The 72,089-nt window shown below is 34.6% G+C and overlaps 1 protein-coding gene across 7 annotated transcripts; it reads right to left on the bottom strand.

Annotated features, from left to right (window-relative positions):
• Positions 1–34,337: 34,337 nt before the first annotated feature.
• LOC120072284 (uncharacterized) lies at positions 34,338–65,387 on the bottom strand. 7 transcript variants are annotated; one of them, XR_016527696.1, is made up of 26 exons: positions 65,061–65,360; positions 63,595–63,718; positions 63,405–63,467; positions 62,401–62,502; positions 62,134–62,302; positions 61,857–61,955; positions 61,511–61,657; positions 60,017–60,056; positions 57,898–57,924; positions 56,154–56,211; positions 55,978–56,060; positions 55,773–55,871; positions 55,559–55,674; positions 55,363–55,481; positions 54,726–54,796; positions 52,433–52,538; positions 52,141–52,280; positions 51,830–51,988; positions 51,652–51,755; positions 46,623–46,792; positions 39,984–40,173; positions 38,551–38,650; positions 36,085–36,292; positions 35,835–35,917; positions 35,660–35,736; positions 34,338–34,813 (listed from the first exon to the last, which is right to left on the bottom strand). XR_016527696.1 is itself a non-coding variant. In XM_039024728.2 (26 exons), the coding sequence occupies exons 1-26, from the start codon at positions 65,169–65,171 to the stop codon at positions 34,642–34,644; spliced, it is 2,898 nt and encodes a 965-aa protein (XP_038880656.1). In that variant the 5' UTR covers positions 65,172–65,360; the 3' UTR covers positions 34,338–34,641. The 7 variants fall into 7 exon arrangements, 4 of the variants coding, with proteins under 4 accessions (XP_038880656.1, XP_038880657.1, XP_090166866.1 ...); XR_016527695.1 differs by having other exon boundaries at positions 35,835–35,949; positions 36,042–36,253; XM_039024728.2 differs by having other exon boundaries at positions 36,085–36,253.
• Positions 65,388–72,089: the final 6,702 nt, after the last annotated feature.

Raw genomic sequence — 72,089 nt, 5'->3', positions numbered from 1 at the left:
TATCTATACAAAGGAGTTTGTTGGACTATGATCTAATGTTCATTAGAGGGATCAATGGTACGTAAGGAGTTAGATATAACCACAGGGGCAAAACGGTAATTTTAGTCCCACTGTACTTACGAGCAATTTGTGAAGAGTCATCATACTATTGATTGATTATATCCAATGGACACATAAATATATCTGTAGTACAAAGAGTGCAGCTACCGATCTTTAGTAGAGTGCCGATAGTTAACAGATGGTGAATAATTTAATTAAAAACTTTAATTAATTATTCACGTACTTTTGGAGCTTCAAGCTACAGGTCTATGAGATCCCTTTGGTAGCTCAATAGGACTAAATGAGAATAAGTTTTTTGATTAATTTAAATTGTTCAAATCAACTGAGAAAATTAATTATATGTGATATAATTAAGCTATTTTAATTATATGTGACATAATTATTATAATGTATTTGATACGTTATATCATTTGTGAGAGGAAGTAAATATTTTAATCATATGAATAGGATTCATAATTGTTAAATTTAATATAAATGTGATTTATATTAAATGTCATATGTTAGAGAAAAGAAACTATAGGTTATATTGTATATGATACAATATTTAAAAGCATAAGTTATATGTTATATTTGATATAACATATAGTTTAATATATATAATATATGATAAGTTAGTTATCATATTTATATATATTAAATTAAAATTAAATTAATTAATTTAAATCAATTAAGGGTGGGAGTTGACTTTCTCCCTCTCTTTTCTCTCTAACCTCGTAAGTGGGTGGTTTTAGCAGAGTGTTGTTTTTATTCTCGACCTGTGGAAAAAGAAGCAAGAAGAATAGTACGTTATTAGAGAAAAAGTTCTCTCTGTGAATTTTCTATGAAAAACGATTTCCTTTTTTCTTCTCTCAATCCCTCTCTCTCTAATCCAAAATACCCGGAGCCCACCACTCCTAGATTCTCTGCCTGAGAATACCAAGGTCACCATCATGGTAGTGCCTAATTCCAGTTTGAGGGATTTCATTTGAAGATTTTTCTTCAAAGGTAAGTTTTTTCTATAACCCTATTTTTCCTTTAGTTTGAGCATGTTGTATTTTTAACTTGTTAAATGTATAATGTTTTTCTTCTCTGTAAAACTTTAATTTCATGAAATTGGGATTTGGGACGATCCCGCTTTCGTTCAAGGAACCTTCAATATGGTTCCTTCAAACACATCTTCAATACTTAGGTAAACTCAACCCTCAATCATTTTTAACCAAATGTTACCTTGCAACTAGATTGGTGGGTGATAGCACGCACACAAGTGTTTACTGAAATCAAGATGCGCCTACTTTGCTGATGCGACGAATGCTTGTGGTCGCAACCTTCAATGCCCTCAACCATCATTCATAGCCTCACGCTCCTTTGCACAAACACCTTAGCCAACACCTGTCCACAATAGTGTGTGCTCTCGTCAACGCGCGTGTTTGCTACATACAGCCTCTACACAAGGTTGTTTAATTTGATAGGAAAACTAAATGCGAAAATTTAAAGTGTGGAAAGTAAGATAGATTGAGAAACAGAGAGAGCGAACAAGATGTTGGGTTTTATGTCCTAAAACTCGTGGTTTGTAAACAACAAAACTTATTCTAAAAATTAAATAAGTTGTTATTCAATATATGTATTGCTTATTAGAAATCCAATAAACCTAAAAGACCCTTGACTATTACATGAGTACTTGAACTTTATGTGGAGACATAAAAGTGGATTAGGTTCAAGTAAAAGTCAAAATGATCTATAGATATGAATAAGGTTGGGTGCATTATTTTGGTAACAGTATCGGATGCGGTCTACTCTGTAATTGTTACAAAGAGTTGTAAAGTGCTATAAACAAAGTGATCCTAATCCGTACATGTTATGACATAAGGAGTGGGGACGTCCTGTGCAAATATATTTGTACAAGATCGGACCACGAAATCAGTCACTCTTACTTTATAACACTGTTTACTGTTTCAGACTGACTATTTCAAAGCGATGACCTAGGTAACTTGACCTTAATCCTGAACTAACTATGAACTCCTGTTTATTCTGGATTATCCTTAGATTTGCATAGGCGAGTGTTGGCTCAACAACGCCAGCTCAATAAACTCCCATTTCAGGGGTAAGACCGAATAGATAGCTGGGGACATAGGGTGCAAGAAGAAATTCACTCATACCCGCTTTTAGGGTAGTAGAGAGGTTGTTCCTTTAAGTGCTAACTCCGAGTCTTGAACAAGGGGCCCCATCCTCTCATTGGCCCGAGAGGGACTCGGTTGTTGATTGAATCACAAATCAATTGTTCATTAGAGGATCAGTGGGACTTAAGGAACAAGAGGTAATCTCGAGGTAAAACATACATTTGACCTAGTCGTTATTACGAATAACCTGTGAAGGGATAACTTAGTAATCATGGTTTTATCGAGTGGACATAATATATCTACAATGAGGGGAGTTTAACTATGGGCTTTAGTGGAGTGACTCATTAGTTAACGAATGGAGATTAATTCAGTGTAATGAGTTTAGCCAATTAATCTCAGATCGTTGGAGCCTATGATTTGTAGGTCCGCGAGGTCCCCCTACTAGCTCGTAAATGGATTAGCTTTAGAGTAACGTGATAAGTTAATTTGAATCGTTCAAATTAGAATTAAAGAAATTAGTAATTATATGAGATATAATTACACGTTTATTTTAAGAATTAAATGGAATAGGAGAATTAATATTTAAATATGATTTAAATATATGAAGGTGGATTTATGAAAAATTAATTTAATATTTAAATTAATTAGAATTATTTAAATTATTTAAATAATTATTTATTAAAATTATTTAAATAATTATTTATTAAAATTATTAAGAAAATTAATTTATGAAATTAATTTTGCAAAATTAATAATATTTACAATTTTAGAATTCAAATTGATTTTTGAAATCAATTGGAAAAATTGAAAAAGATGAAAAACACAAATGGGATTTGTTGGTTTTTTCCATTACACCTTCAAAGTAGCTCACACAAAACCCACTTCATTTGTCTTAAATAACTCCAAGCATGAGCTGCATCTCATGCAGCCATCTTCTTTGCATAATAGTCTGCAATATATTGAGAAGATTGGAGTGAAATTGAGGCATGCAATCAATAGAATTTTTGCTGAAAAATTCGTGTTGAATAAGGTGTTCTACAAGTGGGTTGTTGCTGTGAGTTCTTCTCCAAGTTCCCTCCATTCAAGCTTATTTTGAGTCTTACAACTCAACCTAAAGCTCCAAGAGAATAGTGGGGAAGATCTTGAGGTGGTCTACAATAAGATTTGAAGAAATTTGCTGTTGGGAATCAGGATTTCAAGAGTTTTACAAATGTATGACTTGAAACCCTCTTGTTTTAGTATGAGCATGCTTTAGTTACTGCCAAAATTAATGAATTAGAGTGCTTATTGATCCTTGTTGCTTCCGCTGCTTGCTGATACACTCCAACACAAGAGATTACCTTCGCCGATTAGGAGACTCTCGAGCTATCTATAGACAATTTCATTAAATAAACATGCAATTATTCATGGATTATCTATTTCTCAAGTCTAATCGAATGTACTGAAACCCAGACAAACTCTCTAAGAAAAACCAACACGATATTGATTCTTAAATTAACTAAGTAGTGTCATGCAAGCCTATTTACTTAGATAATTGCATTAAGCTCTTGGATTGATTAGGACATTAAGTTAAATTGGCCAAATCTAGCCTAACGTATTTTCATTCCATAGGTTTTAAATGATTGTTATCTTTTACTACTAATGGTCCTAGAATTCCTAACAATTGATCCATAACTATAACTAAAACCTATCGTTACTCAAATTAATTGATATTTATTTTATAAAAAAATATTAATTTAATATATATTATTTTGTTGATAAAATAAGATGTAAAAATAAAACAAACTATATTCATTTAAAAATAAATTTAAATGAATAAAAGAATATGTTATTTAAGTTTAGATTATATTAAAATAATTATAAAATAATGAGTACCCCTAAAAGTAGTCTTAAAATATGATTAAAATTTAAGACATTTTTAAGTAGAAATCATATGAAATTAACATAGTTATATATATATGGAAAAAATTACTATAAAACTAATATAGTTTTTAAAAGATGTCAAACACTTATAATTTGGACAATTTATAATTTTAAGCATATAAAAATTTTGGCAAAAACAAATGGTTTTTTAATATGATTTGGATAGGAGATCATTTCGTATAATAAAACTACTTTCTAACAAAATAATTTTTAAATTTAACACTACTTCCAAAAGTTACAAAAGCATGAACTAAAGGAATCTAATTTCAAATCAATCTATCAGTTCCATCGAAGTAAAAGAATTTGATAAGGTAATTAGTCTAAATTTATTTATTATGTAAATTATGCTTATTTCATTAATATGATTCTTAAAAGTGTATATGTCGCTATACTTAAGGTTAGAATTTGGACTAGGAATTATTTAGTCAATACTTAGAGTTTATTAGGTTCATTGTAGTGCAATTTAATATTAATCTAACTAATATTTAGTATTCCTCGATTTCCGAATTAATATGGTTGAATAATTACATTAAAAAAATCAAGGGACCTCACAATGTTTATAAGATACATGCAGCTTTCTATTGCCAAGTACTTTGAGATGGAATCTTTATTATGTAATACAATATCAAAGCACATGACACTTCGGGTCCAAAAAAGGAGGTTAATTATAGAAATAAATACTTTGGAGCCTATATTTCTAAAAATGACAAATTTTAAAAACACATATCATGTTTATCAATGGCTAAGCCATTTGAAATCCAAACCATCATTTAAATTACTATTCTGTTCATTGTTGTATTTTTGAGTTTTATAATTATAATTCAAAAATAGAAAATAGGAAAAAGTAAATAGGCTATATTTTCCATAACCGCCGACTTTTTTCTCTAAAAAGCTCTTTATCTTCCCATATATCTATTAATAAAAGATATTTTCTTTATTTATCTATTTATTTTCTTTATTTATTTTATAATAACTAAATGACCAGAATTACTAATAGAGATGTCCAATTTCTTCACGAAGACGGGGTTCCGGGGATTTTCCGATTAGGCGGGGAATGGGGGAGGGAGTAAGGGAAAAAAATTTCCCATGAGCTAAACAGGGATGGGAACGGGGAATGCATTCCCCTTCCCCGTCCCCGGCCCCCGGTCCCAGCCCAGGTCCCGCCCCGTTTCACGTCTCTGCCTCTATTAGCTTTTATATATTTACTTAGTATAGTTATCTAATGTTATATGATTATTATTATTATTATATAAATATTACATTCAAATTTCAAATTTGATTATTTATTAGGAAAGATAATGAATATGTTTAAATTAAATGTTTAAATTTAAATTATATATGTGAATAATTTGATTTATATTTATTTCTTATTACTAAAAAAATTAAGTAGCTTTTTTTATACAAAAATTTGAGTAATTTATCTTTAAATTCAAATTGTCATATAAAACTAACTATAATAAACATTTTAGTGATAAAGTTAATTATTTAGTTAAAATTCGTTCACATTAGTGATTTAAACTAATTGACATTTTACAAAAAAAAAAAAAAAGGTCATGGCGAAAAATTCCTTGGGAACCCAATCCCCGTGAATTCCTCGCAGGGAATACCTGCCCCGATCCCCGTGGAGAATTTCATGGGAATGGGGAATGAAATGGGGAACGGAGATGCAGATGGGGAATGGCATCCCCGGCCCCGCCCCGTCCTGTGGATCTCTAATTGCTAAGATTTATGGACTCTAATCGATCGCAAGATTTTTTAGTAACTCTTCCACTAATTACGACTCCAACGAATGACGAATGCGATATTTATGTCTAGACTAATTTAATGGACAAAACTGGATTTCTTTTGATAATTGAAGCGTTGTTAATTTTTTCTAGCTTAATGCAAAGGAAGGTGACTACAAGAATGACTCCAAGGGCGACCGACTATTGTCCATCTTCTAAGGAGTCTTGGGGGTGGCAATGCTAGAATTATCGTCCATTTTATTGATTTGTTCTCATTTTCCCTCAAAATTTTACAAGAGACGGATCATATGTTTATGTTTTAAAATATTGTTCCATTCTATGGTTCTATTCCATAAATCTATGATATATTTATTAATACATGGTACATTTATTACAAAATGAGTAATTAAAGAATATAAAAGAACATAAAAGAATCGACACACAAATATACATGGTTCACTAACGATGCGTTAGCTCCGTCCACGAGGTAGAGGAAGAACAATATTATGAGAGAGAATGTTATCTGAATACACCAACAACACCTCTAGAGTTAGAGAGTTTATATAACGCACTACTCTAAACCCTATGGTCATAATCGTTAATAACTACAAATAAATAAATATGCTAAATACTTGGTTATTCAAACCCCCCACCAGTGTGCACCGCTACTAGACCCCAACTCACTAACCGGACAGCGAGACCTCCGTACTTGGTTGTTCATATCGCCAACAAAAAAATTCAAGGCATTCCGACAATTATTATTTTATTATATGTTTATATTCCATAAATGTGGGATATATTTAATAATATGAGGTATATATTTTTGTTTCATTCTAAGTTTATATTTCATCAATGTGGGTCACTTATATTTCCTGTTATATATATTTGATTAATATATATAAACATATTATATATATATATATATATATATATATATATATATATGTTGGATTTAAAAATAGAATGGTTGCTTTCAAATATAGGAAAATAAACCAACTTATTTACAAATTTAGTAAAACATCACATTCTCTCAGTGATAGACATTGTTCTATCACTGATAGATAGTGACATTTTATTGTATTTATAATATTTTCACCACTTCTATCATTTTAAAATATATATATAAAAGGAAAAGGGTATGAGAAGAATTGTTAAAAAATTATTTTCAATATATATAGGACAAACATTGTGGAAATTACATAAATGAACATTCAATTTAATAAATCAATCAATATCATATTCAATCGTGCATGCAATATAATATACAAAAGAGAATCTATATAGAAAACTGCAACATGGAGAAATAATGTACATAAATTACATAAGATAAAATAACACACACATATATAATATAGGGACATTTTTAAATATAGAAAAGTAAAACAAAATATTTATAAAATATTTAAAAATTTTAAAACGATCAATCGGATAGAATATTGATAGAAGCCTATCAGTATCTATGTCTATCATTGATAGTTCTAAAATTTTGCTATATCTTGTAAATATTTTCAATAGTTTTACCATTTAAAATAGTTTTTTATAATATATATATATATATATATATATATAAAATTATACGACTAAGAGATTATTATGGAAGAAAAACATCTACTATTGTAGACAAATACTAAAATAATATACATTCAATGAATATGTTAACACGGAAAAAAATCAAATTCAATTATATCGTTAAAATATAAAAATCTGCAACTTAAGTGTAAACTTAGAATAAGAACTCTAAAGGATTTTGAACCATGCCAAAGCTTAAATTTTTCTTCACAATTGATATTTGTGAAGTATATAGTTTAAAAGTTGCCATTTCTTATAATTTCTTAAAAAAAACAAGTTTGGGATTTTATCCAAGAATGATGAAGCTAATCAAATCTTGAGATGTTGAGAATCTCACTTAAAAACAAGGGAGTTCACAATGTTTATAAAATACATATGCAAACACTCATCTTATTATCACATAGTTTTTGAAAAGAAACCCTATGCTATATAATAAATATTACATCTTATTTTTCATTGAAATTAGATTTAGATGTCAATCACATTAGAGTACTACAAAGAGATAGAATTTCAAATAGTATCAATTTATCACCGATTCTTAAGAACAAAATCTTTTAAACTTGAAAAAAAATCTCATGCAATGTCATATATACTCTTAGTCCGAAGATGTTAGAGATTTGATTCTCTTTACTGTTAAAAATGTGACCAAATTTTCACATTAGTTAGATAAGGAGAGTGATAGGGGGGATGACAACTATCTCGGTTAGTATGAGAAATTTTGGGTGAAATCAAAAGTAAAACTATAAAGGTTTATGCCTAAAGTGGACAATATCATATCATTGTAGAGATTGGTGGAGGATCGTTGTTCCTATCATTTACACTAAGTTGACTTATTAAAAAGTGATATTTATCAATATTTTAATATGGTAAGTCGTTAGTCAATTTTTGTTTTTCCAAATAATTTATCAGCCAACATGTATGTTTGTACCAACCTCATCATTCACATATCCACAAGATATATACGTTTTCATTTTACATTTTCATGTTTTTTGAAAACATATCTTTACCTTTATATTTTATTCTTTTATTTTTCTCTTTTTTACACTATAAATGAGTACTTTGAAAGGAAGAATCATAACAAAGATTTTTCGTACGAATCTGTTGAAAGGGTTAACACTGTTTTCAAATATAGTGAAATGAATAAAAAAATATTTATAAATAATAGTAAAAGTTCATTGTTTATCTGTGATAGATTGCGATAGACTATTATTTATGTATTTGTGTGTCATGATAGATGGCAGTCTATTGCAGTCTATCGCAAGTAGATTGTGATATTTTGTTATTATTTGTAAATATTTTTAGTTATTTTGTCATTTAAAATAATTTCCGTTTATTTTATGGGTTGTTTCCAAATATAGAAAAATGAACAAAAATATTTACAAATATAACAAAATTTTAATGTTTATATCTGATAGACTGCAGTAGACTACTATATGTGTGTATTTGTGTTATGATAGACACAGATAGTAGGCTATCGCGGTCTATCGCATACTATCTGTGTCTATCGCATATAGATTGTGGTATTTTGCTATTATTTGTAAGTATCTTCAGTAGTTTTGTCATTTAAAATAATTTTCCTCTATTTTTATGAATTGTTGTTTTTGTTTTCACTATAAGAAAAACCACCTTTCTTGAAATTTGAAATTTTAAATACTTGACGTTTTTTACGAAAAAAATGTCAAGAAATAAGTGATTTAAAAAAACGTCAAGAAATATTTTTAAAAAGCGGAAGTTGTGCATTTTTTCGGAAAATACAGTATCTGACGTTTTAAAAATGTCAAGTTTAATTAATGGTTTCCTGACGTTTTAAAACCGTCAAGAATACAGAATATACAAGGTATGGGGAATGTCCTAGAACTCGCAGTTCATAATTTTTTTGTTAAACATTCTACTTATCAATAAAATATTATTGAGCATCTTATTTCAATAAAATTGTTGATGTTGCATTCTATTATGAAAATCCAATAAGCATATCCATGGCTATAGTATGAATACTTTAACTTTATATGGTGACATAAACATGATCAAGTTAATAGTATATAGCCTAAATGATCTATAAGTATATGGATAAAATTGGGTTTCTCATCCTGGTAACACTATTGGATGCGACCCATTTCGTATATTGATATAAATGATGTGATCTATAAATCATTCATGTAGAGACATGTGAGTCGGGGCATCCTATACAATGAGTTTGCATAAGATTGGACCTCGAAGTAGTCACTTTTCTTTATAACGACCGTTTACTGTTAAAACTGACTATTTCAAACTAAAATGACCTAGGATAACACGATCTTAATCCTGAGCTAACTATAAACTCCTGTTTATTTTGGGATTATCTTTTGATCTGCATGGGTGAGAATAGTCCAACAACACTTCTCAATAAGAATTTTATTTTAGGGATAAGACCAGGTAAATAGCTGGGAACATAGCTATGCAATATGATTTAAATATATAAAGATGAATATGTGTTAAAATTATTTAATATTTGATATTAAATTAATTAAGTTTTATTTAATAATTAATTTATGAAATCGATTAAATTTTCACTTTTAAAATCAAAATAGATTTATAAAATCAAATTTTGATTTTTAGATAAAATTGAAAAAATTGGAAAACAAAACACACAAAATGAAAAAAAATGATTTTTCCATTATCCATCACCTAAGTAGCTCACACATGAAGTAATGTCTTGGCCTTGTCTTCTCCAAGCATGAGCTGCAACTCATGCAACTCTTCTCTTTGTATGTTGATCTGCAATATAATGAAGAGATTGGAGTGAAAATCGGACATGCAATCCATAGAGAATTTTAGAGAAAATTCGGTTTGAAGAAAGGTTCTTCAACAAGGTTGCTGCAGTGAGCATTTCTCCTTCTACCCTTGATTCAAGCTTGTTTTGAGTCACACAACTCAATCTAGAGCACCAAGAGAATATTGGGTAAGATACTGAGGTGGTTTACAACAAGATTTGGATAAGATAGTAGCTGGTGAAGGAGCTTTGAAGAAGTTCTACAAGAGGTATGTCTTGAAACTCATTTTTCCTACAAAAGCATGCTTTATATTTTGCCAAAATTAGTGAATTTGAATGCTTAGATATCCTTGTGCTTCCGCTGCTATTGATACAATCCTACAGTTTTAACGGTTAAAATAGATTGTTAACTTATAAAATTTGGTTACAAACTCAAATCGGTTCATAAACTTGCCTAAGGCTGGGGGTACTTAAGTTGACGGTTTACGTAACATCTTCTACCAAAGGATTATGACTGAAATATTGAGCGTTGTTAATAGTTTTTATAAGCTTGCGTGAGCGGTATGAGGTTTAAAACTGATTTAAACATATAGACATCGTAGGTTAATCCAAATGTAAACATTATACTTTGATAAAATCCCATAGACTTAGGTTTTTCTTAAATTAGTCGTAATAAAACCTAAGTAAATGAATACCCAAACATTTAGAACACTTCATATTCAATATAAAGTTAATAGCTCTCACATCCCCAAGAGTTCACATCGTGAGATCCATGCTCGGCTTCGTGTCGCTTTTACCGCAACTACTTCATACGAAAAGTTTTTGCATGAGTCAATAACAAGGTGAATAGGGGAAGTAGTACATAGTAAGTGGGTGAAGGAAATGTGTCAACATTGTCCTACGGTCTCATCCATTAGTTTGAACCATGAGATTTCTATGTTGCACCTACTGTCGTTTTTAGGCGACACTAGCTAGTCGTTAACCACGGCGATTCCCATAGAGGATTGTAACATAGGATTTGGAACAACCCAAGCTTCCGTAATGAATAGGGCCTTATAGTTCCGTTTTGGATATTGTCTTCCATCTCGGGGACATGTTCATATTGTTCTATAAAATCTGAAAATGGCGGGTCACACTTACAAGAATTACTAGTTATTAGTAAAGATCTTGATCGAAAACTATAACCAAAAGAACTATAGAAATAAAGAGTTATTCTGATATAGTATTTGGTCAAGAATTGTCTTGTTTCAGTGAAGTAATTGTTGACTGCCCCACGATAGCAACTGTTCTAAATCACTAAAGTATCGTTGCAAATATATAAAGATTTATGGGTACTTTATTATTTTGCTAAATTTGGATTTAGATGCATAAAATTTAATAGAATTTGTTTAATTTTTTCAGCAATGTCGAATTCAATTATACAACTGCTAGCTTCTGATAAATTTAACGGCAAAGGATATTCAAACTGGAAATCCAACATCAATACGATATTAGTTGTGGATGATTTGAGGTTTTTGTTGAGGGAGGAATGTCCTTCGGTTCCCAGTACAACAATGAACCATAATGTTTGGGACATCTATGATCGGTGGGTTAGATCTAACGAAAAAGTTGGGGTCTACATCTTAGCAAGTATATCCAATGTACTTAATAAGAAACATGAGATAATACCTACTACCCGTGAGATAATGGCGTCGCTCTAGAAGATGTTCGGGCAACCGTCATCCTCTGTTCGATATGAAGCCATTAAGTATGTTTATAGTACTCGCATGAAAGATGGGTCCAACGTTAGAGAACATGTTCTCGATGTGATGGTCCATTTTAATATTGCTGAGGCTCTGGGGCGATGATAGATGAGATAAGTCAAGTCAGTATGATATTGGAATCTCTCCTGGAGAGTTATCTGTCGTTCAGAACCAATGCTGTTATGAACAAAATTACTTATAATTTGACAATGTTGTTGAATGAGTTACAAACATATCAGTCGATGATGAAACTTAAAGAAAAAAGAAGTAAATGTTATTTCTCGATCTAAGAATTTTTTTTAAGGGGTCAACGTTTGGACACTAATAACAAGAAGTCTGTTCCCTCTTATTTGAAAGATAAATCTGTACAAATGAAGAAGAAGGGTAAAGGGAATAAGAAAACCATTGCTAAGAAAAACAAAAACAAAAACAAGATTCCCAAAGGACAGTGTTTCCATTACGAAGAGGATGGGCACTGGAAGCGTAACTGCCAAAAGTATTTCGTGGAAAAGAAAGCGAAAAAGGCGAAACAAGGTAAATCAGATTTACTAGTAGTTGAAACATGTCTAGTGGAGAATACTCACCTAACCTGGATATTAGATTTAGGCACTGCTAATCATGTTTGCACTTTTCTACAGGAAACTAGTTCTTGGAGATAACTTTCTGAATAGGAAATGACTTTCAAGGTGGGAACGAGTGAAGTCATTTTAGCTCATGCAGTGGGAGATTTCAAGCTATTTTTTGGGGAATCTTTCATCTTACTTAAGAATGTATATTATGTACCTAAGATGAAAAGAAACTTAATCTCCATTTCCTGTCTGCTAGAAAATATGTACAGAATATCTTTTGAATCTAATGAAGTGTTTGTTTTTTCAAGAGGTATTCATATTTGTTCTGCAAGACTCAAAAATAACTTGTACATATTAAAACCAATTGAAGAAAAGGCCATTCTAAATATAAGATTTTTAAAACGGCTGAGACTCAAAATAAAAAACGAAAAATTACTCCTAACGCCTATCTTTGGCACCCCAGACTTGGTCACATTAACCTCAACAAGATTGAGAGATGTAGAAAATGGTCATCTAAGTCAGTTAGAAGATAATTGTTTACCTCCATGTGAATCATGTCTTGAGGGAAAAATGACAAAAAGATCTTTTTTGACAAAGGTCTTCGTGCCAAAGAGCCTCTCGAACTTATACATTCAGACCTATGTGGTCCGATGAGTGTAAAAGCACGAGGAGGCTTATCAGTATTTCGTCAGTTTATTGATGATTACTCGAGATATGGCTACATTTACTTAATAAGTTATAAGTCTGAAACTCTTGAAAAGTTAAAAGAATTTAAGAACGAGACAACAAATTTGTTAAGTAAAAGAATTAAAACACTTCAATCTGATCGAGGTGGTGAGTATATGGATTTACAATTCTAAAACTATCTAGTAGATCATGGAATTCAATCCCAGCTCACAGCACCTGGAACACCACAACAAAACAGTGTTGCAGAAAGGAGAAATCGAACCTTGTTAGACATGGTCCGATCAATGATGAGTTATACTCAGTTACCTCAATCCTTTTAGGGGTATGCAGTATAGACTGCAGTATATATTCAAAATATTATTCCTTCAAAAAGTGTTTCAGAAACACCGTATGAATTATTGAAAGGACGCAAAACTAGTTTACGACATTTTTGTATCTGGGGTTGTTTAGCACACGTGTTGGTACAAAATCCTAAGAAACTGGAAACACGTTTGAAATTATGCCTCTTTGTAGGATACCCTAAAGAAACAAAAGGAGGACTATTTTATGATCCCAATAAGACAAAGTGTTTGTATCGACAAATGCTACATTCTTATAAGAAGATCATATTAAAAATCATCTACTTCGTAGTAAACTAATATTACAAGAAATGACCAAAGATGCTACAGGAAAATCAATAAGAGTTGTTGACCAAGCTGGTCCATCAACAACTGTTGTTGCCCGTCACGTCCATCTCAAGAGTTGAGTATGCCTCGACGTAGTGGGAGGGTTGTTCAACAACCTGAACGTTATATGGGTTTAACTGAAACTCAAAAAATCATACATGATGATGGATTAGAGGATTCATTAACCTTTATAAAGGCAATGGAAGATATTGACAAGGAACAGAGGATAAAAGCCATGGACGTTGAAATGGAGTCTATGTACTTCAACTCTATTTGGGAACTTGTAGATCAACCACATGGGGTTAAACTTATAGGTTGCAAATGAATCTACAAAAGAAAATGAGACCAAACTGGCAAGGTGCAAACCTACAAAGCCAAACTCGTGGCAAAAAGTTTTACCCAAAGAGAAGGGGTTGATTATGAAGAAACTTTTTCTCCTGGTTCCATGATAAAATTGATTAGAATACTTCTATTCATTGCCACATATTATCACTATGAAATATGGCAAATGGATGTCAAGACAACCTTTCTAAACAACCATCTTGATGAAAGTATTTTTATGTCTCAACCAGAAGGGTTCATCGAACAAGGACAGGAACAGAAAGTCTGTAAGATTAAACAATCCATTTATGGGTTAAAACAAGCTTCAAGATCCCGGAATATAAGATTTGATACTGCAATCAAATCTTATGGCTTTGAACAGAATGTTGACGAACCTTGTGTATACAAAAAAATAGTCAACAAGATTGTAGCATTCTTAGTTCTTTATGTTGATGATATCTTGCTCATTGGGAATGAGGTAAGCTTCCTTACTGACGTAAAGAGATAGTTAGCAACACAGTTCCAAATGAAAGATTTGGGTGATGCTCAATACGTTCTAAGAATACAGATCTTTCCGAATTGAAAGAATAGAACCCTAGCACTATTTCAGGCATCTTATATTGACAAGATGTTGTTTAGATATAATATGCAAAATTCCAAAAAAGGTATGTACCTTTTAGTCATGGAATTCATTTGTCAAAGGAACAGTGCCCTAAGACACCACAAAATGTTGAGGAAATGACAAGAATTCCGTATGCATCCGCAGTTGGGAGTTTGATGTACACAATGTTATGTACACGCCTTGAAATATGCTTTGTAGTTGGAATTATCAGCAGGTTCCAATCCAATCTAGGACACAGTCATTGGACTGCTGTCGAAAGCATCCTCAAGTATCTAAGGAGAACGAGAGACTATATGCTTGTGTATGGACCTAAGGATTTGATCCTTACTAGATACATTGATTCTGATTTCTAGACTGATGTAGATTCCAAGAAATCTACTTCAAGATCAGTTTTCACTCTCAATGTAGGAGCTATAGTTTGGAGAAGCATTAAGCAAAGTTGTATCACTAACTCCACGATGGAAGCAGAATATGTAGTTGCATGTGAAGTCGCTAAAGAAGTAGTATAGTTATGCAAATTCTTGGCTGACTTGGAAGTAGTTCCAGATATGCACCTACGTATCACACTGTAGTGTGACAATAGTGGTGCTGTTGCCAACTCAAAAGAACCAAGGAATCACAAACGTGGAAAATATATTGAAAAAAAGTATCATCTCGTTAGAGAGATAGTACACTGAGGAGACGTGATCGTCACGAAGATAGCCTCTTAAGACAACCTTGGTGATCCATTTACGAAAGCCCTCTCGGTTAAAGTGTTCGAGGGCCACCTGGTTGGACTAGGACTCCGAGCAACTTAATCTAGGGAAGGTGGGAGAATATTTATGGTATTAGAGATGCCCTAGTTTATTGTATTTTCCCGTTTATGTTTCTCAATATTGTATTGTATATATTTATTCTTACTGGAGTTTTAGTCCAAGTGGGAGATTGTTGGGAATGTCTTAGAACTCGCAGTTCGTAAATTTTTTGTTAAACATTCTATTTATCAATAAAATATTATTGAGTATCTTATGTCAATAAAGTTGTTGATTTTGCATTCTATTATGAAAATCCAATAATCATATCCATGGCTATAGTATGAATACTTTAACTTTATGTGGTGACATAAATAGGATCAAGTTAATTGTATATAGCCTAAATGGTCTATAAGTATATGGATGAAATTGGGTATCTCATCCTGGTAACACTATTGGATGCGGCCCATTTCGTATACTGATACAAATGATGTGATCCATAAATCATTCATGTAGAGACTTATGAGTGGGGGCATCCTATGTAATGAGTTTGCATAAGACTAGACCTCGAAGTAGTCACTTTTCTTTATAACGATCGTTTACTGTTAAAACTGACTATTTCAAACTAAAATGATCTAGGATAACACGATCTTAATTCTGAGCTAACTATGAACTCCTCTTTATTTTGGTATTATCCTTTGATCTGCATAGGTGAGAGTAGTACAACAGCACTGCTCAATAAGCCTTCTATTTTGGGGATAATACCGGGTAAATAGTTGAGGACATAGCTATGCAAGATGGAATTCACTTCTACCCAACTTAGTGTTAGCAGATAGGTTGTTCTCTTGAGCACTGATGCCTAGTCTTGAACAAGGGACCCCGCCTCTCTTGATAGAGAGAGATATGATTTATAAATGGTATTACAAATAAGTTGTTCAATAGAGGGTCAGTGGGAGCTCAAAGTGCAAGATGTATTTATAAGGGTAAAACGATAATTTTGACCAAGCTATAAATACGAACGACCTGTGAAGGATCAACTTATTGATTATGGTCAAAATGGACAAAAATATATCTACAGTGAGAAGAGTACAACTATCAAGCTATAGTGGTGTGCCTTGATAGTTAACAAAAATAGTAATTAATTCGGTTTAAAGAGCTTAACTGATTAATTACGAATCGTTGGAGCTCATGATTGATAGGTCCATTAGGTCCCTCTACTGGCTCATAAATTGGAATAACAAATTGAGTATTAAATTGGATGAATTTTGGAATTAAGGTTATGAATTTGAAATGTTCAAATTCGATTATTAGGGTTTTCAATTTATTATATTTGATACAATTATAAAACATTTAATTTAGATGAAATTAAACGAAATTGGAAAATCAATTAATATTAAAATTATGATTTAAATATGAAACTGAATCATATTGGTGGAATTTGTATTTTATTAATTTAATATTAAGATATTAAATTAATAAATTTAATTAAAAAAATTGAAATTAGTTTTATTAATTATTAATTTTGAATTAATTATATAAAAATAATTATTAAATAAAATAGTTTTATTTAATTATAAAATTAATTTTAGTTTTAAAATTGAAATTGATTTTAGGGTTAGTGGATTTTTCCAATTTTTGGAAAAAAATCCACTAACCATTTGTTGGGTGGTTTGTCACCCAATTCCACCTCCAATTAGTAATCAACTCCAAGTAGAAGCTGCCCTCCATACAAATCACTCTCCCTACATGAAAACATGTTATATAATGAGTCTACATGCATGGATTTGATAGAGATTTTCTGGAAAAATTGACTGAAGTGTTGGAATTCTAAAAACCCTCACAAACATCAAAATTCCTCTCCAATTCAGCTAGATTTGAGTATTTCCACCACATATTTCTTCTTGAGTTTTGTAGAGAAGATTTTGGTGGTGGTCTTATTGGAGTTTCAAGCTCAATCTTGAAGTGATTCTGCCGAATTCGTGGATTAAGTCTTCAAAGGTATGTTTTACTTCAAACCCTCTTTGAACTTCTTTTGAATAGCATGTTTAAAACTCAAAGTAAGAGTAGTTAGAGTGCTTATTCATTCTGATTTAATCCACTGCATGTTAGATTACTCATTCACAGGGCAACATTGCAACACTATGGATTTTGACGAAAAATGAAAAATGTGCGCGTCTCACGGAAACAGCGTTGCAAGGCTCTCAATAGTGTTGCAATGCTATGAATTTTGACGGAAAAATGGTGCACCTCGCAAACAACGTTGCAACGCTATAAGATAAATTTAAAAGAAATTTTCTAGCCGACCTGTTCATTTTTATTTCTTCTCCTCGCGAAATTTTTTCAATCCTTCACTTCCCTTTGATACATCTTTATTATTCTATCAATCTTAAAGAGATTCTTCATTGAGGTAAGTAGATTTAGTTTAGTTTAGGTTTAATTCTTGATTTTCTTGGTTTGAGGCATGAATGTTCAAAGTTAGGGCTTATTTTTTTTTTTGTTTGAGGCTTGAACTTTCAAAGTTAGGGCTTATTCTCTCATGTATATTCTTGAATCTAATAATAAATTCTTGTTTCATAATATTCTTGAACGAGATTGAATTTTTATACATCAAATTTTAGAGAACTTGCAAAAATTGGGATTGCCACATTAATTTAATGCTTGCAAAAGTTAAGTCTTTAATTTTAGAGAACTTGCAACAACTTGCCACTTTTCTTTATTCAATGCTTGCCAAAGTTAGATATGTCAATGTGTCTAATTTGTTAGGGCTTTATGAACTAAGTAATGCAAATGTTTCATTCTTTGTTATTGGGATGAATCTTGATTAAATTGTGCATTTTTATTATAGTGTTGCAGGCATCTAGTCTAGGGTTTTTCTTCACTGCAAACTTGGGTTCAAATTTTAGTTATTGGGATTAATATATGTTTTTCACATTAGATCACGTGCACACCTTGGCTTCAATTTTTTGAGGTTTGATTACAACTTGGGTTTAATTTTTTTTAGATATGTTTGTCTTTGTTCAATTTTTTAAGAAGTTGATAATTGCTTATCATCTTTTCTTACTAGATTTACAATCATGGATAAATCGTGGATGCACAAGAGTAGATTATCCAAAGATTATGAATTGGGTATAGAAAACTTCATAAAATTTGGATTTTCTAGTACAAATAACTCTTATACTAGTTGTCCTTGTTTGAAATGTGGGAATTGTAAAAAGCATAGTAGCAAGGATATTAGAGATTATTTATATGTCAATGGTATTGATGGAAGTTAAAATTTGGTTTTGACATGGGGAAAAACTTCCTAACTCATCCTTTTGTGGAGAATCTTCTAAGTTTGACACCCATATGTATGAAGAGACTAATGTTGGATGTTTAAAAGAAATGGTTAAAGTTGCTTATGAGGAATATTCAAGAGATCCGAATGGTTTTGAGAAGTTGCTTAATGATACCCAAAAACCATTATAAGAAGGATGCAAAAAACAACACTATGTTGTCTACATTAGTCAAATTGTATAATCTAAAAGTTAGATATGGATGGAGTGATACTAGTTTTTTCGAACTATTCATGTGAAACTCGAATTTCCATTTTTCCTACTTAACCAGGTGATAAAAGGAATTAACTAAGTGAAAGTTAAATCTTATGTTGAAGAGAAGGAAATTTCTAAGTGATGGATAGATTTTCCTTGAGTAGTTTTGAGTTAAGCTTTAATTGGTGAAATTTGGCTAAGTGTAAGGTCAAAAGGACCCATGCGTTAAGTGTTAGGAGACATTAGCACATAAGTTGAGAAGGCAACCATGCGTTTGTAAGGTTGGATGCATGATTGGCCGAAGTATTGGCAAGAGGTATTGCCAAGAGTTGCTCATGCGTTGGCCTTGTGTTGGTGTGGTGTCATGCATTGGCCATTAGACTTTGAGAGGTTATTTGAGAGGTTAGTAGTACATGCAGCAGCCAAGGTCTTGAAGAGGTTAGAAAATGCATGCGGCAGCCTTACGTTGTGCAGACATGAGCACAAGGCACTGGAGGCACGCACACGCATTGATCAGGTATGCGGCAGCCTCAAGTTGCGCATCCAAAGGCATTGGACGTTGGACACAATGGTATACGTGTATGTGGCGTGATGGATGCGATGGATACGATGGATGCGGTAGTGCTACGCGATGGCATGCGGTGATGCTGCACGATGGATGCAATGGCATGCGGTGATGGATGCGATGGATACGATGGATGTGGCGGCCTTGCTAAGGTATGAGCTAGGCGATGGAACGAGCTAAGGTGGACGCATGGTGATTTGTCCTTACGTTACTAAGGCTTGCGGTAAGAAACTTTAGAGATGTTGAGTTGAGAACCTAGGTGATGGTGAGCTATGCCTTGAGGTGTTGAGTTGAGAACCAATTTGACCCAAAGGTTGCTATGCATTGGTGATGTGCTATGCATTGGAAATCTGAAGGCATGTGGGCGCATAGGACAAGACTAGTAGTATGCGTTGAAAGGGTGTTGGTCATTATCCTAGTTGAATGCATATGAAGTTGGATGGACGCATATGATGGATGAACGCATTCAAGGTCGTCATCTGGACATGTGGCTTGATGAGGAGAAACTTTAGGCCTTAAGCAAATGAGGTGGATATATAAGAAGCCATGCAAAATTGAGAGCTATGCGTTGGTAAAAGGGGAGCAAGACACCTTGGATTGTGCTGACGCAAGATTGCGGTAATAGTGTAAGGAAAAGACACTTGGACATGCGGCCAAGTAGGAGGTGTCGACCTTAGAGAGTTTTTGGACGCCTATAAATAGGGCCAAGGACTTCAGATGAGAACTAAAATTCTCTTCAAAGGACATAGAGAAGAGTGTGTGAGGACTAATTGGGAGGAGACTATGTGTTGGTAGCAAGACCATGCGTTGGTCAAGAGGTTCCAAGAGGGGAGATACTGTCGGACAGAAAGGACAGGAAGTAGAATCAACTTGGGACGAGAAGTTCACCCAGAATACTCATGTGTTTGATGTGATTCCAAAGCCATCTGAAAGCTAAAAGAGTATAGTTTTCAGGATATGGTTGCCGGAGAAGAAGCTCCAAGGAACCAGGCTGAAGAATGAGGACAAGACAGAGGGGTCGAGCTGTCAGGTAAGCTGGGCCAGTCTTGATGTTTTGATGTTTTCGGCAAAATCAAAAAAATTTATGAGCTAATAGTTTGAGGTAAACTTCCTGGGACATTTTAGAACATATTTGTAGAAGGAAGTATATCGAGATAAAGCCTAGAACTATGAGTAATCTGAGCTTCAAATTGAATCTGGATCGTAGGGTTCAAAAGGGAGTCCGAGGTGACCAAGGAACTTCTAGAGAGAAAGTTCCTAAATGATCAAGGTGAGTGATTAAAATATTTGACTAAATATTTAAAATGTTTTAAGAAACCATGTGCTAAAGAAAGATCTTTCAGATAAAGACATGTTTTCTAAGTTTTATTAAAGAAAGTCATTGTATGACTAGTTTTACTTGAAAATCAATACCGAAGGATAGTTGAGAAGGTATCCGAGCAACTCGATACTAAAGGACACAGTTTTGAGAAGGTATCTGAGCAAAAGTACCCAAGGCATGAGGTACTTCTTATTCATAAGAATCAGTTTTCTTGTCGCTCACTGGGTTAGCAAGCTCATCTCGTTTTTCAAATGTTTTTCTTCCCAGGTAGCAAAAGGTGAGGAGTTCCAAGGTGCTGCTAAGGTCAAGGTCTGCCACAAGCCACAGTTACACTTCCGGAGGGTTTTACAGTTGTTCTTGTAAACTTTGTAGTTGTTCTTGTAAACTTTGTATAAATGTTACATTATTGTAATAAAATGGGTCTACCTAATCAACTGTTGTTTGCCTTCTTGACTTAATCAGTTGATTGTTGAATTTTTTTATTGGTATCAGAGTTATTTCCACAAGAGTTTTTAGGCAGTAAGTGTCAACAAAAGGGTTGATAACTGCTGTAATCATGTCCTTTCCTAGGCTTAGAGAATAGTCTGGACGGGTTGTGACAACTCAAAACCTTAAAGAAAATTTTTCCTACTAGTAATGAGCTCCCAAATTCAATGTATGAAGCAAAGAAAACTTTTGGTGCACTAGGAATGGAATATGAAAAGATTCATGCATTGTTTGTATAGAAAAGAATATGTGGATGCAATTGAATGTCCTGGAATATGGTGAATCAAGGTGGAAAAACAGTAAAGATACAGATGAAGGGAAAAAACAAATACCTTCAAAAGTGATATGATACTTTCCACCAATTTCATGATTCAAAAGGATTTTTAGAAGTATTGATTGTGCTAAAATATTGACTTGGCACGTTGATGAAAGAATTGTAGATGATAAGTTACGAAATCCAGCAGACTCTCCAACTTGGAAGTTAGTAGACTCTAAATGGCCAGACTTTGGTTTTGAACCTAGGAATCTTCGTTTAGCATTGTCAGCCGACGGAGTAAATCTACATGGTGAAATGAGTTCTAAATATAGTTGTTGGCCTGTAGTGATGGTTTTTTATAATCTTCCACCATGGTTGTGCATGAAAAGAAAGTACATGATGCTATCAATGTTTATTTCAAGTCCAAAACAACCAGGGGACAATATTGACACATACTTGGTACCACTAATTGAAGATTTAGAACTTTTATGAGAAAGTGGTGTTGAATGTTATGATGCTTATCGAGAAGAACTATTCAACTTACAATAAGTTTTATTGTAGACAATCAATTGGTTCTAGGCATTTGATACTATCTTTTCCTCTATACCTTAATTTTTATGAATAAATCCCAACATCAAGTGCTAGTCAAGAGAGAACCCTTTTGCTCAATCTCTGACTTTAACTACCTACGTGCACGTGACCATACTAAGTACCGTCATACCTTAGGTACTTCTGCTCAGACACCTTCTCTAAACTTGTCCCTCAGTATCGAGTTGCTTGGATACCTTCTCAAATGTCCATCGATATCAAGTTGGTCGGATATCTTCTCAAATGTCCTTCGGTATCGTGTTTGAAGTAAAACTAGTCATAAAATGACTTTCTCTTTAAAGCATGTAAAGTATAATGCATAGAAAACATGTCTTTAAAGATACTAACGCATACTGGGTGTATTTAAACACACATAAATAGCTTTTCAATAAACTTTTCATACATGCATGCGTTTAAAGCATAACTCGTGGTTTACTTGGAAATTACTTGGTAAAACTAGCTGGCATGAGAATAATCTTTCTTTAAAACATGGTTTCTTTAAAACATTGTAAATATTTAGTCAAATATTTTAGTCACTCACCTTGTTGTCTAGGAACTTTTCACTCTAGAAGTTCTTTGTTTACCTCGGGCTCCCTTTTGAACCCCTAAAAACCAGATTCAATTTAAAACTCAGATTACTCATAGTTCTAAGCCTTATTTTGAGATACTGCCTTCTACAAACATGCTTTAAAATATCTCAGGATGCTTACCCTAAAATATGAGCTCAGAAATCCTCGTAGTTTGGCCAGAATGACCCTTCTGTCTTTTTCTCAGGTTCTCCGTTGAAGCTTCTTATCCAGCAGCCCTACCCTGAAAACGAGACTTGCGGAGCTTTCAGATGCCTTTGAAATCACTCAAAATGCACGAGTATACTGGGAGAACTCCTCGTCCCAATTTGATGCTATTTCCAGACTTCACTGTCTAACTGCATTTCCTCGAAGCTTTATGACCGACGCATGGATTTGCTATCAATGCAAAGTTTAACCAGCTTTCACGCTCTTCTTAATGTCTTTTGAATGTATGCAAGAGTTTTTAGGCAGTAAGTGTTAACAAAAGGGTTGATAACTGCTGCAGTCATGTCCTTTCCTAGGCTAAGAAGCATCCGCTATGTATGAGTTATATGTTGGTAGCAGAATTATTCCGCAAGAGTTAATAGGCAGTAAGTGTCAACAAAAGGGTTGATAACTGCTGCAATGCTATGCAATGATATGCAACGATGGATACGATGGATGCAATGGACGCAATGGATGCAGCAGTGTAACACTATGCGTTGGTGATGTGCTATGCGTTGGACATCCAAGGGCATGTGGGCGCATAGGACAAAGTAGTAGTATGCGTTGAAGGAGTGTTGGTCATTATCCTAGTTGAGTACATAGAGCAAAGGTAAGCCATGCATATGCAGCCAAAGATGAGCTTGCGAGCATCTAGCATAAATGACCAAGTTGCGTCAATTAGATGCACAAGGAAAGGTTGAATGGACGCATGCACTGGTTGGTGGTGTCCAGACATAGGTAGGTTGCGGCAATTGGAGGGGCGAATTTGTGGTTAACGCATATGAGGTTGGTTGGATGCAGGCAAGGTCATCATCCGGACATGTGGCTTGTGGGGATAAAATCCTAAGCCTTAAGAAAATGAGGTGGTTGCACAAGAGGACATGCAAAATTAAGCATTTTGTGCTGGCTAAAGATGAAGAAGACACCTTAGATTGCGGTGATTGAAGGTTGCGTTGATAGTGTGGGGAAGAGACACTTGGACATGAGGCCAAGTAGGAGATGTCAGCCTTGGAAAGATTTTAGACGCCTATAAATAGGGCCAAGGGCTTCTTTTCAGGTCATAATTCAAAAGACATTAATAAGAGTGGGAAAGCTGATTAAACTTTGCATTGATAGAAAATCTATGCGTTGATCATAAAGCTTTAAGTGGAGACACAGTTAGACAGTGAAGTCTGGAAACAGCATCAACTTAGGACGAGGAGTTCTCCCAGTATACTCGTGCATTTGGAGTGATTTCAAAGCCACCTGAAAGCACCGCAAGTTTAGTTTTCAGGGTAGGGCTGCCGGAGAAGAAGCTCTAAGGAATCGAGCTGAAAACTGAGAAAAATATAGAAGGGTCAGGTTGTCGGGTAAGCTTGGGCCAGTCTTAAAGATTGTGTGATTCCGGCCAAACCACGAGAATTTCTAGGCTCATATTTCAGGGTAAGCTTTCTGAGATATTTTAAAACATGTTTGTAGAAGGAAGTATCTCAAAATAAGGCTTATAATTATGAGTAATCTGAGTTTTAAATTGAATCTAGATTTTAGGGGTTCAAAAGGGAGCCCGAGTTAAACAAAGAACTTCTAGAGTGAAAAGTTCCTAGACGATCAAGGTGAGTGACTAAAATATTTGACTAAATATTTACAATGTTTTAAAGAAACCATGTTTTAAAGAAAGATTATTCTTATACCAGTTAGTTTTATAAAGTGATTTCTAAGCAAACCATGAGTTATGTTTTAACGCATGCATGTATGAAAAGTTTATTGTAAAGCTATTTATGTGTGTCTAAATACACCCAGCATGCATTAGTATCTTTAAAGACATGTTTTCTATGCATTATGTTTTACATGCTTTAAAGAGAAATTCATTTATGACTAGTTCTACTTGAAACGCAATACCGAAGGACAGTTGGGAAGGTATCCGAGCAGCTCAATACTGAAGGACAAGTTTAGAGAAGGTATCTGAGTAGAAGTACCCAGAAATATGATGGTACTTAGTATGGCCTCGTGCACGTAGGGAGTTAAAGTCAGAGATTGAGCAAAAGGGTTCTCTCTTGACTAGAAGACGGAGATTGAGCAAAAGGGTTCTCTCTTGACTAGTAGTAGATGTTGGGATTTAACCGCAGCAGGGTTATTCTCAACTAAGAAACAGTTTTAATGTTTTCTGATAAAAACAGCTTTATATGTTTTATGCTTGGAAAATGTATATACAGCAGTACAAGGTTACTGTAGAAGTTTATATTTCAGTTTAATCTCTTTATTGAGACTATTGCATGAGAATCAGTTTTCTTTCTTAAGTCACTCACTGGGCTAGCAAGCTCACCCCGTTTTCAAATGTTTTTCTTTCCCCCAGGTAGCGGTCAAATCCTTAGGAGATAGCTATCATCTACTCTGCCACTAAAAGACAAAGATATTGTAACCCGTCTGTTTAGGTGGTTACTGTAAATATTGTACACATGATATAGTTGTTCATATGGGGACTAAGGTTTTGGGCATCGGGACTTGTGAAGCTAGTAATGTAAACACTTTAAATATGTTGTGTTTTTGAAATTAATAAATTTTTAGTCTAAGAGGCATCCGCTTGCAATCGAGCATGGAGTATGCCATCAAGCATCGAGTATGAAGAACAGGGCAGTGACTGAAAAACCAGTTTCTGCTGCTCGACCTTCTTCACTTCTTTCTTCAATTATAACCTAATTTCAACTCTAATGGCTACAATCAAATTACAGACACTTAAACACATATTAAGGTCCATCAATCAAGAGCCAATTACAAGAATTACAACATAATTGAAGAGAATTCAGTGTCAAAACCCAGAAAAGCCATATCAGTTCACCATTTTCATACAACTTATGAAAAACACCCACCAAGCTCAAATTAACGATAATTGTGTGCTTAAATCATGCTCTGATACCAATAGATATAGTAAACTAACATGCAGCGGAAAAAATGAGAATCAATAAGCACTCTCATTATACTTAATTTGAATTTAAAACATGTATTGAAACATAATTTCTGAAGAGGGTTTCTTGAACACAATACCTTTGATGAACACTCTTCAATTCCAGCTAAATTCCATGAATTGAAGCTCCAAACTTACAATAGACCACCACAGAGATCTTCTCTACTAATCTCTTGCTTGGGTTGTATGGTAGAAACACTGAATTAAGTTGGTTTTTTGTGAGAAAGAAGAGGGTTTGTCCAGGGATGATTTCTATAAATTTTTTTGGGTTTAATCGGATTGCATCAAGTCTAAATTGAAGTTCAAAACTCCAATTTATACATGAAAATCATGCAATAAATTTAACATGTTTGATGCCAAATTAAAGTGACACGAGGTGTAAAATTGAATGGGAACAACTTTCATTTTCAAATTCAATTTTAATTCTTCAAATTTTGATTAATTTAATTTAATTTAATTTTGATTTAAAAAAAATAAAATTCAATTTTAATTTTATAATTTTGAATTTCAATAAATCCAAAATTTAATTAATCAAATTTCTAATTTTGAACAATTTCAAAATTTGAATAAAATTGGATAATTAATTAATTAAATTTAATATTAAATATTAAATATTATATTACACCTCATATAATATTTAAATCAATATTCAAATATTTTGAACTTTCAAATTTTGTTTAATTTTGATAGAATTAAGCGTTTCAATTTTATCAAATACAATTAACAGAAACCCTAATTGAATTTGAACATTTCAAATTCTAAACCCTAATTTCAAATCTCATCAAATTCACTCAATTCACTAATCCAATTTACGAGTTAGTATAGGGACCTTGTGGACCTACAGATCATAAGCTCCAACTATTTGTAATTAATTGGTTAAACTCTTTAAACTGAATTAATCATTATTCGTTAACTACCAAGACATACCACTATAACTTGATCATTCCACTCTCCTCACTATAGATATATTTTTGTCAATTTTAACCATAATCGGTAAGTCGATCCTTCATAGGACGTTCGTATTTACAACTAGGTCAAAATTATCGTTTTACCACTGTAAATACATCTTACTCCTTAAGTTCCACTGATCCTCTATTGAACAATTGATTTATAGTCTAACTTATAAATCATAACCCTCTCAATCATGAGAGAGCGGAGCCTCTTGTTCAAAACTAGGCATCAACGCTTAAGAGAACAACCTATCTACTAACCCTAAGTCGGGTAGGAGTGAATTTCATCTTGTAAAGCTATGTCCCTAGCTATCTATTCGGTCTTATCCCCAAAATGGAAGGTTTATTGAGCAGTGTTGTTGGACTACTCTCACCTATGCAGATCAAAGGATAATCCCAAATAAACATAAGTTCATAGTTAGCTTAAGATTAAGATCGAGTTACCCTAGGTCATTGAATTTGAAATAGTCAGTTTTAACATTAAATGGTTGTTATAAAGAAAAGTGACTATTTCGAGGTTTGATCTTATGCAAACTCATTGCACATGATGCCCCTACTCACATGTCTCTATATGAATGAATTTTGGATCACATTATTTGTATCAGTATACAAAATGGGCCGCATCCAATAGTATCACCAGGATGAGGTACCCAATCTCATCCATATACTTATAGACCATCTTGACTATATACTAAAACTTGATCCTCTTTTTATGTCGCCACATAAAGTTAAAGTATTCATATTATAGCCATGGATTTGTTTATTGGATTTTTATAAAAGTATGCAATATCAACAACAATTTATTGAATAAAATACTCAATAATACTTTTATTGATAAATAGAATATGTTAACATATTTACGAACTGCAAGTTTAGGACATTCCCAACAGTATGTTGTTCTTCACAAGATTGACATTGCCAACTGATGTCCATCTACTCATGGTTTTGGTTTTTCTTCTGCTCTTACTAGTCTTTTGTATCAAATTGGTATGCAACCCTATTTTAATTTTGGCATGTTTGTGTACAATCAACTATTGCGCCTTGTTGACTCGTTTGCTATCAAGCTACCTATCTGTTTTTCCCGCATGTTATGTGGTATTTTACTCTCTCAATGTCCTACGATTCTTGGTCATCATGATGCTTCTGGTCCCGCTCCTTTGTTTATAAACTTGAGTTATAAATTATTTTAAGGGACTCATGTTTCTGACATCATTCACGACATTTGTCCTCCTAAGTATGATGATCTTCAATTGCTTCAAGAGCTTTAGGTCCCTAGGGTGGCATATTGATTCCCAATGAGCGTGGTACTCGCATTCTTCAAGTTCTCACTACCGAATCTTGCATTGTAAGTGGGGTTATTTGCAATCTTACTAATTGTCGAGTTGAATTGGATGCTCTTATTCAATTTCTGCACTTGGTGATCCCTCATTCTGATAGTGTTTCCTTCTCCTGGGCTCCTGGCCCTTGGCATCCTTAGTAATTTTTAATTTTCAAGGCAAAAGGAGTGTTGTTATGTTTTTTTTCTGTAGCGTTTCAGTTTTTTATTTTTTATTTTTTATTTTTTATTTTTGTATTGGCCTGGCTGTGTTGGTTTCTATTTCAAACATTGTTGCTTATGAATCTGTAGTTGATTGGTTTGCTTTATGCTTGTGTTGGCTGGCTCTTGTTTATATTGTTTGCTACTCGGTTAGTCTGTGTTTAGCTCGTTTACATCTTTGCCTTTAATGGAAAAAATTTAGCGAAAGGGGGAGCATGTTGCTGCAGTTGTGTTAGCTGGTTCTACTTATTTTTTCTTTTGGCTTTATGTTGGGACCTTTGTCCTTGCTCGCCTCTTGCTCTTCAGAACTTCTGTTTGTTTAGAAATTATTTTTTTTCTTTTTGGTGTAGATTTTCCATAGACGCTTTCCATCTGTGGTTGCTGCGAGGATCTTTGTTTCTGCAGATTAGTTTCCTTTTTTTTTTTTTCTCTTATTTATTCATCCTTATTCGCATTCTGGGCTTAACCTTCCGAACATAACTTCCTGTAATAGTGAGAAAAGTAAAAGGTAGGGTGGTATGGATGGTGTTGTAGGGTTGTGCAGTTCAACTGTCGATGTTACTTTAGGAGTTCACATAGTTTATTTTATTCTTCTGTTGAGTGATACAGCAGTCGGTGCAAAAAATCTTTGCTAAGGTGATCTTTAACAATCATATTTGAAAGTTGTTTGATAACATGTAGAAATACAAGTTATTTGTACTCCATTTTTAGGCTATGCAACAATAAAAGGAAGAAAATGCGCCGGTCATGATCAAATTTATAAATTTATAAAGAAAAACCAAAATTGCACTAAGATACTTCAAACACACCCATTGGCCACATTCATGGGCAAAGCGTGCCAAAGTTTATGTCTTGTAAGAAAATAGGGATCATCACATACGCCAATCCTTCAAAAGACATACTCAAACAACGCATGCTTTGGAATTTCTGATCGCACAGTAGATATTCTGACGTATGTCCTGATCGTTGACCATGATGCAACACTGACATTCTCACCTACCTCGACAAATGATAACAACTAATCAGAGCGGGAGATTCAAGGAAGACAAGCGCATAGCTCTATAAACAGAGCCTCAACACTTCAAAGTAGACATAACGGACAAGATCGGAAAAGACCTAACTTTGCAGGGAACCTTCTATTCCAAAATTCCCAGTTCCTATATAGAAGGCCACCGGAGAACCAACCTGAGAAGAAAGTTCATCACTCCATTCCACTCGTCATATTAAGCCGACAACTTTTCACTATCAATCTTTTGTGTCAAGAGATTGACACTGATCGTGCATCTATTCCATTTTATTTGTATTATCGTGTTGTAGAACATCATTAGCTAAGATATTAGCCAATTTGTATCTGAACTATTTACTATCTTAATATTATTACCATGTTCATCTCTATTCTTATCCATGTTCATCCATCTTTCATTTCTTCACTCATGAGTCACTAAACCTTTAGGGTAAGGGGGAATGTTAATCTCACGATTTAATCCACATATTAAGACCTATCGTGTTTGCTTAACATATTCGGTAAAATATACTCACCTACAAAAGCAAGGATGAGTATGATGATCAACTTCTAGAAAGAGAAAAGTGATAAAACCTGTTAAGCAAAGCAAGAAGTATTTCTAGAGATAGAAATAACCTTGCGTTCCACAATACTTCCTTTTTCACATCATAGAAATATGACCAGTGAGGTAACCACCGAGAGGTGTGCTCCAATTGGAAGTAGTAACCATGATAGTATCTTCAGTGTGGATTATTGATTTATAAACAGCCTTTCCCCTAGCCCGTCCATCTTCATAGATTCTATTCATTAGTTTGCCGCATCACTCATCCATTTACCTCCTGCATTTATTAAGCTTTCTGAGACCCAATGTTTTATTAACACATTTCAGTTATCGCATCATCAAAACAATGCATCTTTTGACATCATTGCACGATTTAGTATCTTTCAACATTAACGCATCAAATCCCCATGTTCGACATTAGGTCATCCTAAGATACCCGTCGTTAAGTTACACTCGGCTTTCTAACGAGAAAACTTGTGATAAGTGCATGACCCTTGAGATTGATTGCACAGAACCGTTATCGCATAGTCTAGTTAACTTCAAGATTAACGCATCTATTTACATAACAACAAGTTTTTGGCGCCGTTATTGGGGATTTGATTAAGTGTTGATTTTTCTTGTAAATTTGTGCAGGACTTTCTCTCTGGAGTACGGTGAGCTTGGGCGAGAAGCTGTGGACAGTATATGAGTACTGGAACGGATTCAAAACTCAATATTGACTCTGAGATCCAGAGAACTTTTTGCTAAAGAGTATGCCAAAATCGCAACCGGCATAAACGGAACATGACCAATAACAACAATCAAAATAACCGGCAGTACTAAATGGTGGGATAGGTCAGCCATAACAAGACCCTGTTTTTCTGGCTGCAGATCGCAATATCCCAATGAGGAACTACGCAACACCTAATATGTATGATTTTTTACCGGGTATTGCGAGACCAACAGTTGATGATAACGCCATGTTTGAAATTAAACCTGTAATGCTATAGATGATCCAAAATGCCGGCCAGTTCAGAGGCATGCAATGCGAGGATCCACATGCATTGTTCATACATGAGCTTAAAAGAATTGCATAGTTTCAACAAAAGGGTCTCAAGTTTAGGGGAAGCTTAAGTTCTTTATTAGGAGTAAGCTTGTAATGAGTCCAAATAGTGTGCACCATTAGATAAGTATACCCTTATAATCACTTAACTCTATTAGTGAAGTTCTTTTCATCAAGCTCTTTGCCTCCAGACGTAGGCGTAGTTACACCAAACTGGGTTATCAATCTCTGTTTATTTCTTCTATTGCATTATTTCTATCTGACGGATATCTCATCATATTGTCTATGACATTATGCTTGACTTGTGGACTGTCTTTATATTCACTTATTTTTTCAACTTAAGATGAATCAAAACTAATAAATAAAATAAATATTAATATATTACATTTACATAATGAAATTACTAACTACATAAAATATATTCATTAATTTATGAACATTTTTTATGTTAAAAAGTGTACAATCATTTGTTAGCTTTAGGACTTCTATCAAACAAAATATTTTGATAATAACAAACTCACATTAATATTTTTAGTATGTTTAAAGTATTTTCTTGTAGAGCTCGAATAGACGATTCCAATACATAAAGTATTTTCTTGTAGAGCTTGAAAAGACGATATTGATACATCTTGCATTGTTCGAATTGGAGTTCAAACGAAAGAAAGATATGAGTAAAAGAAGACTGGAAGTAAATTTTAATTTGGTCGATAACATGGCAGTGAAATGGAAAGCGTGAAAAACCATAAGATGGCATGTGGATAGTTGTTGAAGAGAGACGAAAATACAAAGCAAAAAAAAACAGGTGAAAGGTGGGATCACTTACAATATATCGAGATTGCAACATGTAGTATCCTAAATCTTTAAATTATTTTTTTTAAAAAAAAAAAAACGTGATTGCCTTCCCAAAATCTTGTTCCCAATTTTTCCTTCTTAAATTTAATCTACTCCATTTTCTCTTCATTTAATCTCAACCATCCATTCTTTTTACCCTTGGTTAACTTTAAATCCTTCAAATTGTAAAATCAATCCATCTTCATCTTTCTAGCCACCTTCTTGAAATATCAAATTGTTCATCTTCCAAAGAGTAAAAATTTTTTCTCTCTCATTCTCCTAAATTTTACAGGTGTAATATGTGAGAAAAAGAAAAAAAAAAAAAAAATTGGTTAGATTCTGAACTAGTAAAAATGATTCGAGTTTCTATTTAGCCTAGGTGAAAAAAAAAAGATCATGTAAGTTTTGTTCTCACCCGCAAAGGACACTTCTTAGTATAATACCCAAAAAAACATCTTGGAAAGTGGAGTAAGCAAATTGTCGAACCATTATAAATTTTGGTGTCTTCTTTTTCCTAACTTCTTTTATTTTTGCATTTAGTTTCTTTTCTATTATTTAGATTGCATGTTATGTTCGATTTATTGCTTTACATAATTCAAATTTAGCTATTAACTTGAATTCTTATTCGCTTGTGCGAATTTCTTAAATTAAAGTTTAAATTTAGTTGTCACATTTAGACTAATTAAGGTTCCATAAAGTTCAAATTAGTAGACAACCTTCACCCCTATAGTATTGCCAAGGTCCTACATGATTATTTAAAATATCGTATAGTTGATAATAAAATCTTTAAATTTCACAAAAATGAATTCGAGTTAAAATTAAGTTACCAATTTAGTTTCTATAGTTTTAAAAAAGCTAAATTTTAATCCCTGTAGTTTTAAAAGATAGAATTTCATCCTTATTGTTTTATTTTTTTTTTATAAATAGTATTTATGCTTTATAAAATCCTCTTAAATAGTCTCTAACTATTTATGAGAATTTATCAAACTATAAGGACGATAGCTCGTAACACTTCTAAAAAAAGAAAAGAAATCATTAGTAGATCGAATAATATTAAAAAAATGTTTACTAATAAATAGGAAAATAAAAGCATGATCGAATGTTGTACTTTGTTTACAAAATATCTCTAAATTTTCAAAAGTTGTAATAATACTTTAAACTTTAAAAAAAAAGTTAAAATATCCTTACTGATAATTTTGAATGGAAATCATTAATACTTTATTTACAAAATAACCTTAACTTTTAAAAGTTTCATTACAACCCTTAAACTTTAAAAAGTACCTAAAATAATATATGGACAAAATTTGTTAATACATTCTAAAAATACCCTTTAAATTCTAAAAGTTGTATAAATACCCTTATCTTTATTTTTTAAAAAAGTTGTATAAAAATACCTCATCAACTCTGCTTCAATCTATGACATGACACTTATCTTCTTATTCCCCTTTTTCCATTCCCCAATCTTTAATACTACCATCTTTTAACATAGGTACATAGGCTAGTAAGAAGAAAAATAATAGATTCACAAGGGATCTTAGAACATAAATTTTTAGGAACTCAAAAGACTCCATAATCGAACATTGTATTTCCATCAATCTTATTTATATTTGGTGATTCATCATTTTACTAAATATTTAGTAGAGATTCTAATTTTAGGACTTCGTGAGATTTTATATTTTATCTTGAAGTTTTGGGTCATGTTTTGTTATCAGAAAATTCTTGTAAGAATTAAACACATGAAACCAAAAAATGAAAGTATCTATATGAAAAAGAATTGAGTATATATTAGTTGTTATCAAATTAATTATTTTCCAACTCAATATGAAATTGACTATTTAAATGTTATAATTTTTATCTTTAAGAAGAGAGTATCGAAGAAGTGAAGAAAAAAAACAAAAGAGATGCAAAATTGTTAGCGCACTAAGTGAAGCAAAGAAGAGTGATGAAACTAAAGATGGAGGTAATCTATGAGGTATACTTAAATGATTTCTATATATATACTATCATTAAGAGCCTTTTTTAACTTTCTTTTCGAAAAAAAAAAGTATATTAATGGACCTTTCTAAAGCTCATAGATATTTTTAAAGTGTGATAATCCATCCATATTACTAACAATAATAATAATTTAAAACCTTTCTAAAAGTGTAAAGACACTACTAAAACATTTGAAAATTCTGGAGTATTTTTTAAACAAAATACAACGATTTCCATCCAAAAACTAATAGAGGTACTTTTGAATTTTTTTAAAAAAAAAATTAAGAGTACTACTAGAACTTTTAAAAGTTCATAAATATTTCTATACAAAGTAAAAATTTTACAAGTATTTTCTATAATTTAGCCCAAATAAAATATTTCTACTATGATCCTAAAATTATTTTTTTCAAATTCACAGCAAAATTTTTAATTCTTAAGACAAGATCGAGGAAAAAGTTGTTAGAAATGCCATCCACAAGGTTAAGCTCTCTTCTATAACTGAAAGAAGAAATAAACTCACAAATTTAAATGTGCCGTGAACAGCAAAACTTCAGATAGGCATAAAAAACTCTGTGCATGATTTCCAACATAAATGGCTATGGCAAACATTGTAAAACCTGTCTTTGTTATATGATGCCCTCCTTGAGTTTGCTAAACCCAGAATCTATGCCTATTTTTCACATCCTGATTTTTTACCCTCTTGTTACAACAAATTTTCAACTTTCAATATGGATTTTAAAAGGAAAAAACCGTGAACCTCTACTTTTGTGCGACATCTCGAAAAAGCTTCCCTCAGATGAATGATACATGTCGACTGCCGTACATTGTCAGTTAATTTTTGGCTTCGGACGCCTTGGTCTTAGAAGAACGTAGAGAAGGCCCAAAACGACCATGAAGGCAGGTATGGTTGTTCCATCAAACACAATGTCTACTTTTCTCTCTCGTGAGCAGTGAATGGGGTGAAGAAGAGCTAATGTCGTGTTTACTTGATCAGCAAACCTACAAAACGTACATGAGTGAATATATAATCCATATTAAATTTCAATTACTCTCTGTACATAATGACCTTAAAAAGGTCAGCTTTACTATTTAATTTTTTTGGGTACTTGCAATGGATAGTACTTTTAGGGCTAATAAGTGCATAGCAACATTTCTAAAAAATTACAAAATATAGTAAAATCTATCAGTGATTGACTCTATCGCACTCCTATTACTCGATAGACTCTGAGGGTTAGATCTAAATTTTGTTATATTTGCAAATTATTTTTCATTGTGTTATATCTACAAATACTTTAGATCTGATTGTTATATTTGCAATTATTCCTTCATTTATTTACATCAATGTAAGTTAAAAATGATGAAAAAAAAGAATAATACAAAAGGCGAGGAAATCATGTTGGACACAATATCCCGCAAGTTTAGGTCCCAGAGTGATTCAGACTAATGGCCACATCTCTATTTTTCTTCCCAAATATTATACAAAGAATTTGCTTGAAGAAATTTTAATAAATGCCATAAATAAAGCAGAAGCTGATAGATACAAACACGAGTATCCTATACTTTTGTTGCATACAAAATAAAAAAACATTAAGAGAGACTTCTTGATATTTGAGAAACAGTGAGTTGCACAGGGAGTGTTGTATGTATGTTTGTTTGTACTTAAATGATGGAGGCAAATATTCAGTAAACGACAACAAAATTTCAGTGTTAGCATACTATTTCAGATCATAGATAACCAATCCTAATATACTTTCAACTATTAAGAAACGTAGTTTGAAGGTTAAAAAAAACATTTATATAATAAACGTTTGCATAAAAGAAAAGCAACGGTTTGAAGAGCCTAACCCTTTGGATGCCTCATTTAGGACGTGCAACAATCTTACTGCATCAATATACCGCAGCTCTCCAGAAACGGTTGAGATCTGAGAATATAGAGATTATACATAATCATGAACTCAGTTCACAAACGTGGAAGAATGTTAGAACCACTGAAATTTTTGGAGAAGTTGAAGGCACTTACTCTTCTCCACAGGCTAACAACATACTGATGCTTTTTTACAAGTTCACGCTCCTGTGAGAGGAAGAGCTTGAAGGACTTTTCAGCTAATTTTTGTAAAGGCTTTACACCCACAGAACTAGTTTAAAACAAAACAGTGCATTTTAAATACCAAATAAGTGAGCATGAAAAAAAAAAAACATAGTAAGGTGGCGATAAGGCATTCTTAACATTTGTATTCCAAGAGCCAAACTGTGTTTCTAGGCAAGGATACTGGTACGCTCCATCAGTAAAAGATGAATAGCTGAATTGACTTGCTGTATTGATTCTTCAAGGGCTGTGATGATATAACTCCGAGCAATAGTATCAGACTGAAACTTTGAAACATGCCATCCACGGGAAGTAATGGAAAACGGGTTGCAGCCTACTGACCATATCCAATCCTATAATATTAAAGAGTTGTTGCAATAGATGTGATACACCTGGTTAGTAATGCACGAAAACAGAATGTTCGCATTCAGATGCTGAAATTATGTTTAGAGAAACCACGAGGAGTACAAAGGACTCAAACTCATAAATCCTTTTAATAAGACATACACACATGAAAGTAAACATCGAAAGCAACCATTTCTAGGCACCTAGAATACAACCAAAGCAAACTGCTCTAAGAATACCCAATCTGTACCCTAAGAAGCACTGATGTAGATAAAGACACGGATACGACATGGCATGGGTACCAACACATCATTTTTTCAAAATCTAAGACATGAACACAGAAAGGACCCATTTATTAACATATATATTATCTAAAACACAAATCATTTCTGTACGAGAAGGAAATTCAAAATCAATGAGTTTATACATTTATATGCTTAAAAAATTAGTTTGATGTATTTCACTAAAAAAGAAAAAAAAAATTATAATTTTTAAAAAACAGGAAACGAGAAGATTCATTGATATAAAAAAGAGAGATTAATGCTAAAAAAAACAAATCTCCACCAAGGAAAAGGACAACAAGTGAAACGCAATGAAAACAAAATACCAAACAAATTACCAAAATAAAGGCCAAGAACCCAGAACTCTCAAAAGAAAACTAAGAATGGAGAAGACAAGGGAAACTAGAGAACAAGGGTCTTCCAAACAAACAAAATAAGAACCCTGAAGGCTTCAACAGGACCATTAACAGAATAGCTACGAACGACGAAAAGGCATTGAAAAAGATCTTCAAACCGACTTAAAAAACAATCTCCAAAGCCTCTGCAAAACCAAGAACTACCCAGTTTTAGGGCACAAATAAATATTAATTTTTGGTGACAGGGGCCTAATCTCTTTCATCTATAAACCAAAAACCTCAATTAAAGAATAAAATTTAAGAGGAATTGATAAAAAGTTATCCACTGATGCTGCTGATTGCAAAATCTCACTTGAAATCTTCCTACCATTAACCACAAAAAGATATTCAAAAAGCTTCTTCTAAAGAGTCCACAACAGGAAGATCATCGATCTTGATGTCAACTATCTGCTCTTCGACCTCCTCACTACTCATGCTAACCTTAGATGCTACATCAGATTCACCATCATGGACAAAATGAGTGGAGCTAAACGTGTAAGTAGTGGAAGTGCAAAAGGAACCTTCGGTAAAAGTAGCATTTGATTCTAGAAGAGTGAACTTTGAAAGAGTGTATGAAGAGGTAGGTTGTGAAGGAGGCACTTATAACTCCAATGAGGAAGTGATCCGAACACAAGCTTCTTCCAAAATATCTGCATTGAACTTCAAGTTTACAAGGATACCAAAGCTAGTGAACTTCCAAGTATAAAAGAGAGGGTAAGGTTCAAAGCCCAGATTTTAAGATAGGGGTCTTAACTGTAAAATTGGAAACCTGATAACTAAGACAACTGACCAAATTCTGAACAAGATGTGCAACCTGAAGATCATCATGGGGAAGGAGACTATCTGAATTTGTCGTTGAACATGTAAAGGACAAGAGTTCAAGACAACATTTTTACCCTTAAAAGTTGCAAAAAGTAAACTAAAACCTTCGTCCAACATAATTTGGTTTGTTCTCTTAAGATCCAGTGATTTGAAAAATCAAATATTGACAAATCCCAATGATCAATACAAGGCGGATCTATAGAATGTATATCCCCAAAACCAATTGTGCAATCAACAAGATAATAAAACAAATAAAAGAATTTTACACATTTATAATCCAATTCAAACCCACCAACAAGCAGACATCACTTATTTTTGGCAGAATTTTCAACTGGTGAGGGTACTAAAGATGTTTTAGGGGTGGAAGGTTTCTCTTTAGCTTCTACAAGGGCAACAAGAGGAGAGGGATCATAGAAAGATGAGAGAGAAATTACTATGACGTTTAAAATTCAATAGTAGAAAAAACTAATTGAGTTTGACAAAGAGATTTAAAGAAAGTAGACTACACCAGCAAATTGGACAAAATTCAATTAGAGATTGTGTACCAAAAAAAGGGAAAGAAGTAAACTGAAACGTATTGTTACTCCATGGTGAAGACACTTCTTGGAGACATAAAGTAAACTGAATAATATAGATGCAACTTATTTATAGGACTTGAGCAAGAGCAGCTCATAACTACCTAATCAACAACCAAGTGCGACCTCTAAAACAAACCAAACTAATAACAGAATACAACTGAAAGCATAACAACAAATATCTACCACTATGCCTACATTCACTGCAACACAAAGGTTTTCACTATGGTACCTCAACTGCTGTATCATGGGATGCACTGTATGCAAGATGGAGAGGGAGCAAACCGGAAAGATGTTCTGCAGTAGCAGAAAGAGCAGCTTTGATTGGTTTCCTACGTATTGAAAGGTATAAGAAGAAACAAACAATTAATATTCTAGGATAATTTCTGATGACAGATGCCTTTAAGGTTAACTGCTAAAACAAGTGGTAAACCACATGAAGCCAATCATATTAATTTTATCACATTTCATTTACAGAAAAGGGTTTAAAACAGAAAAGAAAAGCGAACTTTGAAGCAAGTAGCACTCCTGAGATAATCGTATTGAAAAGTCATCCACGTGTTTAAAACTTATATAGTTGTATTATGGTCTCACTCATGATTACCAAACCAACAAGTTTGGGTTCTACATTTTTACCTCAACGACTAAATAAACCATATGGTAATCTACAGAATGCCATAAGTTACAGCGAAAGCATTTTGTATTTATTATCCTAGCACATAATCATACATACTGATCCAAATAGAAAAGTAAGAGATCATAGTATTTTTTTTAGTTCAACCAGAACATCTGACCTCCTAGTCTAGGGTTGCCTAAACCAATTGCATTACGCACGGGTTAGCAAAAGGATTATATTATTAGTTTTTTGTTTCAAAATAGAATAAAACACAAATTAAATTTTGCTCCCCTTTTCTGACTATAATTTTCCATCCTGATTAATGGATCATTTGACCAATAAAACAATAGACTAAATATATATTTTAGACTCTAATTTTTTATCATGTGATCCCTTTGTTGCAGTAGCACCTTCCCTTCCCAAGGTTTGTACAATTATTATGGGGAAAAAAAATCTTTCCCACGGTTCTTCTCCTCCATTCCTCCCTCTTCCCTCTTCCTTATTTTCTTCTTGTTCTGTCCTCTTTTCTTTTTTTTTCCTTCTCCTTTTCTTCAGTCTTTCTTTTTAATATTGTTCTTTGTTGAGCTTTCAAGATTCACAAAACCGGCCAAAAGTGACCGATCATCAGTGGTTGGTCAATCAACATACATAGCCTCTTCAAAACCAACCACAATCGACTACTAGAAACCGACATGTCAATGGTCGACACCAGTTTGAACCCAAAATTGATGTTGACCGACCGATCCCTTATGTCCATGTATTCTTTCATTTTTCTCACAAGTTCGATTATTCATAAAAATAAATAAATATATGGATAGAATGAGAGAGGGACAGAAACAGATTCTATAGAAAAGGGGAGAAGATAGGAAAATTGGGAGTAAATGACATGCACTTGACACCCAACCCAAGGCAAGTAATAGTTCATCCAAATGAGCCCAGCACCAAGAATGATAGGAAAACCAGTAAACTCTGGAAGTTATACAATTCCATCGTATTTTCAAAATCTAAACATCATATGTCACAAAAAAACTAAAGATGCTTGAACTAACCTCATATCCCATATAAGTGATTTCCCATTGCACTGCAAATGGCTTTCCCAGGAAGAAATCTCTGACTGCACTACAATAACCATGTCGGAGAGTGCCTTTGCCTGATAATGTTTGTCAACTAATAAGGGTTCTGTATGAATGAACCAAAATATTGGAACTTCCAGTGTAGAACTTTGAGGAGCATTTGTTCCTGCAATATCCATAATCAGCCAAAAAAAAAAAAAAAAGAGAGAGAGAAGAAAGAAAGAAAGAAAGATACAGGCCAGTATAACAAAAACAAAACCCTTTTAAGTATGCTATCAAACTTGAGTCTTCTAACCCTAAAAGTACAATGTATTGAAAAGTTACATGTAGTGTACTCGGTTCTTTTTTTCGACATTTGTCCTGTTCTCATATGACAACCCCCGACTAAAAACATTTAGTTTCCAAGAAAACTCATAGGATATTAAATCCTAAGGGTGGCCATCATGATCAAGACTTTGGTGCATTCCCAGCATTGAAGTGTTCTGATGACATAAATTTGATATTAAAATCCCCCTATGTAACATTGTTGATAGTCAATTTACCTTTTCCATACATCCACACATATTTGGATGTGATCCTCATTGTAAAAGGACTCGATGAGGTGAGAATTAAAAGTTAGTGTGGGGTGATCCTCAAAGTTGACTCCAGAAAGCCTATTGTTTGCCATATTAACAAGAGTTCTTAGATTCAATCTTCTTCATGGAGGGTGACTTACCACTTTTTTTACATCAATTAATTACTATAGAGTATTAATGGAAAACCCATTAGTAATTTCAGAAATTAAGAATCTAGCAGGAGTGATCTTCTTCACTTTGGTTGTTTATCCATAAGACCTCCGATTATTCATACTTTTGAAAGGAAGGAAGGGCAAAAGGGGACTTTCACATAATTCAGTTGGTTAGAGAAACGTGGTTGTGGCGTGTGCCTGGTGGGGACCACCAAAGGGGTTTGGCAGGGGGGAAGAGTTTTCGGGTTTTGAGTAGAAGTTGACTGCTTGAGGGGGGAGAGTACCAATTCTCTCGAACAACCAAGTTATCTCGCTCTTTGCTCATTTGCATTTTCTAGTTCATCTTTGATTGCATTTATCTTATAATTCTGAGACTAACATTCAGTGAGTTTTTTAATATCATTGAATTGTATTATCTGAAACTATTTGGTTTACTTGGAGGATTCTTTGAGTAATTTGTAAGAGACACCTTGCAAATTGGTATCAGAGCATGTTCATACTGAGAGAACATGGAAAATGGCTCAAAATAACGTGAAGAAAGAATGGAAGGAATGGAGAAGGAAGCATCAAGATTAAAGATGTGCTTCAAAATATGAACAAATCTTTGGAAAGACTTACAGTCGAGGTGCGTTATATTTTGTTGAGCAAGCGTCAAAAAACGTTGGAGATCTCTGATAGTTCTAACGAGAAGAAGAAAATAGGAATCATTGAAGAGGAAGGTGGAAAATAGGAATCATTGAAGAGGAAGATTCCACTTCGATCAATGATCGAGGAAAGTTTGGAGATGCTAGGTTTCTTTGAAGAAAATCCTAATACATGCTTTTTGGGACAAAGGGGCATTTTGAATTACAAGAACTGACAGATTCAGAGAAGATTAAGGTTTTTATAGTGAGTTTTGAGAAAGATGCAGTCGAATGGTATCAATGGGCTTTAGTCAATGTCGGATCTCCTTTAGTAGTTACAAATGAATATGTACATCATGTACTTTTCCATTATTCATATCCACCTTCCCAATGTTACAAAGAATTCCACGGAATCATTCGAAGAACAACCTTCTCTCTTCCTAACTTTGGTACACCAGAAGTGTCAAAAGTCTATCATAGAATTCTTTACACGCAAGGCAATGATAGACTTCTCCATTATTCATATCCACCGTCTCGTCTTTACACTTTGCGTAAATAGGCTCACAAGTGGAAACAGGGGACGATGAATGTCACTTCATACTTCAAAAAATTCTTTAATTTGGTAGGAGATGGACATGTGTCGTGAAATTATCTGGGATTGCCCTTATGAAGGTGTTCAGAATTCCAAGATTGAGGAAGTCGATCATGTTTATGATTTCCTAGCTGGTTTGAACTCCAAGATCGATGCAATGCGAGGACGTATACTGGGACAAGGGCCTATACCTTCTCTTATGGAAATGTGTTCAGAGGTTCGTCTAGAGGAAGATAGAGTCAGTGCTATGAACATCACGATTGTATCTGCTACTGATTCTGTTGCTTTCAGTATGAAATTATCTAGTTCTGATAGTGACAAGCAAAATGGGAAACAGACCCGGATGTGTGAACATTGCAAGAAGGCCTAACATATGAAAGATCTATGCTGAAAATTACATGTTATACCATCAAATGGCAGAAGACGTCCTCCAAATGATAGGTCCAATCCTGGTCGGGCTCTTATGAGTGAATCTGCGAGCGCCCCCCAATCACAACCTCAGGTGAATTGCCAAAGTGACTGTGGTATTATTTCCCTTGGGGTGGTTGCTCAATCAGGTATCTCTCAATCCTTAAGTCTCCTCAGCATAAATGGTAAGAAATCCTGGATACTTGATTCAAGGGCTACATATCATTTGACTGGATCTTCTGATAATTTTTTATCATATCTTTCGAGTGCTGGTAATGAAAAGATTCGGATTACAGATGGGTCCTTTGCTCCTTATTGCGGGCAAGGGTCATATTTCTTCTTTTGATGGTTTAACTTTACGGAATGTGTTGCATGTACCCAAAATATCTTACAATTTACTATCTATTAGTAAGATAACTAGGAATCTGAATTGTCAAGTTGCTTTCTCACCAAATAATGTTTTCTTTCAGGACTTGAGTTCGGGGAAAACGATTAACACTGCCCGGCACAACAGGGGACTCTATGTTCTTGATGAGGATATTTTCACTAGGAACTGTTATAGGATTAGTTTGTTGTCTTCTTATTTTTCAACTTCAGAAAAAGATTGTATGTTGTGGCAATTTCGCCTTAGTCAACCAAATTTCAAATATATGAAATATTTATTTCCCCATTTACTCAATAAAGTTGATGTCTCTTCTCTATCTTGTAATGTTTGCATTTGTGCAAAACAACATAGGGTCACCTTTCTGTCTCAACCTTACAAACCTTCTCAGCCCTTCACCCTTATTCATGGTGATGTTTGGGGTCCCTTAAGTATTTTTACCTCTTCGAGGAAACGGTAGTTTGTGACCTTTATTGATGATCACACCCGTCTTACATGGGTTTTTCTCCTCACTAATAAATCTGAGGTTTCATCGGTATTTCAACAATTTTACACTACTGTTGAGACTCAGTTCAACACCAAAATTGCTATTTTTCATAGTGATAATGGTCGTAAATTCCTTAATAATACTCTACGTGATTTTCTGTCTTCTAAAGGCATTGTCCACCAAAGCTTGTGTGCCTATACACCTCAACAGAATGGGGTGGCTAAAAGGAAAAATTGTCACCTTCTTGAGGTTACACGGCTCATGCTATCTACTTCACTTCCATCTTACATATGGGGGGACTGCAGCTCATCTTATTAATCAAATGCCTTCCCGTTTTCTCCAACTCTGAACCCCTCTTGAATGCATCAAGGAGTCATACCCTACCACACGACTTATTCCTGATGTTCCTCTTCGAGTTTTTGGGTGCACTACCTTTGTCCATAGTCATGGCCCAAGCTAAGTTTACCCCTCGTACTCAGAAATATGTCTTCGTTGGATATCCCCTTCACCAGCAAGGTGATAAATGCTTCCACCCTTCTTCCCGAAAATACTTCATTTCCATGGATGTAACGTTCCTTGAGGATAAACCTTTCTTTCCCGTTAGTCATCTTCAGGGGGAGAGTACTAGTGAAGAGACTAATTGGTCCACATCTTCAGTCCCTACTGACCTTCCTGAACTTCTTCCTAAACCCATCCTAAGTGCCCATGACACTGTTCTACCCACTAAACAAGTCCCTTGGATAACCTACTACAGGAAGAATCTCATAAAGGAAATGGTGTCCCCTACTGCTCCACCGGCTCCAGTCCATGAATCTGAACCCACTAAACAAGTCCCTTGGATAACCTACTACAGGAAGAATCTCAGAAAGGAAATGGTGTCCCCTACTACTCCATCGGCTCCAATCCATGAATATGAACTAATGCAAGCTCAAGGTACTACTGGTGCTGATAATACTAACTTGTGTGTTGAGGATGATATTGTTGATTTGGCTGAGAATGACAAGAATGATATGTTAATTCCAGAGAATAACAGAGTTGCACGCAGTGATGAGACTTCGACAGAAACACAAGAGGGTGAGATTCTTCATCAGGATGGAAAATGTAATCAAAATCTCATTCCAGATGAGGAATCAGATAAACCAAAGGATTATGATATCTCTCTTTACATGCCCATTTCATTGAGAAAGGGCACCAGATCCTGTACCAAGTACCCCATGTATAGCCATATGTCTTACAGTAATTTGTCTTCTGGGTTCAGGGGTTCATTACCAGCCTTGATATAGTAACAATACCGAAAAACATACGTATGACTATGGAAATTTCTGAGTCGAAGACTGCAGTTATGGAAGAAATGAAAGCTCTTGAAAAGAATAATACGTGGGATCTTGTTGCTCTTCTTAAAGGGCATAAAACAGTTGGATGCAAGTGGGTGTTCACTCTGAAGTATAAATCAGATGGAACTCTAGATAGGTACAATGTCAGACTTGTAGCAAAAAGGTTCACTCAAACCTATGGGATAGATTATTATGAGATTTTCCCCCCGTGACGAAGTTAAACCCGATTCAGGTCCTTTCTGTTGCAATTAATAAAGACTGGCCTCTCCATCAACTTGATGTGAAAAATGCATTTCTTAATGGTGAATTAGAAAAATGCATTAACTTGTGTGTTCACTTAGGGATACTCTGATCACATGTTTACAAAAAGGTCAGTATCTAGAAAAAATTGTTGTTCTAATTGTGTATGGTTATGATATTGTCCTGTCAGAAGATGATGTTACTGAGATCACTAGGCTGAAAAAGAAAATGGTTGACGAGTTTGAGATCAAAGATCTAGGGGATCTAAAATATTTCCTTGGAATGGAGGTGGCAAGATCAAAGGAAGGGATCTTTGTCTCACAATGGACATACACTTTTGGCCTGTTAAAAGAAACAGGTATGACTGGATGTAGACCTGTTGACACTCCTATTGAATTCAATGCGAAAATGGGAAATTTTGTTGACAAAGTTCTTGTTGATAAGGAGAGGTATCAATGTCTAGTGGGAAACTTGATTTACTTATCTCACACTAGACCAGATATTTCCTATGCTGTCAATGTTGTTAGTCAGTTTATGCAGGCACCCTACGAAGAACATATAGAAGCTGTGAATCGGATTCTGAGATATTCAAAAAGCTCACCCGATAAAGGTCTGATGTTCAAAAAAACTGACAGGAAATGCATTGAGGCTTATACGACTTTGATTGGGCAGGATCGGTTATTGACAGAAAGTCTACCTCTGGATATTGTACTCTTGTGTGGGGTAACCTAGTTACTTGGAGAAGTAAGAAGCAAAATGTTGTTATTAGAAGCAGTGCTGAAACTTAATACGGAGCTATGAGTTTGGGAATCTGTGAAAAAATCTGGTTGAAGAAAGTTCTGTCTGATCTACACCAAGATAGTTTTCTACTTATGAAGCTCTATTGTGATAATAAAGCGGCTATAAGCATAGCCAATAATCTTGTACAACATGATAGAGCAAAACATGTAGAGATTAACAGACACTTTATAAAAAAGAAACTAGACAATAGCAGTATCTGTATTCTGTATATTCCATCTAGTCAACAAGTTGATGTTCTCACCAAAGGGTTACTCAGGTAAAGTTTTGACTCATGTGTTAGCAAGTTAAGTCTGATTGACATCTACGCCCCAACTTGAGGGGAAGTGTTGGAAATAAGGGGCTTTATTGATAGTTTATAGCCCCAAGGGTATTTTAGTATTTTAATTTACCCTAAGTTTTTTTCCTTTTTTATTTTAGGGCTTGTTAGGCCTATAAATATGACTTCTATTGTAACTTTCATGGTGTGTTAAAAATAATAAAAGAGACTCTCTATCGTTGTTTTTTCCCCCTATTCTAGGGTTTTCCACGTAAACCTAGTGTTCTCTTTTTTCTATCTTTTAACAAAAAAAAATAAGAAAGGCGATAAGGAGGCTTCAAAAACAAGTTTGAACACCAATGGCCTAAGTAATCTCTAGGAAAAGGTGAAACTTCTAACTTGTAATAAATGATTCTATTCTTTTCGAGGCTGATATCTTCTGGATATAAGACTTAGTTTTCTTAACTTGTCCAGATTTATATATTTATACACCATCATATTTGTAAAATGACTGTAATTCCTCAGTTAATATGACAAAGAAGGAATGTCTTCTTCTCTCCAAAATGTTATAAACTACCATAACAGGTCATTCTTTGGGGTGAAAGAAAAAAGAATCACCGAAGAGTTAATACAAAGATATACAATGACCATGAAATCATGAAATCCAAATAGGAATACATACACACATACATACATAAATATAAAAATTAATACATACACACACACAAACATACATATATATAAAAATTAAATGTGACCCAAAACCTTTAAGGGAATGATCCAATCTTTGCAATTGATACTGGAGTATAGATGAATCGAGATAGCTACGAATTGTTTTCCGATATGTTCCATTAACAAGCAACAGTGGAACAGCTGCTGCACGTCGTGCCACTGAGAAGGCCATCGCCAAAGCAGGATCCTCTGAGAGTGGTAACCTACAATACATATTTACAAATACCAAAGGAATCATAATCCCAAAAGAAAAGATGACCATCATATTACAGATAGTAAAAATCTTACGGAAGAATATTTCTTTTTCTTTTTCTTTTTTTAATGAGAAACATTCCATCATAATTTCATTGATAGTATGAAATTAAAAAAGGAGCAACAAGTTCTATGAGAGATTACATTATGTTATTCCATTGAGATATAAGATATGTGAGATTGTAATAACAAAAAAAAGGAAGTGAATTTACAACATGAAAGAGATGTATACAAAAGGTGATCAAAAAATTGAGTGAATTCCGATTCTCTATCTTCAAAGGTACGATGATTCCGTTCATTCAAGACAAGCTAAAAGTAGGCTTTGATGATGTAGGTCCACATAATCGTTGTCTCGTTCTTAAATGGATGGCTAATAATAAGCATATTCAAGAGGATGAGGGGGTCATTAGGAAATACCACATGATTGTTGAAGCAGGAAAAGATTCTCATCCAAAAAGATTGGGCAAAGTCTGAAAACACTAGAATGTGCATAATGGTTTCACCACATTGGTGACAGAGAACACACCAACATGGGGTAGACACAATCCAAGCCTTTTTCCACCATGACTGACATCCCAAAGAATCGAATCTTTTGGGATGGGAGCTCTCCAAATATTTTTACAAAGAGCAGCATTCTGACCAATTCCACGTGAGGCAAGGTGTTGTGTGAGTGATTTAGTAGTGAATTGACCAGATTTGTCAAGGTTCCATTTCCATGAATTATCCACCATAGGTCTATAAGGGGGCTATAGCAAAGTGAATAAAATAGACCACTCAAGAACCTCTGCTTCATTAAGATTGCGCCTCCAACCAAGGTCTCATGATTCATATTCATGATTCCAACCATGAGCAATGGAAGCCAACTCCGGGCAGGAAAGAGCAAATAATCTAGGAAAAGCATTCTTAAAGGGAGAAGTTCCTACCCTAATATCATTCCAGAAGGATGTGGCTTCACCATTACCCATGATATGGACAATATTCTCATGAACAAGATCAATCTGTTTTGTGATCTATATCCATGGGCCTCATAGCAGGATATGAAAAACAAAGATGGATTCAAGAGAAAATAAAATAAAATAAAAAACAAGACAAGTGAACAATTCAAATGAACAATATCCCAGAACTGAAAATGAAAAATGCTCATTCAGAACATTGTTTAAGACACATGAATTGAATGTATCCAAATGAACTATTACGTACGAACCAATACTTTTAAGGTTAGCCCAACAATTTTATTTCATTGTACTTTGAGCATTAGACTCTTTTCGTTTCTTCAATAAAACACTAGGTGTGCTTGACCTCTATTCCTGGCAGCAGGTGACCATCTATAGTTGACCATGTTAGGAAAAGGAAATGGAAGAACGGGCAACTTTGTTGCTTTATCTGGAAGGGAAAAACAATTAGTTGAAGAGCCTGATCTTTGGAGTAGGAAGCTGGATGGAGTTAGCTTATTCTTGGTTAAGTTCCTCTTAAACTTCCAGGTGGAATAGAAGTCAGTGTTTTGATTAGCTTTTCAGAAAGGAATCGTGGCATTTTAATTTTTCCCAGAAATTTAAGGTATTTTAATAGATTAATTCTCCAGGCGATCTTAATACAAATGATAGCATCCACAAGAGATACCCAAACCACAATCTTAACTTGAACATGCTACCTAATGTAAATGGATAGCAGACTACACGAACCATCCCTTCGTGTTTTGTCCCTGGCTTCTATTTCGAAATATTCTGATGAATATTTCATTTAAACCTCCCACTTTTTTTTTTTTTTTTTTTTTTTTTTTTGTGTGTGTTCTCCTTGGGATACTTTGGACAGAGTAGAAGAATCTTCGGTTTCACATAGAAATTTGGACCACACATGAAGTCTTTTTTATACATGTTCCAAACAGGCATGCTCCTCCCTCTCTCTTCCCTCTACCTAACAACCCAAACTCTCCCAACCATCCTGCACCGTCCTCCACCCTTTTGTACATCAGACGTTTGGTTCGAGACCATTGGCCTCCTTCACGCCCATTTTCAATCGCTCACCTGCCATTTGTCTGTTGCACCTCCATCGACTGCCCACCACTCATCTGCCCCTCAATCGTTCGTCTCTATGGAGTTTGGTTCGCAAATTTATGGTTGAAATCAAGGGTCTTTTCCTTTGTGGGTATCGAATTCTAGTCTTCTTTTTTTTTTTTTCTTTCGAAAAGGATACGTAACTTTTCATAGGTCTTTCCCATAGGGCTTTATCAGTGAGTTTCTACATTTACCAAATTTACTTTGTCATGAAGCATAGTAATTGTTGTAATGGCATGTATTTCTGCATTTGGTTCAAAGAACATATCTTCATTGAAGATATGGATCTTAAGTCGCCCATTTTTCTCTCTTTTTCTCACATTGTTTAGTTCAGACATTCTTTGGTTGAGTTAATGAAGAGTGTAGTTTTTCTAATGTTCTTCATGCAAAAGAGGGATGAATTTGGCACCACTAGAATACACAAGTAACTAATTGGATAATTGAGTGTATCATATGGCCAATAACAGGTGGAAGAAAGGTCACTTGTGTGCCTGTTGGTCGTTTTAATCAGGGTGGCCTTACTTTTTAGGATATTGAAAGATCTTATCTCCATTTTTAAGAACATTTCTAAGAGTGCATCCATGTCAAGTGATCCTCCAAAAGTGATCTGTCTACGTGTCCCAAGTCCTCATTGGATTCAAAAAGATAAAGTGATTGATTCATATGGGAGTTCTCTCATGGTAATTCTCCCAGTTGAATACGTGTAAGGACTAGAAGGAAATTGAGGAAGTCATTGAGGACCACTTTAACGTTCCTTTTGTGCTCAATCCATTTTATGGTTGAAAAAGCTTTATTACAATTACAAATGAATGATGTAAGATTCTCGGGGGACTTCACACTAATGGAAAATGGGTGCACATTGGGCTTCTTCATTTAAAATTTAAAACTTGGATTGTCGCAAAACATAGCAACCCTGATTTTGTGTAGGCTATGGTGGATGGACTCAGATTAAGAATTTACCTTTGCACTATTGAAAATTCTAGACTTCCAAAGCGATTAGTGAGTGTTTACATGGTCTGTTGCTTCTAAAACCCTAGATGTTTTAGAATCATAGTTCTGCCCTTATCGTAGTAAGAAAGAATTCTTGTGGTTTTATTCCTGCTTCCATCAAATTGAAGCCAATTCTTTAGACAAAACTGTTCTATTTACTCTGTTGATGGTGCGGTAGATATAAGTGAGTCGGGATAAAGTTAGATTTCATACTTATAAAACACGGTAGTGCACTTTGGCATAAGCATAAGGTTAGATTTCATAAGTCTGTGGGGTGGGTCACTAATCATTTAGAGGGCTGAGAAAGAGTCATGGTCATCTGTACAAAAATATCCATTTATTCATCCTAGTTTGATCACTTCGAAGTATGAGGTTGGTGTTTTGGAAGTCGATTGATCAGGTACCCATCATCACTTTTAGCGGTTTTGTCACTACTAATCAGTCTCTTTTAGCAGTTTCCTCCCTACCAATCAGTGCAGTGAAGTGAAGGAGGGTTATATTGAAGTTTTTCCTAAGTGATGTTCTCGGAAAAAGTCAACTATGTACCCTGATGCAAACTCAGATGTTCTTGAAAAGGGTTTATAAGTCTTGTGATTTCCTCAATTAAATAATCGCCGTCTTCTTGGTTTCCAGTCCCATTTTTTGCAGCCAACAAGTCATCTATAAGGATTTGTCTAATTCTTTATTCACTAAAGGAGTCATTCATTCACCAAAAGATCCTTCGGCTCCTATTAACTCTCCTTTTGGATTTGATGCTTTGGAATGCTGATTCTAAGGTCAGCATGAGTAATGTGGAGTCCATATTGCCCGCCATTAATAAAATTCCAGACGATATTTCTTAAAATTATTTTCAGGAGCTCTAGTTTCTTTTTTTCAGGATTGTACTAACGAATCTTCTCTGCGTCCTTCCCCGTTCCAAGCAAACTTGGTTCTCTTATTCAGTTTGTGGCCTTAAGTTGAGTGAAATTCCTATTTTTGTTGATGGCATCAGTGGACGGGTCACGGGATTAATAATATTTATCACAGTTTCCTATCATTGGTTTCTTTCTCAAGGCCTTTGGGTCAGTACTTTTGTGCCTAATGAAGAGTTCTATTTTGGTTCTTGTGGTTCAGGCTCTTTGTTTGCCTCCTGGTTGTTTTCGATTATGGAGTTTTGGGTTTAGCTACTTTTGGTCTTTGGTTCTTTGATGCTGCCTCGAAGTCCGGTTGCTGTCACTTCTTATTTTTGGTTTTAGTGCAGTTTCCATTTCAAGAATTGTGTTTGGTTTTCTTTGGCTTTCTTTAGTTTCTTTTGGATCCTTTGGTTTGGTTTGGTTTGTTTTCCTCATTAGGTTTCCTTGCTTTCTTTATTTCTTCCCCTTGTGGAGTTTGTATCCTTGAGGATTAGTCATTTAGTCTCTTTTCATTCCATCAATAAAATGTTTTGTTTCTTGTTTAGAAAAACAATAGAAATTTGGACCATATTCAAGATGTTATTTTGTTCTAGCCTTCTTCGTGGTGTTTTAAATTCACACTTTTTGTGGTTACTCACCAACTTCTTTGGTCTTATAGTAAGGAAGTTTCACATAAATATATAAATAATTTTAAAAATATATATTAATTTTTTTTAAATGCACTGAATAATTTAAAAAATATATTTTCTATACAAAGAATTCCATTTTAAGATTTGATGATAAAATTTATTGTCCAAAGCCCATCTTATATATTTAAGATATAAATATAAAATATAGAATCTACGTTGTACAACTACATGATGAGCGACATACATGGTCTGACTAAATAGAGCTTTCTGTGAAGGTAACAACAAAGACGAGAGCCCATCCATTATAGCTTTAAGATCCACGGGCAATTGTTTAATGTGTCTAGCTTTCTGCACAAAGAGAGTTTGGAGACAATTAATATACACCAATGGTCCTTCCATAAGTTCAGAATTATGAACCATACCTCCTGTGTGATGAAAAACAATTGAAATGATATTTTCTCAAAATAATGGAATGGCCCGTCAGAAAGTGAAGGTGATATAATATGTCTCATTGACCCCCAGAGAGTAGCACCTAGGTGAGCCAGAAAAGTATCACGTGCTACAGTGTAGTTTTGGAACTCCTGCTTGATACAAGAAATTAGGAAAAAATAAATAAACATTCAATTGTTTTTCAATAAACATTCATGTTGAGAGTCGACGCTTCTTCAAAACATAATAAAGAATGCTGCATAAAAGTGAAAAATAACGAAACCTATAAAAGTCTGGCCTTTACCTCGTACGTATCACTAAATAAGTTCCAATTCTCCATCCGTTTTAATGCATCTATGGCCTTCCTCTTATGATCTTCATCATATTCTTCACCGTCAAACGACTGAAGCTCATTTTTTAAGTCCCGCATCCTCTCATCAAGTTCTGTGTCAAAAAAACACCAAATTGTACGCTTTGAAATCAAACAATTATATCGTGCATGCTTTTGAAACACAATTTATCAAACAAGAAGATCAATTAAAGTAAAATATAAAATTAATATTCAAGCTTGCATTCTAAAGGAAGAAATAAATAACCTTCACACAGTGCAAGTTTGACTTTCCTTCCCTTGCAATGTTTGAAAGCAAAAAGCTCATATATGTCAATCTCTGCTAAAAGAATATCAATGGCTTGATGATCTTTCTGCAAATTCCAAAACATTTGACAATTCAAAACAGGAGCTGTAAAACCTAATAAACAGCTTCAAAAAACAATATTATCCAATTAAAATGTATTCTTTTATTTTATATAAGAAACGGAAACATGTATTTCTCATAAGAACCAAAGACCAGCCTAAGGGCAAGGGGCAGAGGTTACTCCTCCCCACAAAATTAACAAAGGAAAACCTTGCAATTCTTAATACTCATAAAAAGCTGTAACTACAAAGAATTTAGTATGATTTGTATACCATCAAGACGCATTGTGTTGCACTAAGACATAAAAAGTCGAAAGAAGAAGACTTGTCTTTGAACACCTGGCTATTCTTTTCCTTCCAAAGGCCCCAAAGGAAGGAATCAGTACCATATCTCCAAAGAACTTTCCCTTTTCCACCAAAAATCCTACCATCAAGCGCCTCCATAAGCCAATCATCAATCTTCCTAGTAAACACAAATCTACCCTGTACTCAATAAGAATAGTCTTACCATCTTTTGGTTGCAAAAGGACAATGTAGAAATAAGTGGTCAATGGACTCCTCACTCTGGAAGGCATAAACAGCAAATAGGAGAAATTCTCCAATTTTGAGACTTCTTGTGCAGCTTCTCATGGGTATTCAAGCTTCTAAAGGCAAACAACCGTAAGAAAGCTCACTTTTATTGGAATCTTGAATTTCCAAATTAAACTCGCCCTAGGATTAGTTTAACTTTGTGGCCCCTTGGTTAGCTTCATACAGGTCGAATTGGCAATGAAGAAACCCGTTGAATCAATCCTCCACCTGATTCTATCATGGTCATTGTCCACCACCCAATGACAATCCAATCATTTAAGAGTTGAGCAAAAGGTTGACTGAATTCCCCTAACTCTCTATCAAAAAGAGGTTGGTCTCCTAAACCCCAAGTCCCAAGCTTGATGTTCGATATCCAAACAATCTGCAATGGGGGCTCCCTTTTATTGGAAATGGAGTATATATCTAGAAATTTTGTGGCTAAAGTATCTGGCCCACACCACTTGTCTTCTCCCAACTTAATTCTCATCCCATTTCCCACCACAAACTCAACAAAGCTGAAAAATGTTCTCTATTTTTCATAATATTACTCCCCAACCGCTGTCTTCCCTTCTTTCTTGTCTTTTGTTTCCAAACCCCTATGCTCCACTCCATGAATAGGACAAATGACCCTTCTCTACAAAGCATTTTCTTCTTAGATATATCTCCAAAGTCATTTCACAAGGAGAGGTTGCTTTTTTGGTAAAAAGATCCAACCCGATTCTGCCATACATAGTAGGTAAAGAAGTTCATTTCTAGGCAACCAAGTGAGAAGCGATTTAAAGGTGTTGCCATCCCAAATGAAGTCTTTAAGAAATTTCTCCAGACAATTGACCACTTTGTAGATTGATCTCCCTTTTGTATTCATTCGACCTGAGGCAAAAGAGAAGTCATACAAAGAAAGGTTCTTTCATGCAATGCATAATGGACTGGCCGCTTATGGATTCCTCCAATTCAATGAATGAAGGGAGAAGGATGAGGAAGGTTGGCTTTCTATATGAAGATGAGAAGAAAAAGAGAAAGGGTCGGACAACAATCTGACTGAATGAAAGAAGAGCTCTTTATGTGGTCTCACTTTACTTAACCACCATCCAGAATGCGTTTAACTTTGATTCGTGGTAGCCATTCACTGAAGATTCTTCTTTTGCTTACATGCAATTCTCCTCCTACAGTAAGCATCCAGTATCTCAACAAATGAACATTACCCTAAGCTTTTCTTGTAGCTTATACGACCAATGGTCAAACCACTGAGCTACTGAGGAACATCGGTGAAGCTTAAGCACTGGGTACAAGTAATTATTTTCATCAATGGACATTGCTTTTGATTCATTAATTAATATCCTATCACTTACTCTCTATTATCAATTAATTAGTACCACAATAAGAAGATTCTGAACCAAACATGAAATGCAAGCTGTCCATCAACTTGCTACATGGATTTTAACTTTTAAATTCAACAGAGGCATCCAATAAAGCAAATAGGCTTCTTGAATAAAAACTATATTGTACTTGATAGAAGTTATGGAAAAAATATATATATATTTGTCCAAGATTTAACGGATCTTTCTAATTGGCCCCTGTAACTTCCCCTTATCAATTGCTTACTGGTTTCTTAAGAAAGTTCATACATCACCAAAAACAGCAAATTTCTCCTGAATAGCATCTTGCAGGCGATCTTCAGCTTCATCTTCTGAGATTTCTGCATACCAGAAATGGAGTAAAAACTTTTGTAACAGTAAACCAGTACGAAGACATAATGTTGTTATAACTTAAAAGTAACACTTTTTGGCTCAGAAAACTATGGGAAGCCAAACAAATGATAAATGCTTTCTCACAAGATGCTATCAACAACAGGTAAATAAGTCTTTACTTTATTTATGGTGGCTGGTAATTACTGAACATTTTAAACAACATAAACTATAAGGTTCTTAAATGTTCTCACAAGATAAAATGCTCAGGTAATTATCAGCTGCTAGAAAGAATATAAAAAATTATGAAATAGGTAAACCGGTAAAAATTATGACGCTTAACTCAAAAATAGAGAACTCTCTTGGCTCGGGAAACCATCAAGTTCACTTTCGGTTGAAATGTCAAGTTTCTCATTAGTCTACGACTCTAAATGAAGAAGTATAATATATTCTGCCGGAAAAAAGTCCAAATAATATTAACTATTGTTTGTTTAGTCGTTTTCTTTAATGAGAATAAATGTTTTATACATAATTTGAGAGAAAAAAAATGTTTTGGCAAAACTGAAGTCATCAGTACCTTGAACAGCACCAACCGTCTTTTCAACATTTGGTAGGCTTAGCTCAGTTCGTACACCTTCACCACCAACAGCGGGACCCCATGAAAAAGGGCCTGCGTTTAGATCAATAAATGCCCACCTGATGCAAAGCAAATATCAAAGATGTAATACTCAATCATAATATACTTTGTGCATGCACACATAGACACTACATACCTGTCATTGCCAATCCATGTGTCCGTGAGACATTCAGCATCGAAACCACTGAAATCAAAAGATTTTAATTCCTTATCAAGACGAAGCCTCATCTCTCTATCCTTCCCCTTCAATATCTAGATCAAATAAACATAAGAACATACCGGAAGGAAATAATCATCATAAACTATTGTCTAAGATATTTTAGCCACAAAAACATGTGAGTTATATGTACCTGCAAAACTTTGTTTTGAATGATATCAGCAGTCTCTTTTCCTTGATACGACTCATTGACTTTTCTTAGGGCATCTTGGCAGATGTTGTACCATTCCATCTTCAAATAAACCATAAAATATTTGAAATCATACAAAAATTTAAAATGTCAGTTAGTGGAGTTAATGGGATTTTATCTCAACGGTCTGATCAACAAGGATACTTACGGTATCAGTGTCTTCAGCTATTGTCCATGCAAATTTACTCATGGGATGCTTTTCATATAAGGGCCTTTTAATCTTCTCAAGAGCTGTCAATCATTAAATATCATAGAATTTTGTAAACTCTTATACCTAATAAAGAGAAGGAAAATTTGAAAAACCCCAAAAAGAATTGGTCATACCAAGAATGGTTTCTGGTATAGTTTCTGATTGAAGAATTCTTGATTGCAAGTGTGTGTTCTATTAGAAATCAATCAATCAGTGTTAATCTCATCAATAAGAAAATTAATATTATCATAAAAATTACTTATAAATAGCAGAAACTAGAATAATGTACCAAGGCAAAAACACACCAAAACTTGCATGATATAAGGAAATTCACATTAACAAATACCAAGTACTAAGCTAAGGTGCCAGCTTATTCTTGTATTGGTTCCTGTTTTCAGCTGCTGTGGTTGTCGTTCGAGTTTTCTTTGGAGCTGAACTTTGTTTTGATGGATCTTACTTTTTTCTTGGTTATCACTTTTGATTGTTGTTTTAAGCTCTTACTCTGTTTTCTAGTTCTATTTTCTTTTTCACTTCCTTTGAGAGGTGGTATCCTTTGAACATTTTCCTTTATGAGAAGTTATTTCTTGTAAAAATAAATAAATAAATAGAAAGGTATTATGCTGTTGCTAACATAGTTCCTGGCGTTTCCAAATTTTGCACATGTTGATCACACTTAGGCACATGGGGAAGAAGTAAATTGTTCCTTGTATAATGAATGTACTAAGTGCAATACCTCAGAATTCTTTTTTTAAAAAAACAAAATACAACACTTTTCATTAGAAGGTGACTAAAAAGAGACTACTGCTCAAAGATACAAAGCTCCAAAATCCAAACGGCCAAAACCTAGGCACATCCCTCCCACTTGTTCAGAAGTTTGAAAGCTATGATAAGGTTGAAGTAGAAAATCCTTTTGGGTTAGAAAAGAAAGAGAAATATTGGAGCTGAATTTCGAATCAAGTATGGTTGTTCCGAAACTGATGGCTCATAATTATTGGGGGGACATTAAAGAAGCTATTGAGGAAAATTTCAAGTCCGAAGTTTCAAGTAATCCTTTTTTGGATGATAAAGCCTTGATCCATTTCAGAAAGGATAACGATTCTTTCAAGTTTGTAGGAAAATGGTACCTTTATGGTAAATTCTATTTAAAAATTGAACATTGGTCCAAAGAGAAGCATTCACTTTCAGAATTCATCAAACGCTGTGGGGGCAATATTTTCATTAAAATCTTACCGTTGCAATTTTGGAAACACTCCGTCTTTGAAGCCACAGGCATTCGATTAGGTGGTTTTGTGAGTATTTCATCAGATACTTAATTGTATTGATTGTTCTTCATCAATTATTGAAGTGGAAAGAAACAAGTGTGGTTTTATCCCAACTACATTAGTCATCAAGGAGAATTTCCTAGAATTTCCTATCAAATTTGGAGATTTTGGCTCTGTTTCAGCTCTCGCCACTCTGTTTCCGGACATATTTCCATTAGATGCAAAGCTCTTCACAAATCCTTTGGATGAAGCTCGAATTCGAAAAGTCTTAGAAGATGAAGAGACCAATGTGGTTGAAGAAGTTTTGGCACCAGATATTCAAAATTCTCCAAGTATTAATCACAGCAAAAGGGAAACGGAAAAAACCTTTAATATTTGTGCATCAGTGGTGTGCATGTTCATGTTTCTTTGAAAATAACATACCAGCATGTTCAAATTGTGTAGACACGTGTTCATGTCCACACTTCTTACATATGAAGAAGTTTTGTAAATTTTGTTGTTCTTTAAATAAAATCTTCAAAGAAAACAGAGATTTCATTGATAAATATGTTGGAAAATAACAGAGTACCATATGGTGATGATACTGCAACAGAAACACAAGAGAATGAAATTCTACCTCAGTCTGAAACATGCGATGAGAATCCTACAAGTGAGAAAGCAGATGAGAAGTCAGACAACCCTAGAGATTACGATGCTTCTCTTGACATGTCAATTGCCTTGAGAAAGGGCACCAAGTCTTGCACTAAGTATCCTATGTATAGCTTTCTATCTTACATTAATCTGTCTTCTAAGTTCAAAGCTTTCACTGTCAGGCTTGACACAACAACAATACCAAAAAACATACATGTGACCATGGAGGTTCCAGAGTGGAAGACTACCGTTATGGAAGAAATGAGAGCTCTTGAAAAGAATAATACGTGGGTCCTTGTTACTCTCCCAAAAGGACATAAAACAGTTGGGTGCTAGTGGGTGTTCACTTTAAAGTATAAATCTGATGGTACTTTAGACAAGTTCAAGGCCAGACTTGTAGCAAAAGGGTTTACTCAGACTTATGGGGTAGATTATTTGGAAACTTTCTCTCCTGTAGCAAAGTTCAACACGATTAGAGTTCTTCTCTTTGTTGCGGTAAATAAAGATTGGCCTCTTCACCAACTTGATGTGAAAAATGCCTTTCTAAATGGTGATTTAGAAAAGATGTATATCTTGAGCCCTCCTCCAGGTTTTGAAGCTCAGTTTGATCATCGAATGTGTAAACTCAGGAAGTCCTTGTATGGTCTGAAACAATCCCCGAAAGCTTGGTTTGAAAGGCTTACTACATTTGTTAAGTCCCAAAGGTTCACTTAAGGACACTTTGACCATACATTGTTCACAAAAAGGTCAGTGTCTGGAAAAATTGTTGTCCTAATCGTGTATCTGGATAATATTGTCTTGTCAGGAGATGATATTGATGAGATCACCAAACTGAAAAAGAAGATGGCAGACGAGTTTGAAATCAAAGACGTCAGGAATCTAAAGTATTTCCTTGGAATGGAAGTGGCTAGATCAAGAGAAGGAATCTTTGTCTCACAACAGAAGTACATTCTTGACTTGTTAAAAGAAATAGATATGACTGGATATAGACCTACTGACACTCCTATGCTAAACTGGGAGATTCTATTAACAAAGTTCCAGTTGATAAAGAAAGGTATCAACCTCTAGTGGGAAAGTTAATTTACTTATCACATACCACCAGACATTTCCTATGTTGTCAGTGTTGTCAGTCAGTTTATGCAGGCACCTTATGAAGAAGGTATGGAAGTTGTGAATCGAATTCTGAGATATTTGAAAAGCACTCCTGGTAAAGATCTAACGTTCAGAAAAACTGATAGGAAATGCATTGACGCCTATATTGACTATGACTAGGCATGATCGGTGACTGACAGAAAGTCTACCTCAGGGTACTGTATCTTTGTGTGGGGTAGCCTGGTTACTTGGAGAAATAAGAAGCAAAGTGTAGTTGCTAGAAGTAGTGCAGAGGCTGAATACAGAGTTATGAGTTTGGAAATTTGTGAAGAAATCTGGTTGAAGAAAGTACTGTTTGATCTTCATCAAGATGGTATCTTACCTATGAAACTCTATTGTGATAATAAAAGCTGCTATAAGCATCGCCAATAATCCAGTATAACATGATCAAACAAAACATGTGGGAATTGACAAACACTTTATAAAAGAAAAACTGGACAATGGCAGTCTTTGTATTCCATATATTCCATCAAATCAACAAGTTGCAGATATTCTCACTAAAGGGTTACTCAGACAAAATTTTGACTCTTGCGTTAGCAAGTTGGGTTTGATTGATATCTACGCCCCAACTTGAGGAGGAATGTTGGAAATAAGGGACTTAGTTGATTGTTTATAGTCTCAAGGGGTATTATAGTTATTTACTTTACCCTATTTTTTCTTTCCTTTAATGTATTTAGGCTTGTTGGAGCCTATAAATAAGAATCCTCTTGTATCTCTCATATGATGAAAAATTAATAAAACGGAGGCTCTCTATCGTGGTTTTTTTCTTCCTGTTCTAGGGTTTTCCACGTAAACCTTGTGTCTCCTCTTTCTCTTTTTCTCTCTTTTAACAAAATAAAATATACAAATGGCAAAAGTGGGTGGCAAATAGCCTCAAAACCCAAAAGTAGGTTACAGAAAGATTTTCCAATTATGCCACGAGAATAGAAAGAAGAAGAAAAAAAAGTGAATACCTCTTTAAGAAAGTTTATCTCCGATTCAGATAAACCTTTCCTGCAATAGTATTAGAATAATCAATAATGAAACAGAACGAGAAAATACCATAATATCTCTCATGTTTCAACACATTAACATCTGACAAGGTTCACTCCACAAACCTTTCTTCTATTCAAGTTATCCGAGTCAAAGAAATCTATATTCAAATCACTTATATTTTTGCATTCATGTATCATAATGGTGCAAGTCATAAATTATTTATGCTGCTTGCATGATTTGTACATGTGGATTTACAGCAATCTGAAAACAAAACCAAGAAGAAACCACGATCAAGCAAAAACTGGAAGGTTCAGCTTACCATGGTGCTTGAAATTATTAGAAGATTTATCATACAGTCTTCCATTATCAGACTTCAGACGCAACAATAACTATATCTATCTTTTTTTTTAGTACAACAAACGTGAGCATGGAGATTTAAATCTCTAACCTCAAAGCAAGAAATAGATGCCAAATACTAGTTACCAATAAGCTATGCTCATGTATGGAAACTATATCTATTTCCTTTTAACAAGAACCACGTGGACTGACATGTTGGCAGAGAGTGTTCTTCTCAAGGAAGATGGTGGGTGTAAAAAAGGGAAAATGATAGAGAAAAGGATATGTGAAGGCGAGGTTGTGGGCCTCACCCCTGTCGAATGTTGCTTAATGAAGATGAGAGAGCCAAAAGGGTGGGCCCAGCAGGGGGGGCCCAGCAGGGGGGGCCCAGCAGGGGGGGCCCAGCAGGGGGGGCGACAAAGATGGAAAGGAGGAAGGGGAAGGAAAGGGGGTGGGTAAAGGGATAGATAGCTTATCTCTTTTTATATATTTTTCAAAAATTGCAATATTACCTATTTTATAATAAAATATCACATCGCTTTTCTACCAAGTTAACTAACCATCAAAGAACTAAAATGGAATATTTCCTAAAACTTAGAGATGAAAGTGTAAGTTTTCACAACCTAGAGACCAATTAAACAATTTTCCCAAAAAAGAAAATAACAACCAAAAAGGATTCCTAGCCTGCAAAGCTATGCAAAAGCAGCCTAATACAAGACCCAAATGACAATGCCAACTTCCAAACACCACCAAAGGAAAAGAAGAGCAACAAAACATAAGAATCTACAAAGAAACTTATGCACACCTTTAGGCTTTATTTAAATAGAGTGTGATTCCAGTTTATTCAAAATAAGTAATTTCCTTTCACAATATTAACAGAGAAGGATATGCTGCCAATACTCTAACTGCTTTCCATGAACATAATTGTAAACTTTCTGTGGATTTGATTTTCTTTATAAGATACAGATCAGATTGCAATATTTAACAGATTCCAAGGTCATTCAAAATGGACCGGAAAAAAATGTTTCCATCACTGTGGGTCCAACGGTCTGGTTAATCTCTAGTATTAGAGTTCAGAAAAGAAACAAAGCAAACAAACAAAATTTCAGTAAGGATTTGCTAAGAAATTTACACACCGGTATCCATATCTGGCCCTTTTTGTATCACGCTTGAGATTTAGAATAAAAATGTTATAAGCATTTTCAAGTTGAAGGTACTCCACAAAGCTAGTGAAAAGAACATCCATCAGGTCCACGTCTACTTGCCAAAGAGCATTCTCATCCCTGCAACCATGAGATACAATTAACAGCCAGAAGAGCCAAACTATAAAAATATATACATATATAATAAATAAATTTAAAATTAAAAATATAATGAAAAAAATAAAGCCAAAGCCAATATTGCTCAAACAGCTTCAACAATGTGAATATAATGAGATAATAAATGATAAAACTAAAAATAGTATAATACTATCAAAATTACCCATTATTGGATACATCATCTTTGCGAGATAAGACATTCCTTGCAAGCTCAAAGATTGAAGTAACCTTCTCGCCCGTTTGTATTACATGAACAGAAAAACTGCAAAATTTCAACAACATTTTTCATGAGAGGATTAAGGATTTCATTTCAAACTTCGTAGGCATGGGCTAAATTATCATTTACTAACTTATGACTAAGAATAAGAAATTTAACTTTCTCAAAGAAGCATGTGCCAACTTTGGCTCCCATAATATACAAAGTACCAGTACAGCATTACTTGTAGTTTATGTGACTGACAAGGGGTAGTTGGTGCCTCAAAACTTTGTCCACACTGATCTTATAAAAAGGAGTTAGCACCTCCCTAACTTGCGGAATCCGTGTATGTTCAAAGATATGATCAAGTTTCATGAACCAACGTTCAAGCTCTTCTGGATGCAGCTTAAATTCTAACAAGAAAGAGAACTCTTAGATATCCACATAGCAATTCAGAACCAAAGCTAAAAGTCCAACCATTAAACAATTCATAATCAGGAGCATCACATACCATGGTTACCTTTCCCTTCAAATCCTATAAAAATGAAATTCACAGGGACTGGGAGATACAGGGAATCAACTTCAAGAAGCTTTAAGTAATTTGCTACATTACCTGCAATCGAAGATGGACGTGAAAAAGAGACTTCTAATGGTGCTCTTGCTTTTTCATCGTATTGATCTCACATCATATTACAGTAGACTTCAAGAAATTTGATCAGAAATTTATTGAAGAAAGAGATGTACAAAAGGATGAGGTTTGGCATAGACCCAGGAAGGATTAGGAAATTACCAAAAAGAATAAATGGTTTAAATAATAATTATATGCAATGAGTAACAGACATATAATTCAACTCCCTTGTCACTGATGCTCGAATGATGATACAAAAGATATTTTACACCATACCAACTCGAGATCTAACTAGTTCCATAAACTACACATTTATTTCAGATTATCTTTTACAGGTACTGGAGACTTTCTAAAGGAAGATATAAGATGAAATAATAAATTCTGTAAAACCCAACAACCAAGCTAAAGATCTCCCCTCCAAAAACATATATCACTGAGTGAAGATTTAGAAAACTTTCTACATGTTCATTTATAAGAAGAATCAGGCAAATAAATGAAAGGGAAATGAATATAACAATTTCAAGAATGTAGATAAAAATCAGCAGGGTGAGCTATTTCCCAAATGGAGAGGTTACAAGACATTTCAGATGGCTCTGTATTTGCCATGAATCCATCGGTGTTGCTGGGTTGTGATAGGTCTAAAGACTATTGCATTAAGTCCTTCGAGATTTTGAAAGACTTGGAGCTATCCCAACTAGAGTTTCATCCCAGTAAAAATTCAAATTTTCTTACCTCACTCCACGAGCTCCTCCACTTATGTGACATCTAACCAAATCCCATGCTCAACGTAACATAAACATAAAAAAGGGCCAAAAGCCCCCAACTCTCATAATACTTATTACATTGACAAAACAGAAACTCTTCAATAGTTAGATGCATGCAATTACCTGCCTTCGTGTAGTTAACAACACTCATTTTCTCAGTGGTGGATGATTCCAGATCATCAAAATCTAAACAAATGAATAAGCAATGTGTTAAATGAGTAAAACAAAAAAAAAAACAACTCGCTAGCAATAACCATGATTAGAGAACATATATAAGCTTTGAAGTAACAAAAGATAAGAAAGTTAGACATACCACCACGTATGACTGTCTCACTCCAAAACCTACTTTTATCTTTAAGGTTAAACAAGGAGAACACAGAGGACTTTCCACTTTTACGATTTCCAGAGGAAGATGCAAAGGGTCTTGCTGCTAAAAGCTGATGAGAGCACATGCAAGAAGTTAATACAAATGTATTCGTAAGTTAACACGCTAACCATTTCCCAGAGGTTATTATCCATTCTATTATTAAAAGAACTAAATGGGTCATCAGTGTTCTAGATGAAGCAGCAGCTATTGGAAACTCGTTCAAGGTTGTGCACTTTCTGACTCATTCCCAACAGACCAGATTTATCCAATAAAATATGAGAACGATGTGCTTTAACACAAATATTCGTCACACTGTTAGAGGGAGTGCTTAAGTACTTTTCTTGCCAAATTTAAAAAAAAATAAAATAAAATCCTTTTTTCTAACAAGAAACAACTTTTCATGGGTTGATGAAAAGACACATAATGTTCAAGGAAACAATCACCCAGTGGGAGAAAATTAACAACTACCAAACATAAAATCAACTAACCAAAAATGCCATAACCAACAGGAAAGACTAATTTTGATTATGGGAAAAGTAGTTGCAAATACAACATGATGAAGAGGTTGAAGATAATCTGATTCTGGGAATTTGGTGTCTTGAAATGCTCAGAACTCGTCAACGCTCTTTATGTATTTTCTATTAATTTCTATTTCAATTGTTGTTCTTACATATCAATAGCATCTGTGCAAATAAAGTACCCCAAGCGGAACATTGAAAATTTTCAACAACTCCTGTTGGAGCTTTCTAACCTCTACTTCAAATTCTATGGCAGCTTGATGTTATTTCTTTTGCTTAATGGGAGTGGCCTTTTCTCAAAGCTGTCAAAGTTGGTGGTGGTTTCTCGCTTCTCCAAGTTCCTTTGGTCTTTTGTCTCGATTTTGATCTCATCACATGGTTGTTGGTTCTCTTAGTTTCAGATTTGGTGGTCTTCTATCAAGAGCCATCCTATTCTGTTATGGGTTGTATTTCTTGTTGTTCTACTTTTTTGGACAAGTCCAATCATGGGTTTTATTTGGTTGTATTTACTTCACTTTACTTATTTTGTTTCACTGTACTGCATCAGTCTCTTTTAATTTCTTCGAAAAATTTTGTTTCCTTTCAAAAAGAAATCTCATGAATTGTGGTATGTTTTACTATTTTCTTTTACATCATCAATAATGCAAAATTCGGGTATCTCAGTCTCGGTCTTTCACTTCCTTCATCAATTTCCTTCTCCAAGACGAGATTAATCTCCAATAACAGGTTTATTCAACTTCATGAACAAAATAGCTTAAAACAACAAATGAAAGCAATACATACCCCTAAAAGAAATCCTAAACGAATCTCCAATGTATGACAAACGAGATTATCAACCATAAAATTTCCATTGTAGTGAAAACAGAAAAGAAACAAATTGCGACGGAATGTTACCAGCAAAACAATACAGAATAGCTGCAATCGCATTGGAATCGTGAATCTCCCAGAGAAGCTAAAGAATTTAGCAGCAGCGACTGTAGAGGATCCACGATCATGACCCATCATTGATCGCAAAAGGGATTCAGAAATTGTCGCTGAGAAAGGGTCCGAGTCGCTTTATAGTTTGCGTTTACCTGTACTAAGCAGTCCAAGCGACGCCGATTAAAAATGGGGGAAAATGGAAATGAAACGAAGCACTCCCAAGACTTTTATCAAAAATCAAAATGCGTCGTTGTTTAAATGCTTAGTGAAAATAAAACATGCGTTCAATTCATCCAAATACATATGGGTAATTCCATACATGACATTCCCTTGTCAAGGGGTTTTTTTTTTTGGGCAAAAAAGTATCTCGGGGGACGTTTAACGATAAAGAGTTGAGTTATTATTATATGGAGAGTTAAATTATCTGAGAGATATATTGTCTGTGTTTGGTGGGCAAAGTTGAGTTGAGTTGGTAATTATTGTTGGTTGTGAGTTTGGTTGGGTTGGGTATATGGTGCTATTTTCATAAATCAAATTGATTGTCTTTTTTTCTTTTTGCTATTGTTGATTTTAATTTTCAATTAAACACATTTTTCTAACTTTTCTAAGATAAAAACAAAAAAAAAAACTTCCAATTCTTTTTCATTCTCAAAACATAAGAAATTCTCTACAAAATATTCATATAAATAACACAAAAATTTGAATTCAAACTTTTAAACACTCAAATAGAAGTGATTATTCCATTTCAAAAACCTAACTTCAACATTAATTATCGTAAAAATTAAAAAGAACCGAAAGGATTGGTGTCATCAAATGAAACTATTGACATTATTTTAGATAGAATGGATAACGTTTAAATGTTAATCTTAAAGAAAAAAAATTATAATTTAAATCATAAAACCAACTATTAGATAGTCTTTTTGACTAATCTGTGGAGTATGAATTTACCTTTATCTAAACCGGTGAAATGATTTTAGAAATATTGATTTCTATTTTTTCTACTATTATGTTGCATTAGTGTTCAAGACCTGAAATTAACACTTAAGGGAACTACTCATCTACTTACCCTATACAGGAAGGAATGAGTTCCATCTTGTGAAGTTATGTTCCCAACTACCCATTTAATCAAGTCCTCAAAATGGTAGGTTTATTCAGTACGCAACTCGGACCACTCTCAACAGTGTAAAAAGGACTGGCCTTACAAACATGAGTTCATAAATCACTCAAGATTAAGATCAAGTCGCACATGATCATCATATGAAATATTAATCTCATCAATTAACAGATTTACAAAGAGAGATTAATTATTTTGCGATCCGGTCTTATACAAATTATTTGTACATGATACCCTCACTCACATGTCTCCACATCAACTACATGTTGTTCAAGATTATATATAATAACCTTGGATTTTTACAGTTAATGGATAAATTAATATTGCATAATCAATAATTAAATTAATAAACTAATAAATTTCGAGGTTTTAGGGCGCAAATCCCAACAAATATGGGAGGAAGCGGGGAACATTTTTTCCCCATTGGCAATAGGGGACTGGGAACATGGATTATATTACCCATCCTCAACTTTCGCCCCGACCAATTATATGTATGTATATATGTATGTTAGAATATTTATATTTATATATATAATTAAAAAAAAACCCTAAAACTTTCCCTCCTTTAGCACTACAATACTCTTTCCTCATGTCCTCTTCGTTTCTAACTAGAGATTTCCACTGGGCCAGGGATGGTTTCTGTGAAACCCGGATTTCCATTTTCCCTAGTTAAACAGGTGATTAAGGAAATTAACTAAGTGAAAGTTAAATTCTATGTTGAAGAAAAGGAAATTTCTAAGCGTTGAATACATTTTGTTTGAGTAGTTTTGAGTTAAGCCTTAATTGGTGAAATTTGGCTAAGTGTAAGGTAAAAAAGGACTCATGCGTTGAGTGTTAGGAGACATTAACGCATAAGATGAGAAAGCAACCATGTGTTTGTAAGGTTGGACACATGATTGGCTGAAGTATTGGCAAGAGGCGTTGCCAAAAGTTGCTCATGCATTGGGTATATGTGAGTAAGAGTAGAGAAAGCGAAATGTTGAGCGCAAGGCACTGGGCAGACGATCGTGTAGCAATTGAGCAGTGCTACATGATGAGGTAGACGATCTTCTAGTAAATGAGTTGCACTACACGATGAGGTAGGCGATCATGTTGGCGGGCGTTAGACGATCGTTAGCAATGTGGGGAGCTAAATAATGAGGTAGGCAATCGTATAGCAGATGCGCGGAGCTAAGCGATGCGCTAGACGATCGTGTAGATGCGTGATGCGTTATTTTATTCGATGAAATAATGGAAGGGTTGCGTTGGTGGAAAATGCGTTGTGCAAACAAGTTTTCTCAGCAAAACCCAAGTATAAATCCTACTAAGTTTCCTGGTAAGTCCAGGGTCGAACTCAGGGACTAAGGAAAACAATATGTGGTAATAATTTTTAAGATCACTTTGCGGTAACAAATAAATGAATGGTTTGGTTGGTTTGTTGTTTGAAGTATAAAAAGTATGCGGTGGATTTAAGAAAAGATTGATTATGCGACAGATACACTGAGTATGCAGAGGAACGGGTTGAGAAGATCTTTAGCTAGCGTTTCCCGAGAATGCGTTCAAACTATACGATCATGCTACACTCATGCGACAACAATCACTTTCCAATGCAATGCGGTAGCTCCTAATTCTAGGACGCATGCGATGAATGCGATAATGTCTATAGAGCTTATTCCTAAGTCTCTACTTCTTGCCTATGCGATGATGCAAGATGCACACAAGGACAAAGTGATCGCATACAATCATAACCTATCTCTAGGATGCATGCGATGCGTTAATAGTAAACAAAGCTTATTCCTAAGCTTCTATCTCTTGATTTTCTAATCTAACTCTCCCGAGCCTAGATTCTAAGCTGAATTTTCCAAGCCTAGATTCTATCCTTAGATTACTCTCCCGAGTATCTCTAATGGACGAATGGCACATACATAATACAAGATAATCGCATAGAATAAAGATCTCCAGTTATGCTAGCAAAGTGCTTCTCAATCCATTCGACAGATTTAGCTACTCATGCGTAAGAGTGAACAGATATAAAGATGTAAATTCCATTTCTATAAATCAGTTCATAGTACAAAATGACAATGAAAGATAAGCGTAGAGAGCCTGGTAGCAATTTCTTACTTCCCAAGAATTTTACACTATTAACTCTATTCTACTCAAAAGATGTTCCTACTTCCGCAGGAGTTGGCCCTTTCTTTGATCTCGACGCTTCCGGCACTCTACCAAGTTCACCAGAACGATCTCTCAGTACAATCTCACTTCCCTCGCTTCGCCTTCTAAGTAAAAGAAAACTATGAACAAGGCTACTTCTATCTAAGGGGAAAATTATCTAACTGTCCGAACTGAACTAACTTAACTTCTTCACTGAAGGTGACCTCTGGTATTTATAGAGCTTTGGGGTGAAAGGCTTCTTCTCTCTTATGATTGCACTGATGGGATGGCCTTAATTCTCCATCTGATGCGCCGAATATTTGTCACCGAAAAGTTGAGTGTACTTGCTATAGTAGTTCTTTAATGGCTTGTCAACTTAATTCGGAATCGATCGTCATCAGCTTTCTGTCCCATCGTGATTTATTATGCTTTTCACCCAGATGCGCCGGCTCTATGCGGCAACCTTCTTGAACAGATAATCGCGAGTGCAAATGATCGCATAGCCTTGCGTTAACGCAATCTCTTGATGCGCTCGACCGTTGATTTCTTTGGATCGCATTTTCTGCCTTGCGTCAACGCATATTATGCACAAAAATACACAAGTTAGTTGTTTTAATGCGATGGACGCATGCGTCTACAATGTTGTGAACTTAATGCTTTTTGGACGCAATCTTGTATATTTTTATCATTGCAATCCTACATTGTTTAATAACTTAGTGCTGTAATAATGTGCATTTCTGCCCGTTATCACACCCCCAAATTTAAACAATGCTTGTCCTCAAGCATAAGCTAAAGATTTCCTTTAGAAAGTCGACCGCCTTCTCTTTTCCTAGATTTCTCAAAGATGCCTTATTCAAATCCTAGACACCAAAATTTCCTTAATTTTTGTCCAGGTCTCTTCTTAAAATATTTCTAAAATTTAATGATCGCAAGCTTAACCTTTAAAAATACTTTACTAGATTCCAGGACATCGCATGATTTATTTCAAAAAAAGCTTTTTCACTGGGGTGTTAAATGATTTTTTTATCCTTACGTATTTTAGACATTATTTTTTTTATATTTTTTTTCTGACTTTGCGCTGATCCAAGTGCCTAGCCTTCATTTTGGATTGCCCCCACGTGTGTCATGCGAACATCCAACTACGAGCAAGGCGCTCTTTCTCAGACTAAACTCATGCCCATTTGGCAGCGGAGTTGCGATCATTTATTTATGCGTTGATCACGATTCCTACCTTCGTTTTGGCTTGATCCCACATGTGTCATGCGGACATCCAACTACGAGTAGGATCCGATCGCAATGTTATGATTTTTTTTAAGCAAGGCTAAAAATGAATACCGCACCCCCAAATTTAAAATGCGGCAATGTCCTCATTGCCAAAAGATTGAAAGAAGTCATGCGATGTTCTTAGGAAGTTTCGTAAAGGGTCAGTTTGAAAGAAAGCTAGCAGACCACTAACTTCTAGAAATATTTCATGAGGTGACTATCCTAAAATTAAGTTGACTCTAGTGTGTACGAAAAGATAGAATCATGTGTTTCATCATTGAAATCATAATTGGGAAAGAGAAATCATGTGGTGACTTACTAAATTGATCAATATTAAATGATTGCGGCAACCAAAGAGGATGCGGAGATAAAAATTTCAAAATTAAAATGCGATGCGATAGTGCAAAATTTAAAATAGAGTTAAGGAAAGATACAACCCCCAAATTTTCGTTGTCGCCTGCATTATTTGTTGACGCATCCTGCTTTGCGGCGATCTACTTTCTTTGGATTGTAGTGACGAAATAAAGTAGTTGCGTCTTCGTGTAGCGCCTCCGCAATCGTTTACCTCGATCGTTTGCAAAGAAAACATTGAGAGGGTCAAATAATCATTAAAAAATAGAGTTAGCAAAATCGTTTACCACGATTGTTCAACACGATCACATTATTATTTTTTTCTCTTTTTTTTTTGTAAGCAATAAACAAATATGCGATAACAGATAACAGCAAGGTAATGAGAGTTCATGAAGCATTGATACAAAACAAAAAGGATATTCAAAAGGATTGCGTCCCTGATAAGTTTAAGTTGCATAGTAACTCAGAGACTGCTTATTTCAAGTAGGACCTTTTACGTCCACGGTGGCGTTTTCTTCTTTTCTCGATCTTCCAGAATCTTGTCTGCCTTAATCTGGAGCCTTTCCCCGTTAATGTTCATCACAATTTCCCCCTTGCGCACATCAATTTGAGCACGACCAATCGAGAGGAATGGTCGTCCCAATTGTTGGGGTTGATGCTCTAAAGTCTCATATCCTGTAGTTGGTAAACAATATATATGAACACATGTGATTGTTAATATATGATATTTACTTCATATCTCGTTGTTTTGCTCATTTACGTGTTTTATTTGCTTTACCACAAACCAATAAACATAAAATCCCTGGTTATCTGTATGTAACTCAAACATGTATGTGGTGACATACAAGTGGATCATGTCTTGAGTGATAACCAAAATGGTCTATAGTATATGGATATATGAGGGAAACCTTATCCTGGTAATGCTACGGACCGGCCCGCTTTGTGGAATGGTCACAAGTGTTGTGACTTTCCACAGATGATTTGATCCTGATCATTCGTGTTGGGGACATGCAAGTGAGGGCGTCCTATATAAAGAGTTTGTATAAGACCTGACCACAAAGTGCTAATGTCTCGTTATATAACATCGTTCATGACAGAGACTTCACTTCACTAGGATGACCATAGGTAACATGACCTCAATCCTGAGTGAGTTGGGAACTCATGCCATTGAGGCCGGTTCTTTAATTTGTATGGGTGCGAGTGGCCAAGTCGCCGATTCAAACCTACCATTTTGGGGATACGTCTAATTTGGGAGCTGGGAACTCAACTACACAAGATTGAATTCACTTCTTCCCCGAGGCAGGGGTAAGTAGATAGATGGCTCCCTTGAGGACTGATTCGGGGGCTTAAACGATGTAGTGTCACACACCTTCTCTTGGCCCGAAAGGTGTTCACACATAGTTGGACTATGTTGTTTTGTTCATTTGAGGAATCAGTGGTACTTAAGGAGTGAGATGTAACTACAGGGGAAAAACGATAAATTGGCCCAGCTGTACTTACAAGCATCGGTGAAGGCTCATCGTACTCATGATTGGTTATATCCAATGAACATAGAAATATATCTGTGGTAAGAAGAGTTCAGTTGTTGGTCTTTAGTGGAATCACTGACAGTTAACGGATGGTGAATCTCGTGGCTAAAGAGTTTAGTTAGCCATTCACGTACCGTTGGAGCTTCGAGCCACAGGTCCATTAGGTCACTTGAGTAGCTTGGATAAAGTCAAGAACCAGTGTTTGGGTTAATTTGAAATGTTCAAATTGACAAGAGGAAGTTCAATTATATATGATATAATTGGACTGGTTAATTATATATGATATAATTGGCTAAATGTATGAGATACATTATTTTGGAGGAAATTAGATATAAATATGATTTATATCAAGTAGAGAAAAAATGCTATAGTAGATATATGATATCAAACTATAGGATATAAATATAATATGATTATATTTATTAAATAAATTAATTGATTAATTATTTAATAATTAACCAATTAATTCACGTATGAACGTGGGGGCCGCGAAGGTTAAGGTAACCGGTGGGTTAAAGATTGAAAATCATTTTCATTTTTGTAGAATAATTCAGTCGTGCTTTAAGACCTCGCAAAAGAAACCGTGAAAGAGCGATCGCTGAGAGCCTATACGAT

This window comes from Benincasa hispida, chromosome 2 (assembly GCF_027475165.1).
Source record: "Benincasa hispida cultivar pf3 chromosome 2, pf3_genome.v1.1, whole genome shotgun sequence".
Taxonomy (NCBI): Eukaryota; Viridiplantae; Streptophyta; class Magnoliopsida; order Cucurbitales; family Cucurbitaceae; genus Benincasa; species Benincasa hispida.
Note: the sequence above shows the minus strand (reverse complement) of the source record. Positions and strands in the feature narration are given on the sequence as shown.

Bases quoted from the DNA above. Each gene is read 5' to 3' on its own strand.
- LOC120072284 (XM_039024728.2), bottom strand. From the start codon at position 65,171: ATGATGGGTCATGATCGTGGATCCTCTACAGTCGCTGCTGCTAAATTC. The intron at 56,061-56,153 runs GTATGACCAATT...AATGATTGACAG, and splicing joins TATACCAGAAACCATTCTTG to CTCTTGAGAAGATTAAAAGG. The intron at 40,174-46,622 runs GTTTTGGGTCAC...TGGATATTGCAG, and splicing joins ATTGGATCATTCCCTTAAAG to GAACAAATGCTCCTCAAAGT.